Genomic DNA, 60,948 nt, shown 5'->3' on the forward strand with positions numbered 1-60,948 from the left:
ACAAAATTGCTAGGAGTCCGCAGTGCCGTAGAAAGTGCCACTAATTCATTTGTGATACCACGTAAGACCACCTTCAGAATCTATAGAGTTCCAGACAAGTGACGTTTTAAAAACATCAGAGAGCATCTAAACACTTAAAAACTCCAGCTTTTAACCTAGGCACTCCACAAATTACACTACTCGACAAAAACGAACTTTTTTTCCTAAAGGAACCAAACCGACTATTTCTAATAGTTCAGGCATTAAATTTGTTTAGTAAATTATGTTTTTATTCTACCTTAGAACTTTTTTTTAACGAATTTTTAAAGTCTGTTTTTTTGTTTTTGTTTTTTCAGAGGTAGCTATTTGTTTATCTGAAAGCAGATTGATGCAGCTAAAAAGAATATTTATCTTAATGGGTTTTAGGAGCTCTTCCATCTAAGACACCTAGACATCCACTACAAAACTATTAAATGTATGCTTATAATTATAACTATTAAACTAAAAAAATTTACATATTTATTAAATTTTGTTTTGTTTGCCTGTTTTGATTCCAAAATTTTAAACAGAATTTATGTGATGATGTTCAAACATGATCAAACACAGCTGTAAAGAATACAAAAAATACATACATATGTAAGTACGTAAAAAGAAAAAAACGATAGAAAAGCTCTCCTCCTCACCAATCAGTCGAAAATGTTCACTTGGTCTCAAAATTTCCTGTCTATCTTTTATATGTATTTATATTGCCTTAAAGGAATTAACCTAAATTCATATGTACATAAATATAAATGTAACGAGCAAAATTTGTATGTGCGTTTAACAGTGCAAGTGCTGTGTGGCTCGAAGATATTAGTAACAGTGCATTGAAAATGTGCAAATGTCCGCTTTAAAAGTTTAATTACTTTTTCCGGTATTTATGGGATTTTCCAATCTTACAATTACTCATAAATAGTAAGTTGCACTTCTCCAACCACTGTCCCATTGCATCTATTATGTGGCGTATATACTCTGGATGGTTATGTTTATGACAACGCCAAGTTTCATAGTCGTACTTCTCCATCCCCAAACTAAAAAAGTATATAATTTTTATCATCCTGTTGTAAGAAACCCGAAAAATCATCGAAAAATATGTCATTAAGGATTAAATTTAGTTAAAGAATATGACTAATAGTGAAAAGAATAGCTATATTACTTTTCCGGTTTGGATATCAGTCTCCGTCTTGCTAAAAAGATACATACATTCATACGTGTTATGTTTCTTGTTTGTATGATATGTTTATTTACTAATGTTCGCCTGATTCTGACCAGTTTTGGGTTTGAATTGTGAATGTATGTATACATATGTAAGTCAGTTGAAATGGACAAGGAAGGGGCCATTATATCATACTGTGTAATATGAAATATTAACAAACGCTTAGGATTAAAACTTGTAAAGCATATTGCATTTTTTTCAAATTGTCTTGACAATTTAAATCTGCTGTTTATTTCTTTGTATATTTGTGAAGTAAGATTTAATTAAAATCGGACCAAAATGTCATATAGCCCGCTTAAAAATACATTTTTATTTGCGTCGGCAGGGCACTGTGACTGCGCGTTCAAGTCGTAAATCACGCTATTTTACAAGATGTTTACATTCCATTTACAAGATTTTATAACTAAAGTATAATTTATAACTGTAGAGCAGAGCTCGGCACAGCCCTTTCTATTGTGCATAGGAAAAGGCTCTGGCGAGACACTGTCGCTCATGTATTGCAATGTTCCGTTTTGCGTGCTGTCTGCGCACACAAACACAAAAACGGCGCGTGAACGTGTGGCGAGCCCTGCTGTAAAGTTTAGCAAGTATTTGCAGCAGCAGCCAAGTATCAGTCCTTATTTACGTTGAACGCAATTTTAGGCACTTATGGACACATGTGTGTACATACTATGATTTTACAGAAGTTACTATAAAAACTGGGATTATCAGTTCTTTCAACGAGTTTGAAATTATTCACCCCTACTCAAAAAGTAGTTTAAAACTCTGTTAACGTTTTATTGTATACAGATAATACTTCAGAGATATCGTGGCGTTGCTCTGTTTAGCTAGAGGAAACGAGAGAAGAAAAAATCATACAAGCGTTGTTGTCGGCAAAGGCTGACAAACGTATTTTAAATTAGGTTGTTAATAATAAATATAAACTGTTACTTTATGGAATCCATTCTATGGCGTTGTACTCTCCCGAGATCTAGCAAATCGAATCCTATCGAAGTAATACATATGTGTATCTGAATGTGTGTTTCTGTATCTGGCTAATTTTATGAATGAAATTTATAGAATATCTTGATATTTAAAGGTATGTACACACATGAACGTAATAAAATCATGCGCAAAAGGTATTTTGCGAAAACAACCTGCTAGCTACAGGATACATACATACATATGTATGAATGGAAATCTGTATATGAAGACACTGGAATTAAATGTGTATACAGATAATTAAAATAATATGCAACATGTATGTACATATGTAAGCATATTTCACTTTATTTAAATATTCTTCACAATTATTAACTTGTTTTGCAATTTAAATATTCTGTAATGTACCTTGCAACGACTTTTCCGACCGTACGCTTGAACAAAACATCCAATTTGAATTGTAAACAGTGTGACCGCGGATTTAGCGATCAAATATACCGCACGACCCTCAAAAAGATACTAAAATATGCCTTCTCATTTTAAAAATATACCGCAAATATACCGTACATCTTATTTCCTTTTTAGCAACTTTGATGTTCTATTTAATATTATTAGCTAGTTAGGGTTTTCAGCGCTAAAGCTATAGTTTATAAATCATCATTAAATTTTCCACAATATAGCTTGATTTTCATGACTTATCTATATTGGGTTGATTGCAAAATAGGGTTAAAACTAAAAAGGTCAACCAAAAAAAATGGTATTAAAAGTTACGTGGGTGGGAATGGGATGTTACGTTATTTGACAATTTGTTGCTGGCCAACCTATAGAATGGTATTACCCTATTTTCTATAATTACAATTAATATTTAATTTTACCAGCTGCTTTTAAACATTAACAATGGCTTTGTCTTAGACTGACGTGCTTTTCACCTTTTCATATGTTTTCTATGTATATATGTACTGTAACCGAATTAGATACATTCTTGGTATCCATAAGTTGCAAATTTTCGTTGAGATGGCTCATCAACATGGATTGATTTGTTTTTGCAATCAGCGGTTTACTGTTACAAGTATATGTGTATTGAGGATTAATATAAGTCCAACAACGCGGGTAACATAATGTAACTGATCCATCTTCAATTCATCCTGATGATGTTGCAGCGTTGTATATCATGATTTCGTGCGTTTGCGCCTTTAAGATCATTCACATCATTTTGAATTTGTTGGAGTTTATCAGATATTATGTGTAGACTGGAAAAGTGAAGAGATGTAGATAACAGATATACATAGAAAAAATGTAATATGTAAAATGTTAAAATCGAGAAATAAACACTATGCTGACTGTTGTGACGAAGCGTTTTAATAATAATAATATTAATAATAATAATATTAATGAAGTGATCATTCTTCTTTTGGTGTCCGTACGACAAGCAATTATTTGTAGAGTTCAAAATTAGAAGTGAAATATATGGTTTTTCTTTTATATTTCCCCAACATACACTGAAGTACCTGGTCGTGCGACCATCCAATTTCGCTGTTGCGATTGAAAACGAAAAAAAAATAATGAAATAATAAATTCAACTCCATAAAAAATAAACATAAAACCATAAAAATATTATAAACGGGTATGGCGTTTGTGAGACGCTTCGTACGCGTCACAAGTTTAATAGTATAGCTTAGTCAGTATATGTATCTGCACTTAGTGGTTTTTTGGAACTGGATATTGCCAGTTTTACATTTTCTCTACGTCTGTCATTTACATTTACATCACTTGTCCGGCCAACACTGCATGAGGCACTAGGACGGGGTGGTGGAGCCACCTGATTTTAATTGGGTGATCTAATGGATATGGTCATTACCTTCGATCTTGTGGTGGCGGAGAGGCCAAGTTTGGAAATAAATCTGTAACAGTGTGATATCCCAGCCACCTGTATGCAAAATTTGGTGGACAGACAGACTCGGCTATTGATGCTGATTAATAACACTACTAGACAAAATCGAACTTTTGCTGAGTTTTTAAGTCAAAATTGCCTAAAAACAAACTCACATAAACCATAATTTTTGCATTTAAAAGCTTAATATTTTTATTAATATATTATATTATAATTATGTTATATATAATTTATTTTGCCAGCTACAGACTGTGACCAGGGGTGAAACCTGCGTTCCATACGCTAACACTTCTCAGTCGGCTGTGCTATTGTATTTGTGCACAAAATTGGATGTATAAAGGGCACAGAAGGAAGCATTTCCGACTCCATAAAGTATTTATATTCTTGATCAGCATCAATAACCGAATCGATACAGCCATGTGTGTCTGTCCGTCCGTCCCTCTGTCCATCCGTCTTGTTGAGCGCCTGGATCTCAGAGACTATCTTTCCCCGAATTTTTCCTACAGGTGGCTGTATGCTCACACTGTTACAAGTGCATTTCAAATTTTCACCCCTTCTGCAATAGCAAATGGCAACAAAACAAAGAAAAGCGATTCCGTAGAAAATAGCTATATCCATAAGATCACCAAATTGGGAGTAAATTGGATCCTTACTACAGACAAAATTAAGAAATTATTTAGAGTGGCTACCCATATCCCCATACCCAACATTGGGTTAGTCAGTACCTGCGGGAAAGAAACAGGAAGAGTCGTTTTTCTATTGATGTGAGTATTATAAATTATATTCATATGTGTGGAAACACGTATAGCAATATCCTTTTCACATTATGCAGTTGGAAAATATAACTCAAAGGGCATCAGTGTTCCTTGAAAACTTTCAAATATACATATGTCTAAGAAGAACTTCTGCAGCCCGAAAGCTAATAAAACTTAAAAATGTCTTGCCAACAACGAAGCTACTGGCGTTCTACGAAATTAATCAAATTATAAATGCCAATAAATGTAATATATTCTCATTAAATTCTAATAATTTTCTTTTAATTTTCCTTTTCTATCTGAGTAATGCCTTGCTTGCAATCGCCAAAGCAGTTTGCGCTCGGCAAGATTTTTTATCGGTTCAATACAAATATCATACCTGATTTTTCTAGCGTTCCCCTTTTTGTGGATCTCAAGCCCAGTAGTCAGACGCGCAAGATATTCTTGCGACAGAATCAGCGATGATTTTCCGATACAAAAAATTAAAATCAACCCTGTTTTTTGTTCGACAGAAAATGCAGATCAGCACAAAATATACCAGAAAGTTAGCGGAAGATAGAATTGGTTTAGTTTATCTTGTGTCGGCAGAATCAAGACACGAGAAATTAAGCAATCCAACAAGCGCTAGATGGCTTGAAAATATCATTAAATGAATACGATGTAAAACTTATTAATGCAGTCGAACGAAAACGGATAATGTGGCTATTATAATTTAGTAATCTAATACTTGGCACACTCCTGCCTGCTTCCGAACAAAATTTTAATTTTTAATTTTCATTTCATATTGTAAACAAACACAAAACAGTGCTCCCAAGTAGCATGCAATGTAATTTTTTGTCGCATTATACTCTTAGCGCGTCTGAGTAATGGGCTATAAAGACCCATGAGAGGTGGAAAATTAAAATTGTTTCCCTCGTTCCCAGGAAATACCGTCAGTTGCTCTTACAGTATTAATCGGTTTTTTTTCGGATCTGAGTACTCTTTTCCAAAAAAGCCAGCCAGCATATCATCCCTAATTTTGTCGACAAAATATTCCTTCAAGGCTTATTTTAAAATGTCGGATAAACATTACCAGGATAGAGTTTGAAAAAGTCATAATTATAATTGCAGTTGCACATCCATAAGCCAGCTTTCTCTTACTTTCAAGATATACTCAAACAAAAGTAATCGACAACGTTGAACTATTAATATTGATTTTTCAATTTTTTGTGTGTGGTGAGATGGATTTTGTCTGATATGTACATATTTACGAACAGAACAACTTATTTTGAATGCGGAAGTTAAAATATCAACAACAGCAAACGCTGTAACGTAATTTGTTATAATAGAAAAATCAGCTTTTAATGTATTCAAACTTATTGTAATTTTATCGAAATAAATCTTTTACAAAATGTGTATCTCATGAATAGACAACATACTGACATAACATAAAGATATAAATACATGTTTTTGCTGTGATTGAATTTATGTGTTCACATACATATGTATGTATATGCATGTACATATACTTATGTATATGAAAACATAAATATGTACATACATTTGCTGTTTGGATGTATATTTGCATGATATGACATGTATGTACATGCAATCATTTTCACCTGACTTCTTGTGCATGTACATATGTTCATATATGTATATATACATCCATACATATAAAGTAATGCGCAAGTAACGGTTCTGTGTTATGTGACATAGTCTATTATATCAATCTTGAATATACATACATATGTATAAATATGAATCCTGAATCCACAAGAATTTTGTTATTTACTGTTTCAGAAAAAAGTTTATTTGATAGGATATCTATAAAACTCTTTAGCCATGCCTTTACACAAAGCATTTGAATGCATCTACATAGGAGTAATGCTATGTGCAGTACTTGCTTCTTTCTTTGCCACGGGGCTTGTGACTTCAAATGAAAACGAGGATGAATATCTAACACAACGAGGTCTGTATAATATACCATACGTAATAATATGTAAATAGTAATTATATATATATACATATCTGTTCAAAGCAATGTCGAAGGAAAATCACAACGCACAGAAGGAAAATATTCTGACCCTATAAAGTATATGTACATACATACATATAAATATATTCTTGATCAGCATCAATAACCGAGTCTATGCCTGTCTGTCCGTTCTTCTGTCTTGTACTCAGAGTACTGAGTACCCGAGTACTCAGAGACTATGTGAGCTACAGTAACTAAATTTTTGCATATGCTGTGATATTGGTTGAGCTACCTCTTACAGTCTCTGATAACTGGGCGGCAAACCAGACGGAAAGGCAGGCAGGGCTCTATCGACTATTGATGCTGATCAATAATATATATATTTTATTATAGGCTTCCTTCTCTGCGTTACGCACCTAAATTCAGTTATACTTATCTAGCGGCATGCGATAGGGGAGGAGCGCTGCGTTTCTGCCTGGGATCCGGCTTAGTGTCGAATGGGCCACTTGATTGTATGGTGATCTTTGCATGTGATCGTCCAAATATGTATATCTGAAATATCATTCAATCTAAGTTATATGTAGATATATATGTACATAAATAAATATACATATCCCAATGTATTTGTCTGGCTATTTCAGAAAATATTCTTGAAAAGTCCTATCATGGACTTATTCGGGAAAACGAAACTCTTGTAGAAATAACACCGTTAATTAAAGTCGATGAAGAAAAAATTTGTAACTTTCGAATTCTTAAAAAGCCATATCATGAGATACCATTTGAGGTGAGTTTAATGTGATTTAACACATACCAACCTGACTGTTAACTTTAATTTCAGATTCAATTAGTCAATAATTTAGGAATTTTAAAGGCACGTCGTACACTAAATTGCGAGAAACGGAAAAGTTATCACTTTGAAATCATAGCTATATATTGCGACGGAACGCCATCGAATACGGCTAATGTTCATATAACTGTTATCGATATTAATGAGTATGCTCCTACATTTCTAGAGCAATCATATGTAACAGAAGTAGATGAGGGGCGACTGTACAATGAAATCATACGCGTCGAAGCTTCCGACAAGGACTGCACCCCTCTTTTTGGAGACGTCTGCAAATATGAAATACTTAACAACGATGAACCTTTTGCTATTGATAATGAAGGCTCAGTAAAAAATACTGAACCCCTTTCTCATAAAGCTTCCCATAACCACATTCTATCTGTAGTTGCCTTTGATTGTGCGATGAAAGAATCAGCGGCTATCATGGTCAGTATAAAAGTGCGTCGTGTGTGTGAAGCAAAATTTATTGGTATACCAGAGCGAATTGATTACACCGTAAGTTCATATATATAATTGTGTCCAGAACTTACATTTATTTTCTTATTAAACTCTTTTCCATTACTAGTCCGGCAGCACTGAGAGCCTACAATTATTCCCTAATACCCGCCTAGATTTGTGTGACATTTCGTGCAACAATGAAGACCTAAGCATACACGCATCTATAGCACTTAAGGTTCGTTTATTTAAAATGGTCTGCATTTGATGTAATTACATACAAATTAAATCAAGTACTCTTACTCGTTTTTCGTCCAGAGTGCATTTTATACCTCTGTTTAAAACTTATTTTTGTTCTTTATGTAGACGAAGCACATATCATTTGGGTGCGATCGTGATATATCCAACTGCACATCAAGCCTAACCATGAAAGATCTTTTACCCCAAGATGCAGAGTGGACAAAGGATTTAAACTACGATGAAGGTGCAGAACCTATATATCATTTTGATGGCTCTGCTGGAGTGGTTGTTCCTGATGCAATTGTGGATCATTACGATTTCTCAATGAGTTCGTTTAGCATTCTTACGATTTTTAGACACAGCAGTCAAAGTTCAACTAACAAACATGTTAAGGAACACATTTTGTGCAATGCTGATGACCACAAAATGAATCGGCACCATATGGCACTTTTTGTTCGCAATTGTCGGCTGATCCTTCTACTCCGAAAGAACTTTAATGAAGGAGATCTTAACATATTCAGTCCGGCCGAGTGGCGTTGGAAAATTCCTCAGGTCTGTGACAACGAATGGCATCACTATGTACTCAATATTGAACAATTCGGCAAGGTTGAGCTTTTTATTGATGGTATACGATTCGAAAGTTCCATTGAGGATAGTCACAGTAATCCGGAGGTAATTGACGATTGGCCGCTGCACGCTGCACATGGAGTAAACACAACTTTAGCCGTCGGGGCTTGCTATCAAAGTTCGGAAAATCGTTTAAAACATGGCTTTAATGGAGATATTTCAGAGGTGAAAATTGCTCTTTATGGTATTCTTACCACGGAAGACATTAAGTGTGGAACAACCTGTGCGGAGCATCTCATGTCGCCTAATGATTTATTAGTTGGTCAGAATAAGATTTCAGAATCGGACTTTCAAATACAGGCCAATGAAGAAATGAACGAAATCTATATTGAAGCACAGACTAAGCATAACATTGAGCAGCTGATGCGTAAAATTCAGTACATCAATATCAAACAAAATCCAACTATAGGGCGTCGTAATATAGAAGTTCGCACATCGCTTATGTGTAATAATCATAGCTCAATTCGTTTGCCGACAATAGAAACTTATATCATGGTTAACGAGCCTATAGGCCAAGTTGGCATAAATGTCGGATCGACATCGGTCAATGATAAAATGGATACGCGTTCAAAAAACAAAGTTAAAAAGATGAAATTGGTATTCCAGAAGAATGGACTAGATCAAGATGTTCTAATGTATACAAGAAAAATCACAATTACTGGTATGTACAATTTTTATCATATATTTCCTTTTTTTGTACAATACTGATATGTATCTCTCAACTGACCGCAAGGTCATGACCGCAGGTATATATGTATATATATATGATGTGAATAGTATTTTTTTGTCTGTCTGTCTGTCCGTCCGTTCTTGGGGTTGAGCGCCTGGATGTCAGAGACTATAAAAGCAACAGAAATCAAATTTATCATCAAGACTACTATGATATCACGCTGTTAAAAGCGATCAGATTGGATCATTATTATAGCCAAAAAATTACGAAATTAATTTCCTAACTTATACTTAAATATGTATGTACATATATACTGACAGAGTCCGGGTACCGGTCAGTCTGTTAAAGTAGCCATACTGATAAAACTACTCGACAAAATCGAGTAAATTTCAAAATCTTTTTTTCCTGAAAAAAGGAACCAAACCAACTGTTTCTGATCGCTTTGGGTCATTATAACCGGTACTCGAAAATTAAATAAAGTATATTGTATTTGTGTGAATAACGGTTGTATGTAACGCACAAAAGGAAGCTTTTTCGACCCCATAAAGTATATATATTCTTGATCAGCATCAATAGCCGAGTCGATAGAGCCATGTCTGTCTGTCCGTCTGTCCGTCCGTCTGTCCGTCCGTCCGTCTGTCCGTCCGTCCGTCTGTCCGTCTTGTTTGTCGGCTAGTTCTCAGAGACTATAAGAGATAGAGCCACCAAATTTTGGCTCCGGACTGCTGTATGCTCACACTGAAACCAGTGTAATTAAAACAATTAGCCCCGTCCCCTTCCGCCCCCGCAAAATGGCGAAAATCTCCCAAATCTACAATTTTGAAGATAAAAGAAAACTATAAACGCCCTTCCGTAGGGAATGACCATATCTATCAGATCACCAAATTGGGATCCGATTGGATCATTATTATAGCCAGAATGAAGAAATTAATTTGCAGTGGCTAAACCCACCCCGTCCCGCAGTTCATATTTGTTTTTTTTTTTGTGTGCGCGCGCTGCCTCTGCCTCTGTCTGCAGTGTGTGGGTCTAGTGAAGGGCGGCGAGCTAAAGGAGCGTGTTGGTGTAAGAAGTGTTGTAGATGTAGATGACAGATGAAGAAAAAATTTAAAATTTGACAAAACACCGGTAAGGTGCAGATGTAGTACTGAGTGCCGGGTAAGAAGCGTCTCACACGTCCCTTCTCGTTTTTTAATGAAGTATGGTTTTATGGCAGAACTTTTTTTTTAAGAAATTCAAAAAAGAACGGATATTTTTTTTAAATTCTTTTTTTAGGGGTAGCGTTTCGTTTTTCATACAAAACTTAAGTAACTTAGATCTGGTTGTAAAGAACATTGCCATTCTGAAAAGTTAATTGATGCATTTCAGTTTGGGAAATATTAAGCTTACAAATGCAAAAATTATTATTTTTTTTTAATTTGAGTTAAAAAAAAATTAATCGAAAAGAAGTATTTACTGTGTTTTTTCAATGTTCTTTTAAAATAATTCTGAAAAAAAGATAATTTCAGACTATTTCTAAGCCTAAGCATATTTGGTAGAAAAAGTTGGCTTGGTTCCTTGAAGGAAGGTGTAATTAAGAGACATATTATTGTCGCCTTGAGGGCTGCCTAGGCTAACCTAACCTAAGTAACTTTGTAATAATTTAGGGCAAAAGTTAACATTTATAGCTACGTAGAAATAATCGGCCAAAACGCAATTTACATATATATTTAATCCATTTCAGGGACTTCTAATAAGTTGGTATCGTATCAGGAAATAAAGTTGGGAGTTCACATTTTGGATAAAATTCACATTGCCACGTCAATTAAGAATAGTAAACAAATTAATGCAAAAGACTACTTAGATTCGTGCAGCGTGGTTGTTTTCCCCTCTTTAAATCCAGATCATGAAGAAATTCAAATAGATGGTGACGAATCTTTGTCATCAACAATGGATATAAAAACCAACATAAATAAGGATGGAGTCGAAATGATGGGAATGGACAGCATTCATAATTATCTGAATGTTTTGCGTTCCCTTATATACAGTAACAAAAAGCCGGCTTATTATCTTAATCGGGTGTTTAAGCTTTCTTGTGGCCAGCTTAGCTCTCAGTTTAAAAGTGCGGAGTACACCCTTACGCTGACTGTCCTTCATCCAAAACAATCGTTATCCAAGACTACAAATGCACCACAGCCAGCGTCCTTGTCGCAAGTAAATAATGCTGGAAATCCCAATACTGCAGCAGCTTATCTCCTGAATGGCGGTGTGACAAAAGAAGACGTCAATCAGGCATCTGGTAGGAATTACAATTTGTCACAAATGGTGATACAAAAAATGAATACCGTTTTCCTGTTTCAGATACTAAAATCTTCTCATATTCACTTTTACACACCAACGATATACAGGAGCCGAAACCACACATACACTCTATTGTTCACAAAGGTTTGTCAATTTCGAACTATAACTAAAAAAAAACGTATAATTTGTAATGTGTGTACTAATACGGTATTTTTTGTTTTAGTTGAAGGCTCTCATCCAACAATGCTGATAATTCTTATTTGTGTTTTTCTGGTTATCTTACTTTGTGGAGTTTCCATTGCTCGGATCAAAAATAACCATAAATATACGGATCGACATCAGCCGTGCCCAAAGGTTTGAATATCTTTAAACTTTTATCATATTAAAAAAATTGTCATATTGTATCAAAAAAAAATTATGAAGTACTTCAACTTATGTACTTTGCAAACTTCTGCTCATAGTCAAAAAAATTCTTCCAAATTATAACTAATACATACATAATTTGGAAGAATTTTCTTTTTGACTACGAGCAGAAGTTTGCAACGTAAGGTACTTCATAATTTTTAGATTTTCTCTATCAAAATTAAGAGCTGCGTTGCCTTTTTGGGCAATTGAGATTTCGCAGTTCGATTTTATTTCAGGCAGTATAAGGGTCGGTTCCCACAATCTCGGAGAGGGATAAAAAATAAAGGAAAAATAGGTACAAAATTGAATACATAAGTTTAGCTAATCAGCTAAAACGAGAAGGGACGTGTGAGTCGCTTCTTCTTTTTATACTCGGTACTCGAAGAGTAAATAGGGTATATTGTATTTGTAGGGAATAACGGTTGTATGTAACGCACAGAAGGAAGCGTTTCCGACCACATAAAGTATATATATTCTTGATCAGCATCAATAGCCGAGTCGATAGAGCCATGTCTGTCTGTCCGTCTTGTTTCTCGGCTAGTTCTCAGGGACTATAAGAGCCAGAGCCACCAAATTTTGGCTCCGGACTGCTGTATGCTCACACTGAAACCAGTGTATTTCAAAAATGAGCCACGACCCCTTCCGCCCCCGAAAAAGGGAGAAAACCGTATTGGTCCGTATTGATCAGGTACAAATGTAACTTAAAATTTTGAACTCAAAAAAGAGTTGTTTGCCGAACGAACATAAAATATATTGAGACGCTTCTTCTTACGCGTCACAACTTTTATACCCGGTACTCAGTACCTTAGCGGTTTTTTGTCAAATTTTACATACATCTGTCATCTGTTTTTACATCTGTCATCTACATTTAGATAACTTCTCACGCCAACACACTCTTAACGCTCGCCCCCCTCCCGTAGAGCCGCACACTGCAGAGGCAGAGGCCGCACACTGCAGAAGCAGAGTGTGAATGAGAGAATGTGAAAAAAACAACAAAAGCTGCTGGACGGGGTGGGTTTAGCCACTTTAGCCACTGCAAATAAACTTCCTCATTCTGTCTATAGTAATGATTCAATCTTATCCCAATTCGGTGATCTGATATATATGATTATTCCCTACGGAATCGCGTTTTTAGTTTTCTTTTATCTTTAAAACTGTGGATAAGGAAGGAGGCAAGGTTAATTATACCCAGTACTCAAGAGTAAATAGGGTATATTGTATTTGTGGGGAATAACGGTTGTATGTAACGCACAGAAGGAAACGCTTCCGACCCCATAAAGTATATATATTCTTGATCAGCATCAATAGACGAGTCGATAGAGAAATGTCTGTCTGTCTGTCTGTCTGTCCGACCGTCAGTCTGTCCGTCTTGTTTGTCGGCTAGTTATCAGAGACTATAAGAGCTAGAGCCACCAAATTTTGCATCCAGGCTGCTATATGCTCACACTGAAACCAGTGTATTTAAAAATTAGCCCCGCCCCCGCAAAAGGGCGAAAACCTCAAAATCTACAATTATGAAGATAAAAGAAAACTAAAAACGCCATTTCGTAGGGAATGCCCATATATATCAGATCACCAAATTGGGATCCGATTGGATCAGTATTATGGCCACAATAAAGAAATTAATTTGCAGTGGCTAAACCAACCCCGTCCCGATTTCTCAATATTAAAATATTCATACACCGTATGTTCAGTATATTCATATACTGCTTGGCGAAACCCCATCGTAGCTGTTCCCTTCAACAGTCACGATAAAGTTGTAATCTTAAGCAATCCGCACTCATAATGGCTCAATCCGCCGCTACTGCCGCGCTGTCTAAACTCTTAATGGCCACAGACAATTGTATTTTTCGGAGAGTTAATAAAAGTTCCAGATCTGTGTTATCAAAAATAAAAGAGGAGGAGGCGACACGACTCGTTAGTGTCACAACTTTTATGCCCGGTACATTCATATGTAACCGGTTATTAAAAAAAAGGATACAGGCAGAGAATTGTAAAGAATGAATTTTGATTGTATTATTCCAATCAAATTATTAAGGGAAATAGTTTTCTTGGGATACCTCTTTTCATACATTTTGTTTTAGATCGCTGATGACGGCTTGATCTGGGATGACTCTGCATTGACTATAACCATAAATCCAATGCAAACATACGCTGTTTCTGAAGATAGCTCTGACTCGGAGAACTCTGATTCTGAAGACGACGAAGGTAAATTATTTTTAACTGATATAGTGCACACTTCTTACCCCTCTGTTTTTTAGCTTTGAAAGATGGATTCTCTCATATCAATCAACTGGAATGGGACAACACCAATATATTTTCAACAGCTAATTAAATGATATTTCGAATGATGGAATTTAAAATGTATAAATGTGCTTTTAAAATCTTAAATACAGAATTAACAAATATCTAACAGCTTCTTTAGATTATACTATGTGAATTCACTTACGCGTACATAAAAACATACATTTGTATATTTATTTTCATAAGCAAACAATCGAATATTGTTTGTGCTAAAAATGTATGCATGTATGTATAGAAACTAAGTCAATGGATATCGATGTGTGCAAGAAGCGAGTATATTATATTTATGTTGGCGCAAATACAAATTATTAATAAGGAATAGTACAATTATAAATGTAACCAGCATTGCTAGAGCCATACTAAAGGCATCGGCCATAAATATATGCAAACCATAAAACTATACCATTTAAATAAGACCTAAATGCTTGATTTGTATACCCTTGATTGTATACCCAAAAGGATGTAACATTAATAAACAAGCCTTAATAAACCGTAACCACATTCGGTATCGAATGCATAGAAGGAGGTTTCTCCGTCCCCATAATTTAAGGTTCATGAGCTACCATTTTATTATGAAATGCTGCGATGGAAATCAAAGGCCAAATCACTAGACTCATTATTTTATGACAACCGCTGCAACTTGCTGTTAACGTTATCATTATAAATCTAAAAAAAAAAAATATATATATATATATATATAAGGAAACTTACCGATAAATAAGAAACTTAATTAAATTTTCCTACCTTAGACATGCATTGAAATGATGTTTCAAATATAATGTTGTATTTAGCCGGATATTTTAAACATCATATTTTTACAAAAAGCATTTATTTATTATTTATTTTTTGTAACGTTGCCATTAATTTTTTGTAAATTGTTATTCGTTAAATAAACATTTATTTTAAGGTTGGTTTTTAAATATTTTGATGTAGTGTTATGATGGAGTAGAGTTGTAATGTGAAGTTTATTAAATGTAAATGGTAACGAAAACCTAGGAATGCCAGCGAACATATTAGAAAAATATGGTTGGAAAATATAATTAAAATTAACTTCACTATATTTTACAAACCGCAGAGAGATAGAGGTTCAATTTTGACGTTCTAGAACAGATTCAATTAGATTATATTTACTTTCGATTATTATCAATGAAGCCATCTTAAGGAACTGTACAGCTCGGAAATGTTTTTCTTTCTATAACATGTTAAAACATTAAACATATAATTCAATTAGAAGTTAAATTAAAAAGTTTAGAACACACGATCATTCATAGCCCTATTCGAAATTTGAAATACACATATGCTTTTTCCAGTATTGAGGCAGTGCAGTTTGAGAGCTTAATATTCGTCCATGCCAATTAGATATGCATCTGCATTGTAACTCAGCTCCATACAAATGCTTCACGTTAATCTAATGTAAGTACAGATATTTTTTAAATAGCTTATCTAATCCAGTAAAATGTATTAAACATTCGCAGGTTCAATAGGTTCACAAACATCTGTAAAAATGTACGCTTAACTACACAAAAATAAAATAAAGCTAAAAAAAACACAAATATTAGATGCGTATAAAATCTATAAAATACAATCGCCACTGATCAAGAAAAAATGTGTATGAAACAGGTAATTTTATTCAAAATGTTATCAAATATATACAGATAAATATTTACATATAAGAACATACGTGCATATGTACTAAAAATATATATATATATATATATAAAACCAAAATTAATAAAATCCATAAAAACATTAAACAAAGGGTTTCATGACAATCGAAATTTTTCTTGTGATCACATCAAACACCGCACCAACTGATGCTCAACTGATCGCTGGGTGCCCGGAGCTGATGGCGGCATCGTTCTCTCTCTATCTCTGTCTGTTCTCTCCAATCGCTGCTCACAAAAGGAAATTTAATTGTTGGTTATTGCGAGGAGGGCGAAACGCTTTGTCATGAGAGATGGGGAAAGAGAGGAACCTGGATCTGGATATATTCTAACAGTAATTCTTGCACTTACTTTTCCTTTATCCTCTTTTTCACCTGATGACCTGTTGATTTGAGTTTGAGAATGTCTCCTCTGTTTCCATACAACGTTTGTCGGAGGAGAATGGACACCGGAAAGGGGTTTGTTCCATCTGAATCGATCTGAACCAGATTAAGTAATCTGGTGGATATGGCGTACGAAAGTTAATGTACTCCTTAAAATTATTTGTTTGCCTCTGCCTACGCTCTTTTAGTCATATTATACATGTATTATATTATATTTTCGATATATCCTTCCCCCACTTTCGACAGCAGCCAAGAGACCAAGGGAAAGCACTTATGCAGAATTTATTAAATTAAATCAATAACCACCATAGTCGGGTAGATTTTTTTGTGTCACTGCCACTAAGGAAGCAAATTAGATGTTTATGAGACAAAAGAGGAATTTGAAGAAATATATTTTACGACCTGTTTCCTCAATAAATCAAATTTTCATTAGTTTTCTCAGTTTTTTCTCTCAATCATGTGATGTGTGTTTTTATCCCGGTACTTGAAGAGTAAATAGAGTATATTGTATTTGTGCGAATAACGGTTGTATGGAACGCACAGAAGGAAACGTTTCCGACACCATAAAGTATATATATCAGCATCAGCATCAATAGCCGAGTCGATAGAGCTGTTTGTCTTGTTTGTCGGCTAGTTCTCACAGACTATAAGAGACTATAAGCCACCAAATATTGGCTCCGGTCTGCTGTATGCTCACACTGAAACCAGTGTATTTCAAAAACGAGAAAGGATGTGTAAGACGCTTCTTACGCGTCACAACTTTTATACCCGGCACTCAGGACTATATCTAGATGTAGAAGATATCGCCAACCACTAGATATCGTTCACATTACAGAACACGTAGTAAAAAGCCTACTAAATAAAATGCATCAAAAAAATTGGATCAGTTAATCGTATTTTCCAATTTATGAGATATTTAAAACAGCAATAAAATTGGTACTTTTTCCCTGCACATTCTCTGCAATAATGACCGCTAGGTTTCACAGCAGATTTTTCGAAAGTGGCGCCATCTATGAAAATTTATGGTACGCAACTTTGATGTTCACTCGCGTTAAAAACCGAGTCTTGGTTTTAAAAATTAGCTTTTGGCCACTGTTTCCGCAACTCCTCGCAACCAGTTCGGAATCAAAATCTCGAAATAAAAAGCCAAGTGCTGCCGGTTCGACCGAGTCGGAATTACAATCAATTTAATCTCTTCTTCTTTTAAATTTCGATATTCACCTATTAAATGCATGTTCTTCCTCTTTCTCTATCGTATTCACATATTACATGTATGTCGTAAATGCAACAATTCAATATCTTAATGCTACAAATTCATTTTACTTATACAAAATACTAATTGCTCCCGGCCACAAGCCCTTGAGCTAATTTGGCATAAACAGCCACCAAAACTGGTAATTGGGACAATAGTACATTTGCACCTCGGCGGTGTTTTGTCAAATTTTAAAATTTTTTTTCATCTGTCATCTAAGACGGACAGACGGACAGACAGACATGGCTCTATCGACTCGTCTGTTGATGCTGATCAAGAATATATATACTTTATGGGGTCGGAAACGTTTCCTTCTGTGCGTCACATACAACCGTTATTCCCCACAAATACAATATACCCTATTTACTCTTCCGAGTACCGGGTATAATTAGCCCCGCCCCCTTCCGCCCCCGCAAAAGGGCGAAAACCTCGCAAACCTACAGTTTTGAAGATAAAAGAAAACTAAAACGCCCTTCCGTAGGGAATGACCATATCTATCAGATCACCAAATTGGGATCCGATTGGATCATTATTATGGCCACAATGAAGAAATTAATTTGCACTGGCTAAACCCACCCTGTCCCGCAGCTTTTGTTGTTCTTTTCACATTCTCTCATTCACACTCTGCCTCTGCCGTCCCTCTGCCTCTGCCTCTGTCGACTTTTAACCCACCCCGTACCGCAGCTTATACATATTTGTTTTTTTTTTTGAGTGCGGGCACTGCCTCTGGCTCTGTCGCGAGTCTGCAGTGTGTGGGTCTAGGGAAGGGCGGCGAGCTAAAGGAGCGTGTTGGTGTGAAAATTGTTGTAGATGTAGATGACAGTTGAAGACAAAATTTAAAATTTGACAAAACACCGGTAAGGTGCAGATGTAGTACTGAGTGCCGGGTATAAAAGTTGTGACGCGTAAGTAGCCTCTCACACGTCCCTTTTCGTTTGACAGATCGCTAAATATTTTTGGTGGTGCCTTCTCATTCGTGTAAGTGTTTGTAATTTTGTTTGGCGTGTCAATTATGAGCAGTCGCAGTTGTCTCCTTTCCAATTTTGTATGTTGATTTCGTTATTTTCGCACCTCTAGTGATTGATATTCACGCAGAAGCGACATTCCCATACGAAAATTTGTTATCTTGTTCGAAAAGGGCCCCTAGCAAAGTGTTTTAAATGCTTACATAAAAAAATACAATGAAATAAAATTAAATAATATATACAGACTTATATTATATTATATTATATTATTTTATGTAAAAATCTGACAGCTCAAACAAAACTAACTTCATCAAAAACTCTTAAACCGCGATTAAAAGGCAGGTAGTGGTTAGGAGGAGTTCAGTGACAAAAACGTGACATGAGAAGTTAATATATATGTACATATATAAAAGATATACATAATACTAGGGATCAAGCACCCCGCTTGAACCTCATTCTTTGTATATATAATAATAAATGCATACATATATATATAATATAAACTTAATATAAATGAAATTAGAAATTAATTGCAATAAAAAAATTAGAATAATAACATATAATACAAAACAAAAACGAGAAGGGACGTGTGAGACGCATCTTACGCAACTTTTATACCCGGTACTCAGTCTGGGAACTTGTACCATTTTTTTTGTTCGAATTTTACATTTTTTCAACACCTCTCACCTACATCTACATCTTCATCTACATCTACATAACTTCTCATGCCAACACGCTATTTTCGCTCGACCCCCTCCCCTAGAGCCGCACACTGCACGGCAGAGGCAGATTCGTTCGGATAGCGTTTTGATAGCGACTCGCAAGTGAATATTTTCTTCCGCATGCACATTCTTCAAAATTTTGAAGATAAAAGAAAACTAAGATTGCCATTCGGTAGGGATTTGGGATTCGATTGGATCATTAATATAGCCAGAATGAAGAAATTAATGTGCAGTGGCTACCCCCACCCCATCCATTAGCTTTTTTTAATTTTTGCACATTATCTCATTCCACAATCTGCTTTGTGCAGTGCGCGGCTCTAGGGGAGGGCGGTCGAGCTAAAAAAGCGTGTTGGCCCGAGAAATAATAATGTAGATGACAAGTGTAGAAAAAGTGTAAAATCTAAAATTTGAAAAACGATAGGCTCAATTTGTATTACTGAGTACCAGGTATAAAAGTTGTGACGCGTAAGCAGCGTCTCACACGTCCTTTCTCGTTTTTTATTATATTTCTACGAATGCTTTTTTTTTGAAGTTTTTAAGAACTGTAATTTTTGTATACTATTTTCAGAAGTAGCGGTTTGTTTTTCTCATAGCTTAAGTTTCTTACACCTGATTGTAAAGAAGTTTGCCATTCTGAAAAGCTAAGTGATGCAGCTAAAAATTGGAAACACCCAAACACTTCGTGGTTTTAGCTTACCGTCTGGGAAGTATTAAGCTTTCAAATGAAAAATGATCGTTTTTGTGAGTTATTTTCACTACATTTTAATGTGTAGAAACGGTTGCTAAACAGCAATTTATGTGAATCAAATGACCAAAGTACAGCTCGAGAGAACATAAGTGCCGCAGACCCCTTTTCCGTAAAGATATGTTTTCGTTTCCGCTATTTCAACTAATAACTTTTCGCCTTTTTCCATTGCTGCCCAAATATCGGATAAAATCGTTCTTTGGTTGGATAAAAGATATTGCTCATAGCACCTTACTGATTAGATATGGTTGCCATTTCTAGAGCACTTAATATTTTTCGATTACTTTATTTTTAATTAACACACAGACAGTTATTTTTAAATATCTTTAATTTTGGTTTGTGCTTTCTTATAAGTAATGGGAGTTACCTATTATAAATTAGGACTAATTATAACTATAAATAAAAGTACGAGTAAAACGTCGATTTCGTTATCCATTGGAGTATTTAAAAACAGTACAAATGCATTATAAATTAGCAACATATAAAATGCATACAAATCAAATAATTTTGAATTTAAACATAATTTCACAACTTTCAAACCTGCTTTCTAGGGTAGCATGGTTCTTCAATAAGCATGCGCTTATTAAACTTATTTTATGTGCTCGTAGTAATACATATTGATTTGGATTTGGTGAATAATTATACGCTAAATATCAACGTCAAGTTGCCTTTATTAGTGCACGCTTATGTGCAAATTATACATAAATATGTCTTGGTTTTCGGATCATTCCGAACTAAATATTTTGAAAGTTTTTATAAAACTTGCATGATTTTTGGTTGCGTTGTTCTTTATTGAACATTTTGGTTTATTTGGTTTTTCGGGTTTTTGCTTATGTATTAGGTGAATTACTAACTTACGTTTAGACCAGTCCTTGTTTGTTCTTTAAAAAATACATACATATATTGCAAGTCTTGCACGTGAAAGGTCGAATCGAACAATAAATGCATATTTGTGTATGGGAACCGCTCATATTATTTATAGCCTTTAACACACAAATGAATGTGTGATTTTTTTATTTATGTACATGTGTACTTAATATTGCAAGGACCCTCTGTTATAACTCATGGAACGGCTAGCAATTACAAATAAAAAATATTAAATGTACGAAGACCGTGTTTTCTCCGATCAAGAGTGGAAATCAATCAATAATTAATGTGGTAGAGGTATTTTTAAGATTGGTGATTATACAAGGAATATATCTGATGTTTCAGACTTTGTGCATGCACTACCGGTTGGCGACGCAGCTGATGCTAAAGAATTGGCCCGCGTTGCAGCTAATGGAGAACGCAGGTCCTGGCTCAATGCTGACTGTGGCTGACCACCTTCGTAGTAGTATGATGAATCTAAAAAATATATAAAAAATTAATATAATCTGCACATATTTCGTTATTTAAATGTGACGATTTACTTACTTACTAAACCGCCGCTCGCACCGTAACCATAGGAACCATAAGCACCTCCATATTGTGAGTAAGCTGAACTATAGGCATATTCTGTTCCTGGAACAACTGAGCTACAACCTGTAAATACAAATATTATTAAAAGCCACACGGAGGTTATGAAACTGGATCAACCAAAACTATACACATAAGAAATAAAATATTCCAAGATGTGGAAGAAAACCAAAAATCAAAATATTAAAAAGTTCGAAATAATTGGATTGGAACATACGAATGTTTGGGGATAAGCAAATGCATGATGAATGAAAAACATATTATAAATTTAGTTACGCATACAGTTAATTAAAGCAATTTACAGTCATTCGTCGAAGGGTCGCTTGAGAAAGAGAATTTTCAGAGTTTAAGTCTCTGCAGTCCAAAAAATGTGTTTTCATATAACTATTTTTACCCCGTAGAGAGTTTAGAACGATTTTTAGATATATTTATCTATCCAAACAAGATATTACTAGTATTTAACTGAAGTGTTACCATCACCAGTATTGTGCGAAAGACAAATGTGCTGGAAAGAGAGCTATTTTTTGTGGCTCTTCCCGTGCAGATGTGAGGCGTATCCAAAAAGTTCGTTTGGTTTGCAACTTGCCTGTAGAGTAATGATTAAAACTTGGCAGTACTGTAGGTGTAGCATAAATGCCTACATTACTACATACATTTGTATGAACATCTGAACGATCGTCAACAGCGCTAACATTTAGCGAGGAGGTGCCACCGCTCGGCTGAAGGAGTATTAGAGATGAGGTATGTGTATTGGTATTGGCAATGGGGCTGCCGTTGCTTGTTATTAGTTGATGCTCTGTTATATGGTGCAGGTTTGATAAGGGTATATGGTTATTCTGCTCCACATTTTGTTTTTCAGATTCCATGTTCTTATCAGATCTGATGGCATTCTCCTCCCTGTCCCTGCTGTCGCTCCGTACCACTGGCTCCTTTATTAGTAATGTACTGTTTATATTACTTTCGGTGGGGTTTTGATCATTTCGCACAGTTCTTGAACATATGCTGGTCGGACCAGAGCTTTCCGAAACTGCAATGACACCTTGTCCCGCTTGTGAGTTTGCGACATTATCCAAGCTTGCTATTGACGGAAAGCTTCCGTTTTCAAAGGCTATTGCTGCTATATATGTAACAATTTTAAATCAGTTTGGAAATACATGCGTTCGTGAGTGCTATAACCTTAAGGGATTACTAGCATATACAGTGTATACACGAACAATTTCTTTGACAGAGTAACAGAGTAAAGCTGCAAAGCTTACTTCGCGCGCAAAAGACCTTAACCTTAATTATTATATTATAAGCATTCAAACTTGATCTATCCTTACCTGCGTAGAAAGGTGCGATTGACTGTTCCTGTACTGTATTTGAACTAAGCTTCATGTCATGCATATTTATTGGGACTAGTGGAGTAAGCGAACTGCTGCCTACATCGGTCAAGTTCATAAAGAATAGGTAAGAACGTACATGTAAACGTAAATAAAATATTACATAAAAATATCTCGAAACAAACTAAAAACTTATTGACATTTTAAACAACTACTTATCGACTATTTTTTGAAGTAGGTTAACTTACCGATTGATGGACCGAGTGTCTGTGTGTACAGGGCTCCTTGTGTCTGCGACATTGTGGCTATACTATCATATAGCATAGACGTATCATTGCCAGATGGTGCCGCTCCTGACCCTGTTATCGTGGTGGCTGAAAATCCGTTTGATGGTTCGTAGTATGAGGGAGCATTGTTACCGCTGCTGGTTGTTAAATTTCCCAGCTCGGAAAGCAGTTTGTGTTCATCCTTAATGCACCATTTCCCTGACCATATCTTAAAAGAAAATGTATTATTTAGCAGTAGCGACAAATACATATAAGTATGTCATCATTTTATATACAAAATGAGAAGGGACGTGAGAGACGCTTCTTACGCGTCACAACTTTAATACCCGGTACGAAGGCACTATGTCTGTACCTTATTGTTTTTTTTTCGAATTTTACATTTGACAGTTTAAATTTTTTCTGGATCTGTCATCTACATCCACATCTAAAAAACTGCTCACGTCAACACGCTCTTTTATCTTGCCCCCCTCCCCTAGAGCCGCGCACAGCACGAAGCACAGTGTGGAATGAGAGAATGTGTAAAAAACAAACAAGAAAAGCTGTTGGTAGGGGTGGGTTTAGCCACTGCTAATTAAATTCTTCATTCTGGCTATAAAAATAATCCTATCTGATCCAATCCAATATTTTATCTTAAAAATTGTGGTTGGGGGAGATTTTCGCGCTTTGTGAGGCAGAAGGGGGCGGGGCTATTTTTTAAATATACTGGTTTCAGTGTGAGCATACAGCAGTCTGGTGGCTCTAGCTCTTATAGGCTCTGAGAACTAGCCTTTAATTTATCATACCCATACTCGTACATTAGAACACATAATTATTCTTGTAAGGGAGTACAGAGTAATAACAGAATTATACGAACTAATTTTTATACCCGGTACTCGAAGAGTAAATAGGGTATATTGTATTTGTGCACAAAGTGAATGTATGTAACGGAATCGTTTCCGACCCCATAAAGTATATATATTCTTGATCAGCATCAATAGCCGAGTCGATTGAGCCTTGTCTGTCTGTCCGTCCGCCTGTCCGCCTGTACGTCTGTCCATGCGTCTTGTTGAGCGCCTGGATCTCAGAGACTATAAAAGCTAGAGCCACCAAATTTTGCATCCAGACTTCTGTGTGCTCACACTGTTACAAGTGTTTTTTAAAAATGAGCCCCGCCCCCGCAAAAGGCCGAAAACCTCCCAAAGCTACAATTTTTAAGATAAAAGAAATCTAAAAACGGAATTCTGTGGGAAATGACCATATCTATCAGATCCCCATTCGATCAATATTAAGGCCACAATGAAGAAATTAATTTGCAGTATCTAAACCCACCCTGTCCCGCAGCTTTTGTTGTTCTTTTTACATTCTCTCATTCACACTCTGCTTCTGCTTCACTCGGCCTCTGCCGTCCCTCTGCCTCTGCCTTTGCCGACTTTCAACACACCCCATCCCGCAGCTTATATTTGTTTTTTTTGTGTGCGTCCGCTGCCTCTGCCTCTGCCGCGAGTCTGCAGTGTGTGGGTCTAGGGAAGGGCGGCGAGCTAAAGGAGCGTGTTGGTGTGAGAAGTGTTGTAGATGTAGATGACAGATGAAGCAAATATGTAAAATAAGACAAAACACCGCTAAGGTGCAGATGTAGTACTGAGTGCCGGGTATAAAAGTTGTGACGCGTAAGAAGCGTCTCACACGTCCATTCATGTTAACATTCATGCAAACACATGTATACATGTACAGTTATGTTCGATGAAATAGTAGTGCCGCGCCACACAATTTTCACAACTATTTTTGAGACCCTTCCAACCTTCTTCCCTTCACAACTATTTTTGAGACCCTTCCAGTCTTTCATCCAGTCCAGTCTTCCAGTCTACTTATTTTGGAAAGCCTGAAATGTACACATTAGAACCCAGAAAGAATCCTGGAACATTTGCATTCCATCTTCTTGTTTTACATGACTTTCGAAAAATACCTATGAAAACTGCTGTTCAATAAAATAGCAGTTTTCGAAATAAAAAACAAAACTGAAATTAATGCATATGTTTCATGTTTTATATGTTTCTTCAGGTTTAATATGTAGTTTTTAATCAAATTTGTTTTCTCTATGGCCCTTCTCCCACCTGGCATGTGTCAATAAGATACTGCCCAAGCTTAATTAGGATCTGAGACTATAATTCCTAAGCCCCTTGGCAAAACTGTGCTCTGGAATTGTAATCGTAATAACACATTTCACACTTTACAATAATATTTCGTTGGGATTTTGGTCTAGAGACTGAGAAAGACATGGAAAAGTGTCGAGCTTTTCGGATAAAATTCCATTCCTAGAGAGCTTTCTTGCGTGTTTCAGATCATTATTTTGTTGAAAGATCCTTTTGAGAGCCATTTTTTAATAGTAATATTAATTTATTGTTTTCAAAAGTATGCTGGCACACACCACTTTATGAAATACGTCAGTGCCTGGCTAGGAAGTACGAGTTTATATGGGCTGCAGCTTATAAGGGTCAACCCAACATGCCCAATGTTGTTTTTTCCCAAGAATTTGGGCAGTTATCAGATATCTGTGAACGCCAAACATATTCTTTCGAGTCTTCCTCGCCATATAAAACAACTTTACACTCATCTGTCCAAAGTTTTTTTCGGACTGTGAGACGGCCCAGTCCACATGCCTCATGTCCACATTTTTTAAAACATGAGTCGTGTAGCCATGTGCTTTTATTCTCAATTGCGTAGCTTCCGGGGAACTCTTGCAACTAAGTAATGTGTAATCAGTCGTGTATTAACTTTCAAAACACTTTCAGAGCGATATAAAATTGTTTTCATAACTTTTGAGGATATTGAAGACCTTGGTCTTGCCTTCAACCATCTTCGACCATCTACTAAAAAACAATGTTTTCGCATAAAAAATCATTTTTCAGGGTTCTTCTTTTACTTTAAACGGTTAAATATAACAGTAAGAGCACATTCAAATTAGTTTTGAATTCCATTATACCTCCTGATTTTAGTTTTTAGTCTAAATCTAAAGTCTCCCATATTGGACCGTTCAATGATTACTTCTACGCTCCAAAAACAAAAGTACCGTTACATTCAAACATTTCTTTCATCAACATGTTCAATATATAAATTAAGCTTACGAATGGTAACTTTTTGGAATTAATTTTATTTGTTTTTTAATTTTTTTTTAATACTTGCACCCAGCACTAATATTTTATTGAACAGCTGTTTCATGGGTATTTTTCTAAAGTCATGTTAAACAGGAAGATGGAATGCAAATGTTCCAGGATTCTTTCTGGGTTCTAATGTGTTCATTTCAGGCTTTCCAAAATAAGTATACTGGAAGACTGGACTGGACGAAAGACTGGAAGGGTCTCAAAAATAGTTGTGAAAATTGTGTGACGCGGCTCTACTATTTCATTGAACAAAACTGTATATGTACATACATACATATACATACATACACAGGGTTGGAAGACCACAATATTATTATTACTAATTGTTACGTTTTGAGAACGGGCTGTAATTATTATAGGTTTACAAAAAAAAAAATAATACAATAATGATTATTTTTTAAGTTATACCTATTGGCCTATTTAATCGTTCTCAACATAATGATTTATTTAGGATATACTTTACATCTCAACCAATAACTATTATTTTTTAGCAACCAATCAAACTCAAGAAATAAAGATTATTCTTTGAGTTTGTAATTTCGACCATACAAATTTGCTAATTTCTTGAAGCAGTTCGCAGCTGCAGCTAAGCTGAGCACAAACATTAGCCAGAGCGCTCACAAAAATATGTGGGTTTGGTTCCAACAGTAAATACAAATTATTCGTGTACTGTGATAATCGACCACAATTTAAATATTTTCTGTTTTTTTTTATAAAGCAAATCAAATTTGGAACAACCACTTTTAAGAAAGTAGAAACTCTTCTCGATGAATTGGTTTTCGAAAATACAGGTAATTTTGGTTGATATACATACATACTTATGTACATACATACGGGCATGTTCATGCATACATGCGTATGCTTATCAAAACGTAAAAAGTATATGCTGTGAATATAAAGAAATTAGCAAAATAAGAATACGATGCATGGGCTACCAATTTAGCAAAAACTATAATAAGAAAACACATTTTTCGAAAGAAGTAGGTAGATAAAGATAACCTTTAAATTGTATAAACATTTAAGAAAAAACTTACATTTGGGTAAATCGGATCTCCACTGTAGCCCAAGCGTTGGCGCTTAGCTTCATCGTCCGAATGAATGTTTGTGTCGCGGTTCTCATCTAAAAGTTGGTACAAAAAAGGTCAGTTAATTTAATTAGTGTAACTGCTTATATCAATATATTGATAGGGTTTTTTCATAGACGGTGAGTGTCACGTGCCGTTTAAGTGCATTTATGAGTAAAAGCCATGTCGCCGTGGCTTGAGTGTTTATTCCAACACCCTTCTCAGATATTCAATTCATGAACACTCCATTATTAAAATGATAATAAATTATAGAAAACGTTAGAATTGAGTTAGAGCGAGGACTTTTTAGACGTTGATCCGAGGTATGGAACAGTGAAAACATTATAGTTCATATTTAATCTGTCTGCAAAAAAATATTGGCTATTGGCAATCACAAAAATATGAAGACTTTCAACGTACTTCAAATTGTTTGTTTTATTTTCAATGCAGTTTTAAATATTTTTTAGTTTATCAAATTGTGCAACAAAAAAAACGACGGCAAGTAATGGTACTGGTGGTACCTGCAACTTTTTTAAATATTTTAGATAGTTTGCACCTGTCCAACTAGACTGTTTTATACTTTTACTCAAAATTTAGTTCAAATATTGAATTTTTACTTGTTTTGAAACAAATTTGGAAAGTTTAAGTGACATATGTACAAATTTTTTAATTCGTAATTTTTTTTTGATGGCCATCCTAAGTTACACCCACATTCCATCCCCTCATGAATCCATCCTACCAGCAGCAGGTCACTCGCCAGTTCTGAATCTGATTTATCTTACAAAATTGTCCACAATAAGGCCTACATTAGTATTGTAGAAGGAGCAAGGGTGATTTTAATTCAAAAGGAATTGACAGCCAATTTTGGAGAAGCGGGACGGACAGTATTTGAAACGATAGCATTGAGTTGATAAAAGATTTCGGCTATTGCCATTTTATTACCCATATAGTGACAAAAAAGGTGACCTGATGACGAGGGACTCATCTGACAAACTCTATCTGAACAAGCAATCCAATCTTAAAAGTTTTGGAAAACGGCAAGCCAAACTGAGGACGGATTGAGGGTCGCAGTCACAATCAAAACCGGATCTTTTTTTCTTATTTTTGGTAACTGCGATTGTTATCGTTTATTTGCTGCTTCATCTAGGGTGCAATTGCCATAACCATTAAAGCCTATTTATTGAAAATGACAAGTGCTTGCTGGAACTATGTTTATTCGAACAGCACGGTATTCTTTTTATTTAATGTATTTTTTTTCTGTCCTATCCTATTTCAAATCCGAAAAATATTCTGCCACACAATAAAGATATAATCTTTTCATTTACTTATCTAGCTCAAACTGTGGTTTGAAGATTGCCGTGATATGACCACAAAACAGTTTCCGCTAATGTTACGCTAAGTCTAATCTATTCTCTTCTTCTTTAATCTACCTTTGCAAAGGTAGGATGTATGAAGGTATAGGCTTAGGAAAAGTGGTTTGTGTGTTTGGTGTGTGTTTGGTAATCAAATATATAAAGCCTGAAGGATACTTTTTTTCATTTGTATGTTCATTATGTATGTATGTGTAAGCTTATATATGAATGTGCATGTATTGAAGTATTAATATTACTAGCCACAATCAATAAAATATATTATTATACAAACGAATTTTTACTACATTTTAATTTTCTGTTTGCATATTAGTACATATCTATGGACATACATATGCACATATCAATTAATCTGTGTGCAAGTGTGATAAGTATCAAAGCAGTATGCTCAATGCGGAAAAGCGGAACGGCAGCGACTATGTGTATAATTTAACATTCGTCTCAAGGGATTCGACCGAAAATCGAATTTTAATTATCTGGTAAATGAATGATAGACTAAAAATAGGAGCAACGAGTAGGGTCGTTTGTTAGACGCTTTAAACGCATCAAAACGTTTATACCCGGTACTTAGTCAGTATACCTGTTCCTTAGTGTTTCTTTTCGAATTTGAAATTTTAAATTTTTTCTACATGTGACATCTACATATGTACAGTGTACATCTACATCTTTTCTCATATCTCGCCACTCTCGCCCATCTTAAAAATTGTTCTTTGAGTCGGCGTTAGGGGGCGGGGGGAAATTTTTAAATACACTTGTATTAGAGTGATATCACAGCAGTCTGGATGCACACTTTGGTTGGTCTAGCTCTTGCAGTCTCTGAGAAACAGGCGTTAAACAAGACAGACAGAAATGACCATATTGACTCGGCTATTGATACTGATCAAGAATATATATATGTACATACATACATATGTATGTACTTTACATGGTCGGAAACGCTTTTTCAGTCACTTTTTTTTTTACTACAAATACAAAATACCCTATTTACTCTTCGAGTCCCAGGAATAAAAATACGTAAAAACAAGGGGAAAGTACCCAGTAACATGTATGTACATATGTATATGTAAGTAAATATGTATGTATAAAAATTATATTATGCATATATGTACATATGTATGTATTTTCCTATATCAAAACTTTTCATTGGAAAATTCATATTATTTTGTAACAGAAAAAAGACTTACCATGGGCATCGATTCTTTTGCGCTTAAACCCAGAATCTGTTGTATTATTATTATTATTATTATTGGTGCTGTTGTTGTTGTTGTTGTTCTGTGAATGATGTCCATGCTGTATACCGAGAATTCCATTAATGCTATATCCAGTCGTTCGGTGCTCAGGCCCTGCACTAACATTTCCATTGCTGGTGCCATTACTATTATTATTCAAGTGACCTATTGGATCTTGGACGGAGTCGGCTGCTGACGTCGATATTGGGGCGTGAGCAATTACTGATGATGCCACTGCTGATGTGTTAGTGTTTGCGGAATTAGTGCTGCTGCTGCTGGTCCCAACGCCAGCTGCCAGCGGATCGCTATTTGCACCTGTACTGCTATCAAGGCTCTCTGTGGCATGTTGTCCGCCACTGAGATTATGCTGCATATGGTGCTGCTGATGATGATGGACATGCTTTGCTTTTTCGGCTGCCTTGTTTCTTACAATTCTGAAAAAAGTTATACAAATTCAAATCAAAATTTATTTTATTCAATATATTTTTCCATAACAGACAAAGCAAAGCTGCTAGACGGGGTGATGGTAGCCACTGAAAATTAATTTCTTTCTTCTTACTCTAAAAATTATCCAATATAATCCCAATACAGTGTCTACCACAACAATATGGTCATTCTCTACAGAACTGTATTTTTAGTTTTTTCTTATCTTCAAAATTGTTGAGATATTTCGCTTTTTGTGGTGGCGGAAAGGGGCAGGACGAAATTGTTAAATACACTTGTATCAATTCAAATTATAAATTTTCGATCAAGTTTTGTGATTGTGTTTCTAATCATCTAACTTTTGACTGTTTTTTTTTAGTTTTTTGTGAATTTATGTTTGTGATAAAGTTAACAATGCCTGCAAGTGGCCCAAAATAGCAACATTCATGCGAAATAGAGTACGGAATAGATAAGAATAGATTCGGACGAATCGAACAAAATTTTGAAAGTGTGCGTAAGGGTATTAATTTTAATATTAAGAAAGTATTAATTGGTGCTTTGCAGAAAGAATGTCCCCACTTGTTCGTGTTCAAAGATAAACCCAGTTAAATTGTACATGTGCATCAGGAAAAGAGCAACTATTTAGATTTGAGACACTACCGCAACCATTGGACTCAACGACTCGGACCCCGATTTAGACGTCTTTGGAATATATGTATGAATTTTCTACGGGGGCAGCTGACTCCTTCTTCACCGACTTGGTAAACAACTGTGTATTCAAGTATCGACCAATACCCAACCATTCTAGCCAAATAAAATAAAAATCGATTAAATTGCAAAGATACCTAACGCTTCTGTCCGCGATACTTAATTTTTTGGATGCGTAGTTAAATTAATGCTAACAGCAGCATGTTGTGGTCCCGTAATCCAGATAGCAGACTTCCTACATACATATGTATGTATGTATATGTATATTAAATGTGTAATGTGTAAGCTCGTATAGCACATACAAATTTAAGTACATTTGACAGGTTGATTTCGCAGTGGCCATAAGTAATCTGGAGGGTTGCAATAAGAGAAGCCCATTCAGTTCAAATTATAGGACGCTGAATTCAGTTTCAGATTTTCGATTCTTTCCTGTGAGCGCCAGCCCGGAGGCAGATGGGATGAGCTATTGGGTGTTTGGGCAGTGCACACAATTGAGACATATGTTTGGGATGTGAGTAAAGTACAACTCGTTGCTTTTGCTCTTGTGTATACTCGTACATACCTATGTACATACACATTTGTAGATATATTTGACTTGACTTAGAGGGCTGAAAACTAAAATTGGTTGAGTGCTATGAAAGTCACATTATTAAGTGTCTGTCTCCGGGGAATCCGATTCGAATAGGGGAGTGCTGCCACAGCCGTACGCACAACTTTGATTCGATTGAATCACCACCCTAATCATCGCTCAAGTGCTATCTCATCACACATTGTCGCATTATGAAATGTTTTTGCTGATTATCCCTTGAATTAACCCAGCCCACTCACCGCGACTTGTGCCCTATCATCGGTCACATGTCAGTTGGATGGATAGAGAGCAATGCATAAGAGTAATACGCGTCGAATTGATTCTGAATGGGTACACGTGTCGGGTGCGGTTGCAAATTCCAATTCTAATTTAGAATTTTTTAGGCTTTTTCAATAGGTGAATGTCTGGTTCGTGCTGCTCACAAGTGCAGTGCGTGCTAGCTGCACAAGTGACAAAAAGATGCGTTAGTGTTACTTTCCCACTTTATAGCGGTTGCTTAACAAACGCCTTAGTAGATGGCTCTTGGTAAAATCATCGTCGCCGCTAAAATGAATTATGGTCAAAAGGGAAGTGCGTAAATAACAGCAATGTGGCACAGCGACAACAACGCAAAGGCCACGTGGCATGGCCAAGTCACTTTGCTGATGCTGTCGGCAATAAAGCCGCACCGGATGGCAAAAAGGAAAGTGCCTTTTGTGGTGGTCGTGTGTCAAGCATTGTGCCGCAATTATGAACGCTAAAAACTACTTAGATATTTTTATTAGCTAGATGGTTGGGAACAAATGAAGCTGGAGTAACATCCAGTTTCGAGGAAGCGGATGCGGAAGTTAGCTGCATGACAGCAAACAAACATGGCAACACCAACTTAACGCATTGCGGACGTGCGCATGTCCGTTATGTTTTGCCTGAATTTTCCGTGCCCAAAGCCCTGACTCATGGCTTGCAATGCATTCGTTCTTACCGGTTTATTGAAGAAACACTGGGAACATTATCCTGGGAGCATATACCCTCAGCTAGAAGTCGATCTCGTATCTCCCAAGCGAACATAGTGGGGTTCTCCCGCTTATAGTTGGCTATAGCATCCACAACAGGAGGTGTCGCCACCTTTGGCTTCGATCCGCCTATAACACCTGCCTTAAAGCTACCAGTCTCGTAATATCTGGAAATTATAAAAAAAAGATGTTGTTTGTCTTGTAAGAGTATAAATTAAATAGAAGGATCGGAAACTTATTGCATACAGAAAGAAAAGCTTTTACAGGGCGCAATTTAATTGTTATCGCTTCGAAATTTAAATTTTCAATTGAAAAAGTAATTTGAAATGTACGAATAAAAATATTCCTTTGAAAATGAACAGGCCATACAGATAAAAAATCATAAAATGTAAAAGCATATGTCAATTCAAATGTAGTAGTTTAGTTTGGTTTACACTACGATCGTTAGATCGTCTAGAAGCCTATAGATCATAAACCAGCATACAAAATGCAGATGACCTAGTATTAATAGTCTTTGAGCTCATTTCTCTCTTAAAAACAATGTAAGGAAATTATTATGTTCATATGTATGTACATATGTACATTCATACATATGTACATATATCAGCTGGATTTTCGAATCTGCTTTCGGATGTGCCTCGTATCTGTTGCAACTACAGCCTTTCCAAATCGTCTGTACGTAGCTGAACAATAAAACACAAGCAGCAAGGAATTAAGATTTTCACGTTTAAGATGTGCGAGCCACATCGAATTTCTATGTACGAAGGTAAGCAGTACAGTACAGTACAGTATTGCTATTTGTTACAAAGCTCTAAACATTATACTGTAATAAAGTGAATTGAAAAATGGAAGCATTTTTAAGATTACTCTACATTTTACCGTATTTAATTAAAACCAATTTAAATATCAACCATCGTTTAGGTCTAGCCTTGATTCAACGCACCAGTCTCCAGGCAACATTTAATTTGTGGCGTCCCATAACCGCAAAAGATTTATTATCCTAGTCTTGGTGTATGTAAATATGTATATTTACATATGTACTCGTATCGGAGGTAAGATTAGTTTGTATTGAATTTTCTTCTTTTTTTAAAATTAATGTACGCTTTAAATAAATAAATAGTTTAAATAAAAAATTCGATTAACACACTAGAATTTATGCTATTAACTTATATTAAATCCAGCATAAAGCTTGTACATATAATTGTGGTTTTAATAAAGCTTTTATCCAAATATTTGACGAAATTGTAGTCAATCTTGAAAAAAAAAAACAAATATGCTTGATCAAACAAGCTTTCATCTCAGCTAAGCCACAATGCATTGTACTTATTGTGCACTTATTTTCGTGTCCTTTCAGCTAGTGTGCGCGTAATTGAAACTAACATTGGCGGGTATTTTGTAAAGGTTATTTAGGTCTTTATTTTCATGGATAATTACCTTGATAGTATCTTTGATACACAGCCATGGCTCACACGTAATTGACGGGATATGTCACATGGGCGAACACCATTGTGCGCTAGCTCTACGATGCGCTGTCGAACCACATCGGGCAATGGGCGTCCGTTAACAAAAACTCCTCCCAGTTGATTAACTCCTCCATGACCTGTGAAAAATTGACGAAAAGGAATTTTATTTTAATGTATTGGAGACTTTTCTGATGTAATTTTATGACTGAACTTAACTGACAAACCCAGAACTGAAACGAAGATGTATGTACACACATACATACATATGTATGTAACGCACAGAAGGACGTCACAACTTTTGTACCCGGTGTTCAGTCACACATCTTTGTATGTATGTAGTATATACATGTAATTACATATGTTCAGTACATGTTCATGTATGTACATATGTTCAGAATAAGTTCATATACATATGTATATGTGTATATATATATATGACATATACATATGTTAAAAGACCATGGCACAGCAATTTTTTTAATTGCGAAAAAAAGTATAAAAAGATACCGACAGATTTAAGTTAAGAGGCCTAATGACAAACATGCCACCAAAACAGAGAAGATCGCTTGTTTCCACCCCATCTACAGTCTGACACTTCTTTGCGGTATTCTCTGCGCAAGTTTATTATACAATAGATTTGTTTTGCTACAGTCTGCACAGACTTATTCCCCTTATTTTCCTTGCAAACATTAAAAGATGCAGAGAGAAGATGCAGAAGTCCATTTCCGATTAAAATCAGTTTTTATATAATTAGTTAGCCACACCTACATACATATGTATGTACATACATTTACAATCCATTACAATCTGCTTTAATATTTATCCTAAACGTTATATTTGTTCCGTTTATAAGTTGTTAAGAGGAAGGCTTTTTTAATAAGGCAAGAAAAAGGGAATGAATGGCAATGATCAAAGGATCATTGAAATGCAATTTACCATGATAATTTGTTTCTATATTTGGTTAGATACAACTAAATATTTTGAGTCTATATTCTTAAATAACACCATTCAAATCAGTGGATAATATAAAAATATAAAAATAAAAACTAAAACAGTTTTTCAAAATCAAACAGCTGATATTATCCAACTGCCTGCAATTTCCGACCTATACCTGAATGATAGCGAAAGTTCCCAATCTGACAACACGACTCACTTTAAGGACTCGATTCATAACGGAGCGGAGCTGCTGTTGAAACTACATGTGCCCAGCAGGATGCCGTCAGAATATAATATTGGAACAAAAGACCATTGTTCGCTTCACATAATGCTTAATGGCAAATAAACAATTGTCATATAATGAAGTATCTATTGATCTATAGTCACAAAAATTCAGAAAATGCCTTTGTTGCATTCCACGCGTAGGTACCTAACAAATATACAAATATATGTATGTATGTACATTCGAGTAAACACACAGAGATCATTATTTGATTTCGCTTTACTTAAGCAAATGTATTCTTCTCAAATTTGATATAATTATGTCCACTTTACCAGTATAAGCGGGTTATACATACATAGAAATTTGTATTAAAATATAATTTACAAGGAACTGGAACGTTTTCTTTTAATGTACAGGGTGTTATTACATGTATAATATTCCATCATATTCTGATTGTAGCGGTAGGCTGTCGAGAGATCCATCCTTCAATTTCGCGTTAATATCGGCGTATTCACTCGTTGTTTCCCAAAGTTGTGGTGTAGAGTTCCGAATATAAATGAAAACAACGAGGAGCACAGGTTTAGAATTTGGGTGCCATTTTTGATTAAATATATTTTTTAGCTTTTTAAACTCTACAGCCAGCACTTTCTAACGATATCTGAATTCATATAAAAACTGCAATCGTGACCGTAACCGCCACTGTAACCGTAAACCGAAACCGTAATTGATGCCGTATTCCGATTGCGTCAACGAAACTCTGATTGACGTTTCGTAAAAGGAAGAACCACTGAATTTCGCCTGCTGGAGCTGAAGTTTGTTTTTCGCGTGCCTACTTCTTTGAAAAAGTAGACCGGATCGAGCACTCGCGTTGCTGCTGCTTCTTCAACACTGTTTTCAGCTTCTTTTTTTTAACCGTTATCACCGTTTTTTTATTACACAATTTGTTTTCTGTTTCGTTTTGTGAGCTGTAAAATATTGTTAACCATTTTTTCCGCGGTGTTTGCTGTCAGCCGCAGAGATCCTGCGCACGGTTTCCTTATTCTTATCTACCTCGAAGCATTTTGTACGTATCTCTATATCTACACCGTGAGGAAGGGCGCGGGCGTGTGAGATTGTCTTTGATTATCTTTGGTCCTTGTTACGCTTACGCCACCGCACCGCCCACCCTTAACGCCTAGCGCTCAACACAGCACTGCAGCCAGCCAACCAATGAAGATGAACGAAAAACCGAGGCCAAGGATATCCTTGGATATCCTTGTTGGTCCTTGTTACGCTTTCGACGACCGACGACGACACTGGGTGGCTGTGGCTGCATTCGTTGTGGCCAATCCAATGCTTATGCCATTGAAAAGGGCAGGCAGGGCAGTGAAATAATGTCAAAGTGAAGGCGTTTATATCTAGGGAAAGTGATATTTGTTTGGGCTAACAAGTGATTTCTAAGAGATCAGTATTTAGATTTAGTGTTTCTACCTCCACCCAGCGTCTTCGTGGCAAGTGAAAAACTTTTTTCTGTAAGCGCCATTCAATCGTTTTTACCAAGATGTTCCCTCTGTGCTGTATTTGTATACGCCCATGACTTGGTTTAGCTAAAGCGAAAGACTTGAACTGGTGGGAGGTGTTTTATTCCACCAATCGTCACCAAGATCAACAGGCGCGTTTTTGCGGTTGCACCAATCACAGCAAACCGTTATGCCTACTACCTACCACTTAAGTACTGCCTTGCAGTCTCTCTCACACACTATTGCCGTTGCTTCGCACGAACACTTCGGCGTTTCGGTACTTCCCCATTTCGTATTTAATGACGATTGGCATTTGAGTGTATGCATGTTCAAAGACAACATAATTATGTTAGCAAAAATATTAACAAAAAAGCTAATTTTTCTCGCTGCATCAGAGTATATATGTACATCAAAATGTGTTCCAATAAAAAATCACGACTGAAGTAAACACAGGAGCTTGCGCAGTGGTTAAAAGTGGGATATGATAAGAGTAGATGCTCTTCACATCCATCCCATCCCCCGATTATGGCCTAAAAGTCACAGCCACATATGTACATATTATTAGAGGCTTGGATTTTTAACAGTAATTCCCATGAGACAAAAAATACAATTTGATTATGATTGTGCAGCGTACATTTGAATTAACATTTTCGGTTTATAAAAACCCGCAAAGGAGTATAAATCTTGTGCATGAGGGATTTCGCGGAAATATTCTGAACGCTTGTTTCTTTTTTTAGAGACATCTTAGCATCGATTCATTATTACATAATTTTTCCTTATTATATGATTAATTCATTTATTAATGGAAAGAAAACTTTTATATGCCACTAACAAGCATTTTCTTATAGATACGTACGTACATATTTGTACATATGTACGTATGTACATATTTACATAGGTAAATATTCAAATCGACTGATTGATTAATTAAAATAATTAAAATCAAACTCAACAAGTTGTTCGTGCTCCTGCGTTGTTTTAATAAGAAACGAGGACACAAGTGACACAACTTTTATACCCGGTACTCAGTAGTACATCTGGACCTAGCGGTTTTTTCAATATTTAAATTTTACACTTTTTCTACATCTGTCATCTACATCTACATCTAAAAAACTTCTCACGCCAACACGCTCTTTTAGCTCGACCCTTCCTCTAGAGCCGCACACTGCACGAAGCAGAGTGTGGAATGAGAGAATGTGCAAAAAATAAAAAAAGCTGTTGGACGGGATGGGGGTAGCCACTGCAAACTAATTTTTTCATTCTGTCTATAATATTGATCCAATCTAATCCCAGCTCGGTGATAGATATCTGATAGATATGGTCTTTCCCTACGGAGTTGCGTTTTTAGATTTAACTTATCTTAAAAACGGTTGATCCAGCAGATTTTTGCTGACAGACAGACAGATATTGACTCGGCTATTAATATATATACAAGAATATGTATACTTTATTGGGTCGGAAACGTTTCCTTCTGTGCGTTACATCAATATGTATGCACATACATACATCCACTTTCGTACACAAATACAATATTTACTTTTCGAGTACCGGGTATAAAAATTTACACATGTACATATACGTTACATAGCTATATACATACATATGTACATTTGTATGTACTTACATATTTATAGATATGTATATGTACATATAAAGCAATGTATATATGTATGTACATACATAAACCGCTTACATGTAACTAACTCACCCAGAAGAGGGGAAAAAATATTTTCGTGTGGATATACATTAGTACATATGTATTTATATATGTACATACATAGATAGATATGTAGATATTATATATCATGTGTACTTATCAACTTCAATAACCGTGTGTGGTCTGTGTAAAATGGATCTTCTTCTCTGTGCTCGAAACTTATCTTTAATTCAAGTCGAATAAATAGTAAATAAATAGTAAATACTAGTAAATAGTAAAATAAATCATAATACTTTTTGAGTTTGTTTAAATTTAGAAGTCGACAGGGCGTATTAGACAAAGATTGAGTCACAACCAAAGAAAATATGTATTAGGATGTCGTTGTTTAAAAATTATGCAAATTAAGTTTGTAATTTTCTTTTTTGATTTCACAACACAGAGAGGCGCAATGGCTTTTATTACTACTTGAAACAGCTAGTAGTATACTGCAGAAGAAAGAGCAAAGCACAATAATAATTAAAGCAATCCCCCAATGGTACTCGCAAAGTCAAAACATAAGTTAGAAGCGATTTGTCAAATTACAATTAACGTGGGTTCAAAGGAGGTGGAGGGTTGTTGAACAAACGGATATGGAAACTTCAGTAACACAGTAAAAGCAGTTTAATATACAATTGGGAATTCAGCGTAGTGAAGCAAATTTGAGGCAGCAGTGCTTTTTCTAAAAAGAAACATCTGGGCTACATGCGCACACCCAGTATGATGGCTAACATACGAGGGTGGATCATTAAGTTAAGTACCTGTGTAAGACAAATTTTGTTTTTGTCAAAATTGCCACATTTTATTTTATTATTTATTTAATTTATTTCTCAAGATCCAAATAGGAATTTTATATGAGCATGATTTCATAAAACAGATTTATAAATGAGAGAAAACGTAGCATAGCAGAAAATGGCACTATCTATCAGATTCAGAATCAGACCAGATCGGATTCACTTTCGGGCACAAATACAATATACAATATATAACAATATTATTTTTCGAGTACCGGGTAAAAATGGAGAATGAATTACGTGAGAGCAATTGTGCGGAGAGCAGATATGGTTATTCATTTTTATTGAGTTCGTAATTGCCAGGATAATGTTTTTACGGAAGACAATTTTTGACAATCTAAGCTATACAATAGTAGGCGACAAATAAATTGTCATGCAATAGTTGGCCATTGTTATAGACGAAGATTAGTTCTAACCTCGAGCTATTATTAATAAATTGAGTAAGAAGTAGTAGTAGAGTAATATACACGTCGTAAAAATAAGTGATCGGATTGTCCTTATTAATCTAACGCAAGAGGAATGTGCAGAAGTAAAAGAATGGAGACGTGCCCAAATTGCACAGGTTCGCTCAACCCTGTACAATTACTCAATTTTTTTTTTATTAAAAATCAGAAGTTTATTTGAAGACGTTGGGGAGGGAAAACGCATGCCGGGTCCGCTAGTATAATATATTTTCAATTTATTCACACTTTTTCATTTAGTGGCAACAAAAGAGAATGTAAGAACGCACAGGAAGCCGGAACCCTATTTGAGATTTTGTGGCTTCGGTGTTAACCTGATTTGAAAAGTACTGAATCGTAATCTCGTATTTGTGTGGTTATAGACTTGGACTTGAGCCGCTGTCCTGCCACCTTATTCCGTCTATTCTGTTACTGTTTGTTATAATGTAATGTATACTATCATATGTACGATTGTGCCTTAATCTGAGTCTGATTCAGAGCATCAGGTTTTTTGATCACCATGTGAATAAACATGCAGAGACTTCTCTCCAGTGGACTTCTCTTCTCCAGTGACCATCAACCAATACAAATAAATAAAAAAACAAAAGAAAAAACACCATCAGAGCCAGGAAAACACCTTGCGGTCGGGATGCATTTTTTCAATTAGGCACGAAGTTATTTGAGACATTTCTTACAAAGCCACAGAAAATTGATCGGCCAGTAGGGTGAGGGAATGAATGGTGTTGAAGCCAAAGTCAGTGCCGGTATCACAGGTAGATACGTGGGAGACAACTGCAGGAATAGATTCTGCACATTGTCACACTAGAGTGGAGTGAAAACATTGTGATTGAATAAGATTATTATGCATAAACTTACCATCACCAGATATACTGCCTTGCGAGCTGTGTGAATCTTCTGAAATTTAAATTGGGTATAAATTGGTTTTTTAATGTCTGAACATCAGTGTATTTTTGTGGTACCTGCCCCGTTTTGGACTTCGTTCATCGCTGTTATCCATTCAACGCCTTGTGACTGTGACATGAAATTGTTTGAAGACGGCGACGGAGCATCCGAAATGCTTCCCAGCATACGATTTGAATATTCATCGAACTTATGCACTGCAACATATTATTAAAACATAATAAAACATAAAAATAATAAGGCCTCTTACGTTGACCAAGAATACGAGCAGATATGTAAATAGTTTAGGAACAGAGGTCTGACAAATATTTAGAAATTGAGGAAGTGACAGACACAGAATGAAGTCGTGGGCCATTCGAATGGGCCATGTGTTTTTTCTTTTTATCCGAGAAATCCGTGACTCAAACGAGGAAACTCTTTCATTTAATTTCTGTTGGTTATGGCATTCGTACACATTGTACCAGCCGAATAATCGAATTCGGCGACAACAGGTCGCATCTGACTAAATCTTAGGACAGGAAATAAAAAACGGCAAATCGCAATCCCCACCCCAAGCTTTCGGCCAGCAGTAGCAGCGATTTTTCGCTATTGTTCTTTAGTCAAGCGATGCTCACTCCCGTCCTCAGTTTTATCCAGCAGTGTAGTTTTATCAAGTTCTCTTTCTGCTGACCAACCTTTGTAAACTTGAAATGTTAATGTAAAGAGAATTAAATATTTATTCTTTTTATGTACTGCATGAGCATTTATCCTTTAAAAACTGTTGTGATGATTAGATATTTTAATACATGTGTACTGTATTGCATATTTGCTGCTATATTACACTTTTGTTAGACTTATCTAATATTTTATATGGACATATGTACATATGTATGTGCATACATATATTAAATGAAAAATGAATTGAATTCCAAATGGATACACTAATTAACTTACATTTTGACTTTTCGTCAATTTGTGCTGAGGTATAAACAATTCCGTTATTATGGTGGGGATGATCATTCTGATGATGATGAGTGCCGATGCTGATGCTCAGGTTGTCACCTGCCGCAGCACTCTGCAGTGTGTGTATAGTCGGTGAAGCAGCCATATGCTGTTGTTGCTGTGAGAGGTGATGGTGTTGAAGATGCTGTTGATTATCGTGCTCATGCTGGCTCGTGTTCGTAGTCAGCGGTTGATCTTGGCCATGGTTACTGTGAACAGGCAAGGGCTGGTGGATGATGTGGTGCTGCAGCTGATGCTGTGAGAGCGCCGCAAGCCCATGGCTAAGATGTGACGATGTCTGCATTTCCATTATGATCATCAGAATCTGAAAACAGCAAGCAAATAATGTAACCGGAAGTGAAAAGTTTATTTTGCTGCCATAAATCGGTATTCGGGAAGCCAAGCAGCGTAAAATACTAGTAAAATACTAATACTACATCAACTAGATGCTACCTGACTACCTCTTCATAATTATAGCTAAGAAGAATGGAACGTTGAACTACTGCAACTGCAAGAAAAAAGGCGATACCGAAACAACCTGGGTCTTATGCTTAAAGCGTTTGACGAAATCACTTGTTCTTATCCTTACTCTGGCTTGGTAAACTAAGCGGTTTATTGCCAATAAGAAATCTGCTTTAAGTTTACCACCCGGACTGATCAACTATATAATACTTCGTAAAAAAAGCATTTGAAACTTAGGCATTCGCATAAAATGTTACCAATTATTAAACATAATTAAATCGTGCAGGAGTAGTCAGTTATGCACAGCTGATAATCCATGTGAATCTAGAAATCGAGTAATAAATTATCTTCATATGTATGTATGTATGGACAATATGGAGAAAAACGATATCCTCAGTGCATAAAAATGTGAAGATGTTAGAGCTTAGACTGCCGGACATTGCTTGCACTAGCCGAACCGAGGTGGAATAGGCAAGTAAGGGCATTGCAAGTTATCGGCATAACATCGATAATCATAAGCAGCAGCTTGAAGCTAACCAGAGCAGTTAGCCAGAAATTCATTGATGATGGCCTGAGCCTGTGTATGCAATTCAACATGCAAAGGGCTGGTTATTCCTTGTTTAAAATATAGGTCAAGTGAATCACGTCAGAATACATCGGTTGGCTTTTGTATACAATGGTTTTGAATTCTAAAATTCCGACGGCTTATCCGACTTGTACAGCTTTTACGTATCCACATATCATTTCATTTTATTTTTCTATAATATTTTATTAACATTTCGGCAGTTGAATATGTGACATGGAATATTACTAGTCAGATGCCACAATGCATTTCCCGCTCATTTTTGTGTGATATGCCGTTGTGACGGCACCGGTACTGGCGCAGGCAGCAGCAACATCCCTCAACAACCTACCACTGGAAGGGAAAACGCGCGCGCGCGTGTTTGCTAGAACTCATTCACCTGTTGTTAATTGACCTTTTTGAGACTATCACTCCCTTAAGGGTCATTTCAATTGAGCGGTAGGGTGGCCAAGAGCATGAGAGAGTACACGTGTATGAGTGCGCGAGAGTATGCGTATTCATGATCGTGAAACTCGAGTTTCGTTTTCTTAGCTAGACCATCTGTTTTCCTTTAAGAGTCTTACTTCCCTAATGTCAAGAACTTTCACGGGTACTACAAGAACATACATATTAGTTAAACTAAATTAAACAAGCGATGGCATTGGATTAACCAATTTTGGGAAAAAGCTTTTCAGCTGTCATAAATATTACGGATACAGGAATTATTTTTAACTTCCATTACTTAATTTTACCCACCAATCAATATCCAATATATATATATATATGTATGTACACATATACATATGTACATGTAGGTATACAAACATACATACAAAAATTCATACATACATATATGTACACATATGAACTTGCATATGTGGAATATTATATATATATGTACATTTATAATTCGGCTGTAACGACAGCGCGGGAAAATTGCATGAGACGGGGTATCTCCTTTTTTGCACCCCCGACTTACAGTTGCGTTTCTGGATTTTTTAATGGACAATTAAATACAACAGAAAGGGTTAACTTTTTGGAACTTAACCTTTTCAGCTGAAAAAGCTTCTTAATATGATGTCATGTATGTATGTATATATTTACATGGGAATCTGAACATATACTTATGTGTACATACAAATGCAAAACTGTGGCCCAGCTTATCTAAAGTCACGGTCGGTCAAAGAGCCAGGCGAGGCCAGGGGCGTATGCGACGAGTTTCTGTTTCTTCGGCATTCTTTTTAAGACCAACTTTTTTCTTTGTCGTAATACATTCAATTCAGAAAATAAAAGTGGGAAAATATAAACGCATTTTCACACACTCCACTCACATCGAATAATGGCGATGACGACTCAAACGACTCAGCTCCCGGAGTCTATGAAAAGGGAAAAAAACAGCTCAAGGTCAGGAGCGTGGGTAAATTGCCCAGAGGTTACCCATACAAAAAAACACGATCTTACATAGGGTACATATTTACAAAACATGCAATGCAGATTACGGTTATGTGTTGGATTTGCGTACCCTTGCACAGCCCTTATGTACTCACCGAAAAGCTCTATACATTTATTTTCATTTCCAAGCTCGCTCCGACTTTTTGCTTCTATGTACATACATAAGTATGTATGTTCACTTTATATTCATTGAATTTTTACAATAAAATCCGCACTTATCATATGTAAGTATTCGAACAGTAAGGCATTTAATAAATATTGATTATTGAGTTTCCATAAGCTAACATCCGAAATACACACACATTCTATCAAGTTGATTTTTATACAACACGGCACTTGGCATGGTCGGCAGAGCAGCACGTACCACTTGTTGGGCCATATGTCCACGAAACAAACCGAGTTCCAGGTGGATGGATCATGGACCGTACGAAACGACCGACTCGAGCGAAACTAAGTTGTTGAATGACAATGGACGGCGGAAGCCGGGCTTAAACCACTCAAACTCAATGGGGATACTTTCTGTGTGTGTTATTGTCGGCTTATGTACATACTTATGTATATTTTGAGTCGCGCTCAAACGTAGTCTAAGACGGCTTTACGGTTGGTCGATTCCATTTCCACTCACCTGGGCTCCCAGCGTATTGCATGCTCGCTCGATCTGCAATATGATCAGCACAGAGAGAGAGAAACGATAGAAAGAGACTCCCGTTTTCTACTATGTATGCAAAGTGTTGATGTATTAATGTAATTTTTTTTTACCAAAGCGCGCGTGGTTATGTACCAGATATACATACATATGTGAACATATTCATATGGAAGTGCATACACGCTTACATACATAGTTAAATATATTTAAAATAATATATTTTCAAGCAATTCAGACCGAAGTACAGGCAGGGGAGAAACGGGCCCTTTCTCTCTGTCTGTTTTTAAATTGCATGTTCTGATACTTATACATATGTGAGTACGTGGCTTATTGGCCGATGCTCAAACAGGTAAGCAACAGTCATATTTGCAAGTTTATACATATGTATATGTATGTATTAATGTATAAACTTTCTCGCCTCTTCACATGTATCAAGCGGAAGTAAAAGCATGTTGTTCACTAGATCAAGCTACCCCCTTTTACCATTTTGAGTGTGGTGTGTCGTGTCTCTGCATCGAATGCCTGCACTCAACAGGTTAAGTTGATGAGAGTGTATATATGTATGTACGTACATACAAATGTATGTATGTAGTTAAAGATACTCGCATTTGTTTGTATGCAAGTGGTGAACATTTGTATATACATAAGTCATCTTTGGTTCCAGTACAGTCGCGTATCCTGTTAATTAACAACTGCATAAGTTTTGCACACTGTTACTTGGAGTACCTAAAGGTAATGTTCCAGTTAAGACTATATTTTTTTTAAATAGTTTGTATGTATGTATACTCCATACGTTAACATTGGGGTCACTATCTACTCAGTACATACATGTACATACATACATACGTACATTTACCTGTAGCCAAAATAGCGCAGGTGCTTTGTACAGAGCCAACAAAATGAAAACGGCGCGTGCCAGGCAAATCGTCGACTACCGTTGAAAACCACAGTGGGGCGGACGAGGGACTAGATTGAGCACTCAACCGTCTCTGATTCAAGCTCAGAGTTCTCTGGTACTGGGTTGGAACTTGTTTCAGGTGCATTAGAAATATGTACTTTTTTTACATACATACATGTACATAATGTCTGCTTACAGCTATATACAGTACATATGTACATATATGCACATATGTATGGATGTGTGTTCATATGAACATGCATATAAAAAGATATATGTATGTACATTATGAAAAGATCTTGTAAGGATTTGCCTACAGCCGTGAGAAGTCGAAGTTATCAGGAAAGGAGAAAACTTAACCATATTTTCTATTTTCGAGGTATATATTTAGGACAAGCTAAATTCATATACATACTATGTGTATTTTCCCACCTTCCCTTTAATGTTTCTAAGCGGTGAAAACTCCTTAACACAAACGGGGCCCTCGCTTTATTAACAGAACACCTGTTAGACAGCAGCAACCGTGGTGGTGGTGTGGTTGATCGAAAACCTACCCTATGATCAGCATTTCCTTTCCTCTTTTAGTGTACTCTTGTACATACATACATACATCTATGTGTGTATCTTTTCTTTATTTGTGGTTTTTAGTTAACTTGCGCGTAAAGGATATACATAGTGTACATACTATGTACACATACATACATTTGTACTTACAGGGTTCAATGATCTACAAACTGCATGGAATTAGGTACATGAACGATAATACAAAAATATATACATACATATGTATATATTTATATGTATGTATATATTATTTACATGTGTACATATTTTTCTGTATGTTTCAATTTATTTACAACTTATAACACTGTAATTGAATCACTATAATTAAAGAACAACCGAACACAATTGGAATCGCGTAGAAAAATGCTTCGATTAAGTTTTATTAAGTATTCCGACACATGACAAAATTATGCTATAAAGAGGAAAAGAGGATCTAATCGAAATTTTATTAGCATTTTTTTCATCGCCCCATTGAACGGAAATTTTAGTTGCGAGAAACAATTTTGTTCTGAAGATTTGGTCCGTACAAACTATTTACATATATATGTATGAATGTATGTAGCTCAGTCAAATTTGAAATCATATTACAAAGTAACAGTCAGTTGGCATAGGAAATACAAATTTTGGTCTTTTTGAAATAAACAGATTGGACTGGTCATCGAAATGCACTGGTTACATTCCTAGAATGCTGAAAGAGCTGGCTTGATTTTATCCAGATACTTAACCAGTGAGCAAAATAATGGGCAAATGTGTTCAAATTCATACACACAATATAAGCGAATAGATGCGTTTTTATATATGCACATAAATATGTACGTACATTCTTCTGTACATCCATTCAAGGCACATACCTACATAAATATGTAAGTATGTACGATATGTAAGTAGAATTTACCCATAGTGCTCGCTTACTCTTTATGTGTATGAACAATCAGTACTCATATGTTTTTGGTATGAAATTCGGTATTTCAATCGTGGCTCGTGGCTTTTCACGGTCTGCAAGCCAACCGAGACAATTTTTCTGCTGTTTCTTTTGGATTTTGTTGACTGTAGCTGTAGCTGCTGCCTTTGTTTCTTCTGTTATGTTATATACCTAGTATTACTATTACTAAGCATTTTTGTTGCTAGTTTTATACCCGGTACTGACGAGTTTAGGGATATACATACATATGTACATATGTATGTATTAGCTTTTCTTCCCAGAAGGAAACGTTTCCGACACCGATAAGTAGATAAAGCCTTGATAGAGCCTTTAGCTTTTCATTACCTGCATTGAAGTTTAATAATAAAAAGGAATGAAAGGCTAACTTCGGTGATCGAGTATTGTAATATCCTCGATTGTTAATACTATGTCAGTACAGTGTTTACCCTTGAAGAGATTATAGGTACAAACGCATCAAACATTTTGTATGCCTTGAGCATTAAAAACAATTTCTCCCCTACGATGACGTTTGAGACATCGGAATCGACTATCATACCAGAATAAGATTTTTGAGTCATTTTTGGTCAGCCCGGATCAATCAAACACCTATGGCTGGCTTGCTCGGGGCGGGGTCGATACAGATGTGAAGCATGTATAGAAAAGAGTGGGTAAAGTAGATAATGTAAATTTTTCATTTAAGTGTAAATAAATTTTCCTTGTGCGTATGATAAAAATACTTCCACACACGTACAAATATGTGTATATACATACAAATGTACATCTGTATGTATTTATAGAAAGGCAAGCAACGAACCGTAATTCCTAAAACCACTAACACAATCAAGCCCAAACTGCCAGAACGAACACTATGGTGTAGAGGAGGTATACAGTAGGCAAATAATTTGTTCGTACACTCTCGTCACCCTAGTTTGAACACAGTTTAAATTTGGTCATAGTTCGAAATATAACTTGTTCCAGACAAAAAATGACAACAAATGTATCTATTTTGAATCGAATTTGACTCATTTAAAACTGCAACCAGCTTAAAAGGCATCTTAAATACTAAAAACTTTTTCTATGAACGCATGTTAGATATATATGTTGATCTTTGATATAAAATTAACTGTTTCTGTTTACGTTGGCCGTACGTCAAATGATAGGTATTCAAATTAAACATTATGAGGGTGTAAGAATAATATGTGAGCCCACTGTAGGTAGTGCCAGGCGGGCCAGTGGGTACGAATTGTGGAAAAGGGGAAAATTTACGGACATTCCAAAAACGGATCGTTAGAAAAGTTGTGAGCTTGTTTTGATTTTTGACTTGACCCACCAACAAAGGGGTCTATCCTTAATATGCTGTATTACTAAATACTTCTCGTCGTCGTAAATACACATAACCCAAGCGAAATCTAAATTGTTCGACAATATCCAATATAAGTCATTGTTTCTGACTTGAGCAGATGTTAGATGACAGCTCACCAGAGAGTCGAGTTGAACATCAATACTCCCGATAGTCAAAAAGAAGCGTCTAGATCTCATAAACTATAAGAGGTAGTGCAACAAGATTTCGTATCCAAAGAGCCAGAGCGTAATGTACGTACCCTAGAGAAAAAAGCGCTGCAATTCTTATATTTGCGCATAGATATAAAAGTTTTTATTTCACCACTCAATTTTTGTTTACTATAATGTGTTTGAAAGATTCGAGGGTGGGTCGATTCCATTAAGCTGTATACACTTTGTACAGAGTGTCTGCAATTTTTATCCCTTCAAACTAATAGGATTTGTTAAAGGACTAAATTTCGTCATTTGTTTGTAAAATCTTCCATATATTCTTGGAAATAGAGATTAAGTCGGGATGATAGATGGTCGAATGTGTAATTCAAAAAATCATTGTTTCTTGGACCAGCCGTTGCATCTTTGAAAACTTATGAAAAGTTTCAGATACAAGTTAGCACAGAACATTTTCGGATTTTCTGCGTTTGCATACGTTTGAACTTCGCGCCTACCCTTTAGAGATGAGAAACTACTCGAGCGACGCCACATCTCTAAAATGTATCGGAAACGTTCCTTTCAAAAATGACAGCTGTCAAAAATTAATCATTAATCGATTTTAATGATATTTATTTGAAATAGCTCTAGTTTCGAACGCGCGGCTGTTGTACATCGTCATTACCTAAAAGTGTGTAAGTGAGGAGAACGAGTCATAAATACCTAAAGCTGGACATGAATTTCGTCAATCTAGCTATAATATAATGGGCCGAAATTGTGAAATCCCGACAACCGCCTCAACCTAACCTAAGGATTCAATCTAATCTTAATTTGAGGACCTGATAGATATGGCAACTCTCCACGGATCTGCGTAATTTTAGTTTTCTCATATCTTTTAAATTGTGGATAGAGGAGATTTTCGCTGTTTTGTGTGGTCTACATTTTGAAACAATTTTGATTCATTCTGATATCACATGATTCTTCACCCATTTAATATCTCTTGCTCTCTCGCAGTCTTGCAGTCTCGTAGAAACAGGCTTTCAACGAGTCGGACAGACAGCCAGACGATCAGACCAGCGACGTACAGATAGAGATAGACTTGACTTTTGATGCTGATCAAGAATATATGTGCATATATGTGTTTTTAAATTTTAGAAATTAAATAAATAAATAAATCATGAATCATGAATTAAGAAACTAAGGTTACAATAATGTTATTGTGCAATAGGTTTCCGTTTCTCAGAAATTCACAGTGATTTTTTATAACCTTTAGAAACGTTTCTACAGTGACAAGTTAGTCTAGGATATCAGATTATTCTTAAGTCTCTTAAATATCGAATATATGTATATCGAGTATTTAAATTGACACTCTGACAAAAGCTCGCAGGCATGAAACGTTCATTGTCATATACCCCGTAAAGTATGCAATGTCATTTAGTCGCAATAAAGTCGCGTGAAATGTTACTTGTACGCGAGAATATTAATTTCAATTTCTTTGCTCTCTTACTTTTTCTCTACTAAATAATAAATATAAATATTTGTGATCGTAGGATATGAGTAAAAACTAAAACTGGAATTGTATTACAGTGTGTGGCTATGGCTTTACCACAAACCTCAATAAAGGTGCAAACAGATATTTTTTAAAAATTTAATAAACATTAATATTTCTCTGTGCTCGACTTGAATGAAAATAAATGCAATTACATTTTGTAGCTACGTAACGATTCCTTGCCGTCGCCGTTGTATTTTTTACTTCTCTTTCCGCTGACACTTATACTGGCGACGCCAATGTGTCTGGGGCTTCAAAAGCTCTTTATTGTGTCTGGGTGATTGTCTGCGAGCGCTGTCTGTCTGCTTGAGCTTCCGTGAGACACGTAATAAAAGGATGAATAATGCAAGGAAAGAGACTGTCTGCTTCGGGAATAGAGCGGTTCTATTTGAGAATATACGTATTAAATTGAAATATGTTTCCTATGGGCGGGAAAATACATATGTATGTTTGCATGGATGTATAGATTAATAAAATAATATGATGTAGTGGAAACATTTCGGAAATACGTACTATTGAATAGTCGTAGACTTTTCTCAAACTCAGTTTAGATTCTGTTTAAAAACGAACCTAAAATGTTGATATTGTGTCCAACATATCATGTCCCTCTGATCATGTAATGGATAATTAATTAAAGATAAAGTTGATAGAATGAAAGAAGAAAGAATTGAAAGTATTATTAATTAATAAAGGATTTGCCTATCGTCAATTTTTTCGGAAAATATGAGAAACAAAGATTTATGAGTTGTTTGAGTTTATTCAGAAACAACGAAGTTGTCACGGCAACCTGTTTTTGCAGCGATCTATTAAACCTCCTTATGTACATATGTATGTATATATGTCTGTACTTACATACAAATATTACATGTAAGAGAGTGCGATCCGGAAAAATGATTATTATTAACATATTTACGTATAGTTTTGTAAACTAGCTCAAATAAAAGAATACTGACAGGCGCTCATGGGATACATATGTACATACGTATATACATATTATTATTATTTTTATTTTATTATTTTCTTCAGACCCAGAATGGAAATTCTTTTCGATGGAATGGTGGATGTTTACCAGGAACATAAAAGTATCGATGGTTATAAACTAATATAAGGGAAACCGCTCCATAAGTAACCCAAACCAAAATGAGGTTTGTCCTTGAGCCACAGCATTCGCAGTCAGGGCGATTAATAAATATCAACAGATGCTTCTACAATTGTCCATGCCTTTGCTGCCGCCAGGGATGCTGTGTCATTGTTGTAGGCTGCTGTTGCTGCTGCGTCAACATCAACAACTCCTGCAACAAATGCAGCTCGAGGACCAGCTACTGTCCACCGCCACTAGCGCGTAAAAAAGCTTGTGGTCCTGGTGGTTTGGTCGTATCCATTGTAGTGGGTACAATTATTGCGCTCGCTCGTTGGACTACGGCTATAGCAACACTTATATCAAGCTGCGTTATACTAGAGCTCTGCGGAAGTGGAAGCTGTGCAAACAACAAACCCCTTCCGGTTCCCGTTACAGTTCCTACTGCAGCCAGCGCCACTACCAGCAGCAATACGGATGCCAAGCTTAAGTCCCTATATGGCCATAGTTCATACGATATCACTAATGATCAGCAACTGAAATCGAAGAACCTTTGCAAAATGTTTTGCAATAGTCGCAATCGCAAGCGACAGCGAAGAAGGCGACGACGACGTAGGCGGCGTAGTAGGCACAGCCATAACGGTAGAAGAACGAGTAGCAATAAACAGCAACAGCAACAGCAACACCAAACTAAACAGCAGGAAATTATATTCCGGCAAAGACTTACTCATAGCCTTAGCGCTGAGACATGCGCTTCCATTGATGCATTAAAAGCGATTAACGCAACTGTATCAAAATCGAATCGTCTACGAAGCACGCCAGCAAGAAACGTTCGAGTATCCTCTTTAAAGGCTATTATTTCGTCGTGGCCATCGGCGAATAGCAGCACAATTCGTCACTGTTCCAAGATTAAACGTAATCGAGCCAATCTCATCTGGCTGCTCATTGGACTTGTCTGGTTTGAGGTAAAACTAATTAACTGCAATGCCATCGGGAGCAGCAGTAGCTATGTCTCAAATTTTGTGACTCATAAGGGATGCACCATATGTCATGAGGAAGGCAAAGCCAATTTCTACAGCGATAAAGGTAGGTATCTGACCGTAAAAATTGCGCTTTTATTGGTATTTTCACTTTATCGTTTCCATTGATATCTACCACTGAAACGAAACTTAACGTAGGGGAATTAATTAGGAAAAGTCGAAACAAATTCACTGACAAAAAAAAAAAGAATTCATTAAAAAATTGTAATGCCCCAAATCTTTTAGTAAACGTTGGTTTGGTTCCTTGAGGGAAAATCAGTTCGATTTTGTCGAGTACTGTTATTAGTATAATGGAACATATAGACAATAAGACATACAGACGGTTATTCGAAATAAACTTACGTAACTTTCGATTCAAAACCAAAACGCCAGCTCAAAGTTATACTACAAAATTTAAATAAAATATTACCACTCGGATATTGAAAAAGTTTGTTGTAAGGTTTTGTCGTTATATCTGAAAAGTTTAACTATATTAAGTCTCTTTTGCAATCCTTTAAATTATTTCTCTCCATTAAACTCTCATACATACCTACATAGATTACACCAATACTCATACTTACTTTTAAGAATATGTAGTAAGAAACATAAACGGCTAACTAGATTTTAGTCTAGGACAAATATTATAATATTTTTGCAGATAAATTGTTAATGGCAGTTACAAGTCACCTAATTATACCAGGTACTCGAAGAGTAAATACAATACAATATACCCGTATTTGTGCGGAATAACGGTTACATATGTAACTCACAGAAGGAAACGTTTCCGACCCCATTAAGTATATATATTCTAGATCAGCATCAATAGCGGAGTCGATTGAGCTATGTCTGTCCGTCTGTCCGTCCTGATGAGCGCCTAGTACTCCAAATTTTGCTTCCCGGTTTCTGTATGCTCACACTGTTACAAGTGTATCATAAACGAGCCCCGCCCCCTTCCGCCCCAGCAAAAGAGCGAAAACCTCCCAAAGCTACAATTTTGAAGATACAATTTTAGTGACCATATCTATTAGATCACCGAATTAGATGACGCGTAAGAAGCGTCTCACACGTCCCTTCTCGTTTTACTTTCTTTTTTTTTTATAAAATTGTATTTAGAAAATCAAAATTGTCTTACGACGACATGTTCTTTGACATATATACATATATGTACATACATTCATATGTACATATATATGAAAAGTGATCAGTATGGTAACATTCGTTTCGTGAATACGTTTCTGTATGAAACTGCCTGTTTCTAGCGATGAGGTCCGAACCCTATGTAGGTCCAAACCGTGCAGCTGTGAGCTGAAATTTAACGATCGCCTGCACGTAGCTAACCTAGACTACCCGTTGTTAGCTGTTTGAGTATCGAAATATTGACTTGAAATATTGTTTATATCATACACCCCATTCAGTACTCATACAACAAAATAAACTTTTGTAACTTACATAACACTTTACAATTATCACATTTACACAGATAATCCACACACAGACTACAACAGCTACAACAAGTACAATAACAACAATTATTTCTACAAAAAAACTAATCGCCCCCATAACAATATTGCACCAAGCGACAGGGTTCGCTTAGAGTCAATAAAACGGCAAATTTTGACGAAGCTTGGCCTTACCCATAAGCCAAACGTATCGCACCCTTTACCCAAGCAATTTATTTGGGAAACAATTTATCGGGCGGACGGTGGAAGGATGGTTTCTAACGATGCATTTGACACCAGCAGTAGCGATTTCGGTCAGCGTTCACGATTGCAGGAACTATCCCCATCCGAAATAAATAGGTTCAATGAACGAGACGGGACGATTTTTGCCACTAGTGATCCAGATCCTCCTCAGGATCGATATCGCTCTCCGGTTGCATATAATTTTAACATCAGTAGAAGCCCTAAATATGATAAATTCATGAGAGATCGAACAGCGATCAGAGCCATTCAAAAGAATCACGAAGACGATGTGAAAAGTATAACCTTTAAAAATTGGCCAGATATACGCCAGTTTAAAATGAACTCTCGCAGTGGTTCTATGTCTACACACCAGCCAAAGAATATCCATACCACTACCATTGCCACTAAACAGCAGAGAAATGGCCATGGCAGTGACAGCAGGAATAGCAATGGAGTCGGTGACAAAAAAGGCACTTCGAATGCTTTCAGCAAATCTACATATCTGATAGATATAAATCGTAGTAGTGATAGTAGGGCCAATACTGGCATGAACGGCGGGATCAAACCAAATGATCATGTTTATTTTAACGATTACAGTGTCCAGGTCCATGACAAAAGCCAGTATGAGTCCCTCCATGGAAGCAGCTACAGAAATGGACATCCAATAAACATCGACTTTTCCAGCGGTAATAACGAGGAAGAAAAACATAAGCGGAACGATGACTCGGTCATGTCAGACCAGGAAAACTTTGATCGTGAAGACTTCTTTGGGAACACTCAGGAAATAATTACGTTTGCTGAAGAAGGTAAGTGATCAGAAAATTGTTAACGGGCTTGTACTCGAGAAAACGAGTCACTTATTCTACTCCAAAAGCTCACCACCATATATTCTTTAGAATATTCCACCAATAACTGGTCTTATCAGCAAAATTTCATTTTATCATTCATTACACTGTCCGACATTCATTTTGTATGTTGTATCTATTCTTAACAAAATAATCTACTACTAAAGGTAACATTTAATTACAAATTCAACATAATTTTATATTGAACTTAATATGCTTGTTTTGAAATTTTTGAATTTAACGTGTGGCATATTTTGATATCTAATAAAATATGGTTGCCCTACTAAAAAAAATTCGTACCTTTAACATTTTTTGAAAAATGCTAAGGATTAGTACCTAATTTTGGTCAGAATGGATGCCATTAACAAGCTCACGAATATGACCATGCCATAAAAAAAAATATTTTAAAATAATTGTCAGAAAGGCAATAGAAAGACATCAAAATTGAGTTGGCATATATTCAAGTAAATATATCCATTCTATTACCACGAAACAAAAATTCTGTGGAAGGTTTGGTAAATAAATATAAAAGCGAGAACAGTTACCGAATCGCGGTTTTATGATTTCTTCAGAAGATTTGGGAGGTATATTGCCAATTCTAAGTATGTGGAATTAAGCTACTCCTCGAGGCCTACAACCTAATGTCTCGGGCAAAGTGCATTCAAAAAGTTAGACAGCCCCTAGCTAGCTAGCTCTATGAGCCCCTTTTTAAAACTCTAAGTAACATATTCATAGACCCTATAACCGTCGCTAACATTATGCGAAAACATACTGGCATATGTGTACATACATATGCTTATAAGTATGTATATATGTTTCTATGCATGGGAAGTACATACGCATATGTGTGTATGTTTGTATGTATGGGAATTAAATACGCATATATACATATACATATATGCATACTCTGTCCCCATGCTCATTTCAATGTAATATCAAATGTCAGTTTGTCGCTCTTATGTAAGAACGTCTGCATCTGGACTAACACCGTGACAACCCTTAAAACACTTACGCCGTCTAAGTACTTACATAGTTATTGCAGACAGAGACAGTGTCTGTTGTGTGATATTTGGTGAAGTACTTTTACAATTTTTCTAAGAAGTGAAAGGAAAACCATTCCATCAGACAAATATGTATTTCATATATTTATTGGGAGCTTAAAAGGACAAATTATACACAGATACACACCCTTCTTACACTCACATACATTATTTTATGTACATATGTAAATGAATCATAAGATTTGAGCGCCTTGCATTATAGGGAACTCGTATGAAATTCGAAAAGCGTGCCCTAAAAACTATCGAAATTGAGTCATAATAGGTTTAAGAGTGATTTAACTGTTTAGTGTTAAATAATATAATAAAATAAGTTATTAATAAGGTAATTTAATTTCTTTGTTAAAAATTTCAGCCGGTATACCCGGTACTCGAAGAGTAAATAGGGTATACTGTATTTGCGCACAAAATTTTATGTATGTAACACACAGAAGGAAACGTTTCCGACCCCATAAATTATATATATTCTTGATCAGCGTCAATAGCCGAGTCGATATAGACATGTGTATCTGTCCGTCTGTCCGTCCGTCCATCCGTCTTGATTGTCGGATAGTTCTCAGAGACCATAAGAGCTAGAGCCACCGAATTTTGCCCCGCCCCGCCCCCTTCCGTCCCCATAAAACTCAGAAATCTCTCACAGTCACAATATTGAAGATAAAAGAAAACTTCCGTAGGGAAGGACTATATCTATCAGATCACCGAATTGGGATCAGATTTTATTATTATTATATCCAGAATAAAGAAATTAATTTGCTTAGCCAGTGCCCACCCCGTCCAAAGAGCGTCTTCTCGTGAGAAGCTATGTAGATGTAGAAAAAATGTAAAATGTCATATGTAAAATTAAAAAAAAACAATAAGGTACAGATATACTGAGTACCGGGTATAAAAGTTGAGACGCTTAAGAAGCGTCTCACACGTTCCTTCTCGTTTTATTCCATAGGAACGCAATATAGACAATATCGAATATTGGAATTTTCTCCACAAAAAGAGCGTGTCCCTAGCCAGAAACTATACATACGCAGTGCTCAGATACACATACGCATCGATAAGCCACCCAGTTACTGGGATGCAAAATCTGAGCAAAATTTACATATTGAACATTTGGCAAATACTAACCGGAAGTGGCAAGCAAGCTCACACCATAGAATCAAAATATGGGTTTTTCAACTGACAGAAGGAATTAATATTACTGAAAAAGTAAGCTTAAAATACACTATAACAGCACATATAGCACATCAGATACAACATAACACTTGCCAATTTCAGGGAATCGACCAGGCGTTCCTGTTTCGTGCATCGTTTAATGTTGACACCAAGCGCCTGGGATGGCAGAAATTCGATCTTACTGAGACCATCCGCAAATGGTACAGCCAAAACAGAGAAGATAATCTACGACTTTTAATTGACTGTACCGGCTGCGGGCGCAGATACTCACTTCAATTATTTCAAATTTCGTTGCCAAGCTCTAACTCTAAAATTGATAATTCAGCCCATATAAATCCTAATCCAAATCGACCATTTCTCGTGCTTCATACTGAATCAACCAGGAACCGACGCGTAAGGAGACGAGCAGTGGATTGTGGGGGTGCTTTAAGTGGACAGTGCTGCAAAGAGTCATTCTATGTATCCTTTAAGGCACTGGGCTGGGATGACTGGATCATAGCGCCAAGAGGATACTTTGCAAATTATTGCAGAGGTGATTGTACGGGACCGTTTAGGACACCCGATACCTTTCAGACATTTCATGCCCATTTTATAGAAGAGTATCGAAAAATGGGACTACTAAATGGCATGCGACCCTGTTGCGCCCCTGTCAAGTTCTCCAGCATGTCATTAATATATTATGGAGATGATGGTATTATCAAACGTGATTTACCGAAAATGGTCGTCGATGAATGTGGCTGCCCATAACGTAAGTACCTATACAATACTCCTATTTACAAACGTTAAATGGATAACATCTTCTTGTACATAGCCTGCAACGATATCTGCCTTCAATGACTCGATTTTCCGTCCGGTAAATTTTTGAGCTTTCTGTCGAATTGTATGGCAATTAATAAAATCATGTGTGCTCCTATATTATATTCTTAAATCAGAAGAATCTTATTGTTATTCAAATAGATTAGACTCAATTGAATTGTAGTGTAAGTTAGAATAATGATGACAATATATGTATGTATTATGTATATAATTAATATCTTATTCGAAATTACAAAAGTGCCTAAATTAACAAACAAACAAAATAACTAGAAGTGCATGCAAATTTATATTAAAAGAATTTACTGAGTTTGGTGAAAACGCTATCTTGGCACTGAGAAGCTTACTCTTATATCTATAACACATTGGAGTCTTAATAGAATACTGACAAAAAATACTATTAAACAGCATACACAATTAAATTAACACAAACAAATACCCGCATTTTTTTTAACGTCTACATAGAGTCTACAAATGACACTCCTTTCCCTATCCTTATCTATAAATGGCAGCAATTTCCTTTCATTTTTAATGTTGAATATAATTGATAATTTCTTGCCGCAGTATTGTAAACTTTTCATCTTGCTCCGTAGATTATCTTCAATGTACGAATGGTATTTAAGAAGAATTTGGAACCTAGATCTGTGCCAGTGACCGTTAAATACTTAGTTCGGGTGGTGTTTCAAATTTGGGAATTTTGTTTTTTCCTGATACCCATCATATGCCATCTGACTTATATTAGAATTTGAGCGTATGACAATGTGGACATCTGCAATTTAATTATTAGCGCTGTAAGTACTTTTCTTTGTAGGTGTTAATTACATATATGCCGTCGCCGCTGTCTCCGTTCCAGTTTTCTATGTTAATTTTATTTACTTCGTATTCACTTCACTAACTTTTTCCTTAGGGCATATTTTTCCATTCGCCAAAGCATCCTGCATTCTGTTTATTGCATATTTCCGCCGCGAAGTCAACCAGAACGGGAAAAATGTTCATAATCATCGGTTTTCTTGGCGTATCATTTAAATGTCAAGTTTATGTTATACAATGGCTTCATAGCATATCTCTGGTGTTTTCTCAGAAAACTATTATTTGTGATCTTTAATCCACCCTTAAATTAATTTGCATACATATATGATTACTTTACTAAATGTTGTTAGTGCAGTTTATTAAGAAGAAACGGGGTGGAACGTTGTGAGACGCATCGTACGCGTCACAACTTCTATACTCGGTACTAAGTAAGTTTATAGATTCATATTGTACATGTGTTCTATTTTTTTCGAATTTTAAATTTTACATTTAAAAATGTTTCTTCATCTGGCATCTAATTTTATATCATTTATTCTTCTTTCAGGCTATAATAATGATCCAATCTGGTCCTAATTCGGGGTATGATAGATATGATAGATATGGCCAGGTATGATAGATATGATAGATATCTATACGGAACTGGCTTAGTTTTCTAGAATCTTTAATATGTAGAAGAATGTATCAGATTTTCGCAATTTTGTAGGAGCGGAAGGGGGTGGGGCGAAATTTTGAAATACACTTGTAACAGTGTGATGTCACAGCAGTCTGGATGAAACACTTGGTTGCTCTAGCTGCTATGGTCTGAGAATTAGCCCACTCGGCTATTAGTTCTGGTCAAGAGTACACGTAAATACTTTATTTAGTCGGAAACGCTTCCATCTGTGCGTTACATACATCCACTTCGAGCACACATACAATATAACCTATTTACCGCGTACCGGGTACAAATATAAATATATAAATGAACTAGGTGCAAGCCCCCTCTCGCTTACCAAATGCCATTATTTTTTTAGATATCATATACTGATAAAATGGTATATTTATCAAAAAATAAATAAAAATAAAAAAGAAAAAAATGCATTTCGGCTAATTCATATCCATAATAAGCAAAATTATTTTATATCTATCAAATACATTCACACATAAAAATAATGTAGGTTTACATAAAACAAACGAGGAGGGACGTGTACTCGTCAAAACGTTTATACACGGTACTCAGGCAGTACATCTGTACCTAAGTGTTTTTTTTTAATTCTATATATTTTAAAATTGTTTTACATGTGTCAACACGCTCTTTTATCTCTCCCCCCTCTCCTAGAGCCGCACACTGCACGAATCAGAGTGTGGAATGAGAGAAAGCCTATACAAATAAATTTCTTAATTTTAGCTATAATAATGATCCCAACTTATCTCAATTCTGTGATCTGATGAATATGAGCATTCCTTGCAGAATTGTAGATTTCTCTTATCTTCAAAATTGTTAATACAGCAGATTTTCGCCCTTTGCCCTTCGCCCTTTTCGAGAGGCTAATTTTTTAAATACACTTTGGCTACAAAAATCATTTTCCTACTGTGCGTTATTCATTTCATTCATAAAAATTAAAATTTATTTATATTTTTAATTGATAACACGATTTTGTCGCTTCGACCCAGACTAACTTTTTCGGAAAGAAATGGGGCTTAGAAATGGAAAAATCTGGTATTCTTTCTTAACGCTTTAGGTAAAATTTGAACAATTTTAGCTCATTCGTCTTTCCATAGATTTTGAATAGCAACACCTTAAACGACGCCCAATTAATGCACCTGTACATAAACAAATAGAGGACACTTTTTCGACTTTTCCCGAGTTTTTAAAGTCAAAATGTCGTGAAAAATACCTCTTAAAAATACAAAATTTTGCACTTTAAAGTTTTATATTTCTTAAACGGTAAGCTAAACCCAAAAAGTGTGTCGGTATACATTATTAGGCTAAGGGCGCTACCTCTAAAAAAAACGTTACAATAAATACAAGATTTAAGAAATTCTTTAAAACAATTTTTTTGGCATAGAAACTAAAAATTATTTTCAAACCTTTTCTAAGCCCCATATCTTTCATAAAAAGTTGGTCTGATCGCAGATG

At 35.9% G+C, this 60,948-nt stretch overlaps 3 protein-coding genes and 1 long non-coding RNA gene across 16 annotated transcripts; 3 read left to right on the forward strand and 1 right to left on the reverse strand.

Annotated features, from left to right (window-relative positions):
- The first annotated feature begins 5,806 nt into the window (after positions 1-5,806).
- On the forward strand, positions 5,807-15,228 carry LOC117590573 (calsyntenin-1). Of its 3 annotated transcripts, XM_034283316.1 has the most exons (12): positions 5,807-6,016; positions 6,584-6,752; positions 7,400-7,542; positions 7,597-8,097; positions 8,168-8,275; positions 8,404-9,447; positions 9,511-9,565; positions 11,295-11,849; positions 11,912-11,995; positions 12,075-12,205; positions 14,341-14,464; positions 14,518-15,228. In XM_034283316.1, exons 2-12 carry the CDS (start codon positions 6,626-6,628, stop codon positions 14,589-14,591), a joined length of 2,946 nt encoding a protein of 981 aa, XP_034139207.1. In that variant the 5' UTR covers positions 5,807-6,016; positions 6,584-6,625; the 3' UTR covers positions 14,592-15,228. The 3 variants fall into 3 exon arrangements, with proteins under 3 accessions (XP_034139207.1, XP_034139205.1, XP_034139206.1); XM_034283314.1 differs by having other exon boundaries at positions 6,585-6,752; positions 8,404-9,565; XM_034283315.1 differs by having other exon boundaries at positions 5,807-5,964; positions 8,404-9,565.
- Positions 15,229-15,391: 163 nt separating this feature from the next.
- On the forward strand, positions 15,392-16,113 carry LOC117590576. Its single transcript, XR_004574306.1, has 2 exons — positions 15,392-15,973; positions 16,036-16,113. It is a non-coding gene; the product is annotated as an uncharacterized LOC117590576 (long non-coding RNA).
- Positions 16,114-21,176: 5,063 nt separating this feature from the next.
- LOC117590635 (paired box protein Pax-2) lies at positions 21,177-44,741 on the reverse strand. Of its 10 annotated transcripts, none has more exons than XM_034283456.1 (13): positions 44,596-44,741; positions 41,770-42,142; positions 40,896-41,033; positions 40,792-40,830; positions 34,302-34,467; positions 32,837-33,034; positions 30,111-30,589; positions 27,527-27,612; positions 23,317-23,563; positions 23,069-23,167; positions 22,333-22,863; positions 21,705-21,812; positions 21,177-21,635 (listed from the first exon to the last, which is right to left on the reverse strand). In XM_034283456.1, exons 2-13 carry the CDS (start codon positions 42,134-42,136, stop codon positions 21,475-21,477), a joined length of 2,619 nt encoding a protein of 872 aa, XP_034139347.1. In that variant the 5' UTR covers positions 42,137-42,142; positions 44,596-44,741; the 3' UTR covers positions 21,177-21,474. The 10 variants fall into 10 exon arrangements, with proteins under 10 accessions (XP_034139347.1, XP_034139346.1, XP_034139348.1 ...); XM_034283455.1 differs by having other exon boundaries at positions 44,389-44,741; XM_034283457.1 differs by lacking the exon at positions 44,596-44,741 and having other exon boundaries at positions 22,333-22,860; positions 41,770-42,136.
- Positions 44,742-50,275: 5,534 nt separating this feature from the next.
- On the forward strand, positions 50,276-58,453 carry LOC117590637 (inhibin beta chain). 2 transcript variants are annotated; one of them, XM_034283465.1, is made up of 6 exons: positions 50,283-50,434; positions 51,387-52,524; positions 53,938-54,945; positions 56,983-57,239; positions 57,309-57,954; positions 58,018-58,453. In XM_034283465.1, the coding sequence occupies exons 2-5, from the start codon at positions 51,501-51,503 to the stop codon at positions 57,951-57,953; spliced, it is 2,934 nt and encodes a 977-aa protein (XP_034139356.1). In that variant the 5' UTR covers positions 50,283-50,434; positions 51,387-51,500; the 3' UTR covers position 57,954; positions 58,018-58,453. The 2 variants fall into 2 exon arrangements, with proteins under 2 accessions (XP_034139357.1, XP_034139356.1); XM_034283466.1 differs by lacking the exons at positions 56,983-57,239; positions 57,309-57,954; positions 58,018-58,453 and having other exon boundaries at positions 50,276-50,434; positions 54,737-54,821.
- Positions 58,454-60,948: the final 2,495 nt, after the last annotated feature.

Source organism: Drosophila guanche, unplaced genomic scaffold, assembly GCF_900245975.1.
Source record: "Drosophila guanche unplaced genomic scaffold, DGUA_6, whole genome shotgun sequence".
Taxonomy (NCBI): Eukaryota; Metazoa; Arthropoda; class Insecta; order Diptera; family Drosophilidae; genus Drosophila; species Drosophila guanche.

What these genes read in the sequence shown, in the direction of transcription:
- LOC117590573 (XM_034283314.1), top strand. Translation starts at nt 6,626, where the DNA reads ATGCCTTTACACAAAGCATTTGAATGCATCTACATAGGAGTAATGCTA. An exon ending in AAGAAAAATCACAATTACTG is followed by an intron (nt 9,566 to 11,294) that starts GTATGTACAATT and finishes AATCCATTTCAG; the next exon opens with GGACTTCTAATAAGTTGGTA. An exon ending in AGACGTCAATCAGGCATCTG is followed by an intron (nt 11,850 to 11,911) that starts GTAGGAATTACA and finishes TTCCTGTTTCAG; the next exon opens with ATACTAAAATCTTCTCATAT.
- LOC117590635 (XM_034283456.1), bottom strand. Translation starts at nt 42,136, where the DNA reads ATGATCATAATGGAAATGCAGACATCGTCACATCTTAGCCATGGGCTT. An exon ending in AATTGACGAAAAGTCAAAAT is followed by an intron (nt 41,034 to 41,769) that starts GTAAGTTAATTA and finishes AATATGTTGCAG; the next exon opens with TGCATAAGTTCGATGAATAT. An exon ending in AGTGTTTCTTCAATAAACCG is followed by an intron (nt 30,590 to 32,836) that starts GTAAGAACGAAT and finishes AACTTTTTTCAG; the next exon opens with AATTGTAAGAAACAAGGCAG.
- LOC117590637 (XM_034283465.1), top strand. Translation starts at nt 51,501, where the DNA reads ATGAGGTTTGTCCTTGAGCCACAGCATTCGCAGTCAGGGCGATTAATA. An exon ending in CAATTTCTACAGCGATAAAG is followed by an intron (nt 52,525 to 53,937) that starts GTAGGTATCTGA and finishes ACATTTACACAG; the next exon opens with ATAATCCACACACAGACTAC. An exon ending in GAATTAATATTACTGAAAAA is followed by an intron (nt 57,240 to 57,308) that starts GTAAGCTTAAAA and finishes TGCCAATTTCAG; the next exon opens with GGAATCGACCAGGCGTTCCT.